The sequence below is a fragment of the Martes martes genome, assembly GCF_963455335.1.
Source record: "Martes martes genome assembly, chromosome: 9".
NCBI lineage: Eukaryota > Metazoa > Chordata > Mammalia > Carnivora > Mustelidae > Martes > Martes martes.
The window spans coordinates 60,540,360-60,612,448 of NC_137896.1; positions in this window are offsets into that span (position 1 = coordinate 60,540,360).

Sequence of the window (72,089 nt, forward strand, 5' to 3'; positions counted from 1 at the left end):
CTGCATTAATTGAGAGGATCCTATGGTTCTTGTCTTTTCTTTGATTAATGTGCTCTATCGTGTTGATTGATTTGCAAATGTTGAACCACACATTTGCATCCCAGGAATAAATTCCAGCTGGTCATGATAGATAATCCTTTTTTTAATTTAATTTAATTTAATTTTTATTTTATTTTATTTTATTTTAAAAAATATTTTATTTATTTATTTGAGAGAGAGAGAGAATGAGAGAGAGAGCATGAGAAGAGAGAGATCAGTGGGAGAAGCAGACTCCCCATGGAGCTGGGAGCCCGATGTGGGACTCAATCCTGGGACTCCAGGATCATGACCCGAGCCGAAGGCAGTTGCTCAACCAACTGAGCCACCCAGGCGCCCCCCCCTTTTTAAAAAATTTATTTATTTATTTGACAGACAGAGATCACAAGTAGGCAGAGAGGCAGGCAGAGAGAGTGAAGGAAGCAGGCTCCCCGCTGAGCAGAGAGCCCGATGCGGGGCTCGATTCCAGGACCCTGGGATCATGACCTGAGCCGAAGGCAGAGGCTTTAACCCACTGAGCCACCCAGGTGCCCCGATAGATAATCCTTTTAATGTACTGTTGGATCCTATTGGCTGGGATCTTGTTGAGTATTTTGGCACTCATGTTCATCAGGCATATTGCTCTGTAATTCTCCTTTTTGATGGGATCTTTGCCTAGTTTTGGGATCAAGGTAATGCTGGCCTCAGAGAAGGAGTTTGGAAATTGTTCTTCCATTTCTATTTTTTTAAACAAAGTCAGAAGAATAGGTATTGTTTGTTCTTTGAATGACAGCCTTGTTGGATAAGGGACCCTTGGCTGCATGCTCTTCTCATTTAGTATCCTGAATATGTCTTGCCAGCCCTTTCTGCTTGCCAGGTCTCTTGGGACAGGTCTGACATTATTCTGATATCCTTCCCTCCATCCATAAGAAATCACTTCCCCTGGGCTGCTTTCTGGATTGCTTTCTTGGTTCTAAGATTTGGAAGTTTTCCACTTTTAATTCTAACAGTGCATTTATAGACTATTTTATATTTTCTATGTACACCCTCACATTATCTGTGAATAGTCACAATTAGCCCATCAAATCTTATTCTTTTTGTTTCTCTTGCCTTATAACACTTGGTAGATTCTCCAATGCCATGTTGACTAGATTAGCATTGTTTGAAGATTTTAATAGACCTTTCTCATTATCTGATAGAAAAAGCAGATGAAACATTGGTAACAAATGTGACCTAATTGACCTATATGGAACATTACACATTAAGTACAGAATATATTATTTTCAAGTGGTCCTAAGGTATTTACCCAAGTAGGTGAAATGCTGGGCCATGAAGCAAGTCTACATATTTTAAAGCCTGAAATTAACTAGATTATATTCTTAGAGCACGGGAGAATTGAACCATAGTCATAATGAAAAGAAAACCAGGAAGTCCCTCAATGTTTAAAAATTAAATGTAACTTTGCTACATATCCTAAAGACCAGAGAGGGACTCATAAGGGAGATTCTCAACACTTCCTACATCAGAGCTTGCAGACAATGGCACTCTATCTGGGAAGAGCAGTTCAATTAGCTAGACAGGAGATGAACCTTAAGTCAGAGTTGTGCCTGCCCCAGCCCCAAATGGCAGCCTTGGCCTGTGGTCCCCCCACAGCTGCCCTTTTTGGTAGCCCTGAGCTAAGAGGGACAACATGGCCATATGGAAATGGGAAGATCCCCACTCCTAGTGATGGTGGTGCCCACCGCTCAAGCTGCCCTTTCTGGTGGCCCTGAGCTAAGGGGGACAATATGGCTGCATGGAAATGGGAAGCTCCACACCCCTAGTGATGATTGTGCTATTGTATTGTCCTCACCAGTCCAACAGCATGCTTTCTGAGTGAAATATGACACAATAATTCTTGACCTTCCTTAAGGTTTGAAAATCATCTTGTGAGTCATCTCTTAGAAACACGGATTCAACATGTGTTCTTTCTTCTGAAAAAGAAATAGACCCTAGTAGTAATCATGGCTTCCTGAACACCTGTTCCTGAGAGCCATCACACCAGCTCTTTTTGGAATTCTCCCTCTTAAACTTCCAAACTACTATGTAGATATTATTAGTCACATTTTCTAGATGGCTAGACAGGGACTCAGAGATGACTTGAGTCACAGAGGATTTTAGTGTCAGAAACCTAAGTGGGATCCCCCAAACTGACTCCAAATACCTTGTTATTCCATACACGGTACTATTTCCCTCTTACCTCTGGTCTTCTTGATTTGGAAACATCTCAAGTCTCAGGATTTTCTTTTTGTGGGGTCAACTGGAGTGAATTCACCTGGCTTTTTTACCTCTGCCCACCATGATCATTAAGAGATGAGGACCTCTGAGTAAGATATGCAAAGATCCCTAGGAATAGAGACATTATAATATTTTTCTGATATTAAAGTTACTGAAAGAGCTATCTTTTTAAAATGGATTCAGGTTCTGGTATGTTCAGGGTGTGCCAGACAGGTCTGAAATAGTATTTTAAAACACTCAGCTCAGCCTCTTCTACAAAGTGAGACAATGCTTATAAACTTTACTAAACTATTCCCTTACCCATGATTACTTACTTCCCAGCCATCGTAGTGTTTATATGGTATGACCATGACTTACATTAGCTGAAATCTGCAGGGAAAGAACTAAGACAGTGTATCCAAGCTTCAGGGGGACTTCATGCTTCAATTAGTGTTGTGACAATGAGCTACTCTGTTTTATTCTGTAGTCCACGGGAATGCTGCCAGACATTTCTAAGATGTGGGGAGGTTCTAAAATTCTGACTTTAAATATCTGTGTGCTTCACAGATTTGGGCAGGAGAAAGGGAGGAGCCCAGCTTCTGTGAACACCTCTGTTACCTGTGTTGACCATGGAACAGGTAACCTTCTGTAGGCATCATTTTGACTTCTTGGTAGTATTGTTAAGGTTGCTTTTGTCTCAAGTTCCTCTCTTTATTAGTAATTAGAATGATAATGGAAACTTTTGTCTTTTACCAACCATGGGCCTGGATCCTGGGCTCCTGGGGAAGCTATCCTTTAACATTTTACCAAGCTCAAAATGATTGTGCAAAACCTCAGATCATGGGCACTATTTCTGCCCCAAGCACATGTTATACATCTCCTTCAGGAAGAAAAAGAGAACCAAAAAAATTCTATTGCGAGCATAAAGATAAGAAAAACAAAAGGACCTCTCCTGCTCCCATAAGATTAGTCATACTGACTTGCACATACTGAAAACATAAGAAAAAGTCTGTAACTTTCTGGAATGTTCTTCCTCATGATGATCTGTCACTCTGTATGTAAAACAAAACAGACCGAATATAGAAACCTGTTCCAAAAGTTCCTTCCCTGGAGCACTCCCTTCCTTGTGAAGATTGTGTCTCCCAGGCAGCTGTCTTGACTTGGGTTTGAATAAACTCTCTTCTTTTCTCTCTAAAATGCTTAAAGTGGTTTGTTCCTTTACTGTCGACAATAACAATATGTTTTCTTGTTAAGCGAAGAATCAATGTTCCTGGTTCACCACTCCAACAGCACGGAAGGGCGGTTGTTCTTGTACATCCTGGAGCTTCCCTGCAGAACCAAGCATATGAATATATATATTCCAGCACAAATGGGCTCATCCTAGAAGGATGCTGGGAAGGTCTGAGAAGCACTATCTACTCCATGGGTGAGACCAGAAGGTGGAGCTCCTCCCGCTTAGAGCATTACTTTTTGGGTCTTAAAATTGCCTTGGAAATGTGGGAAACCGTTACATTTCTTTTTTTTTTTCTTTCTTAAGATTTTATTTATTATTTGACAGAGACAGAGAGAGAGAGGGAACACAAGCAGGGGGAGTGGGAAAGGGAGAAGCAGGCCTCCCACTGAGCCGGGAGCCAGATCGGGGGCTGGATCAGAATACCCTGGGATCAAGACCTAAGCTGAAGGCAGATGCTTAATGACTGAGCCACGCAGGCGCCCCAACATTTGCATTTCCCAAAGCCCAAGCCTGGGAAGGTCTGAGAGCAGCTGACCTTGCCAGGAGCCAGGAACCGCTGCGCAGGCAGGGCTGGTGCTGGAATGGAAGGGGCAGGTTTCTGAGGGTGGTCTACAGCCAGAGGTGTCTTCGAAAGGGGCCAGATGTCTGGGGGAGGAGGGGCCCTGCCCACGACCTGCCCGCGGCTGTCCCTCGGAGCCAGGTGTGCAAGCGAGGAGGCACCACCTCTGGGAGTCTGCAAAAGCAGGGAGATGCGGGTGTAAGGGGGCCTGTGGCCAGGTACAGGCAGGCACCGCATCCAATGGCCTCAGGGCACCACCCTCTCTGACAGATCAGCATGTGGGGGCGGAGCTATGTCCTCTGTGGGTGGACCCAGAGCTGCCTTAGTTTGCGGAGGCAGAGCAGGCGGGGGCGGGGTGTGGAGCTGGAAGAGTTCCTGGACCAGTGTCCTGCTTTGGTGAGTGCGGACTGTGCGACTGTGCGCTGGCATGGGGGTCCCGGGGGTAGGGTCCTTGAAGGGCGCATGAAGCGAGTTCATCATAGGGACTCAGATTAGTTTTCTTTTTCCCTTGAAAGTCTCTTCTGCCCGATGTCCATTGACTGGGCCTCTACCCCAGACCCCTGAATTCCAGGGCGCCCACTCACCCAAGCTTTTGTGGGATGGGTTGTGGACATTTCAGTGTTTCCCCTGTTCCCCAGGAAGAGTGCATGTAAAGACAGCACATGGTCCCCAACTTCAGTGGGGTGCCTCTGGTCCCCTGGCACAGGGACCTTGAGCAGCACCCCGAATTCAGCAGGGTGTTCCCTGTTCCCCACCCCCCACAGGTGTGGTGCTACCAAGCCCCAGAACAGTTCCCCAGCTTCAACATTTTGCGCCTGTCCACAGGTTTGGTGGTAATGGGCTGTCAGGGTTGTGCAAGAGGGTCCTCCTGGTTCCTGCCCCCCACCCCAGGCACAGGTGTGGCACTAACAAGCCCCAGAGCCATCCCCACCCCCCACACCATGTTCCCAGGATGGTGGCAATGGACTGTCAGGATCCCGCTGGAGGGTCTTGCAGGTTCCTGTTTCCCCCTCTGGCACAGGTGTTGTGGCAACAGCCCCAGAGCCATCCCCCAATTTCAGTAGTGTGCCTCATGTCACAGGGGATGGTGGTAATGGGCTGTCAGGATCCTGCGGGAGCGTCCTCCAGGTGGGGGCTGGAAGCTGGAGGAAACCGGACCCCACTCAAGTTGCATGAGGAACAGGTGAGTTGAGGTGTTCCTTTGGAAGGTCAATTTCACTTTTCCAAAAATGACAAAGTCATTGGTCTACTTTAGAATGCTGATAATTACTACTTAAGAAACAAGTATGTGTTTCCAAAAAAGAAAAAGAAAAAGAAAAGAAAGAAAAAACACACAAGTCTGTGTTTTCCCTTCTCCCAGGAACAGAAGCAGGTGTGCCGGCCTTAGGTCAGAGGTGCCTTCTTATTCCCACCTGACAACATTTCTCTGGTCGGACTCCACGAGTCCCAGCGTTTTGAACAACAGCATCTGAGTCAGTCATGCAGCTTGTACTGGACGTCAGTGTTCGGAGAAAGTAGCAGGTACATTGGGTGCAATGTCACTTACGTGTCAGGACTGGAGGTAAGACTTCTTTTTAACCCAAAACCTCCTGGGCTTTTCTTTTTTCTCTAGTTGAGCCACGAAGTAAAACTTAAGGAGCTGTCCACATTCTGGATTCGGTGCAAGAGTTACTTCGTTTCCCTGCAGGTAGAACATTGCAGGGAATACCATTTTCTCTGTTCATTTACTGCTTACAAAATGTAATCTGAACATCTGTTTCCTAGGAAATCACTTTATTAGAGAAGGAAGATGAGATTTACTCTTTGTGTGTTTTCAACATATAATTTGATCCTTCATCTAACAGCGTTCATTCACTTGGGCCTGGGGTACGGTCGAACGCCACCATCTAGAGTTAGGTGGCCTTCTGCAGCCAGGTAGAGACATGGATGGTCTCTTGTCAATTATCAAAGTTGATGTTTCATAGCTGATTAGTGTTTTCATCTAAAGAGTTCCAATTAAGGTAGAGGGAAAATTCAAAATTATTCAAAGTAGGCTTTCACCATTTAAAAGTAAAGCTTGACTTTCTAGTTTGACTAAATGTATCATCTAAATATTTTGATGTGCCGTACTTTCTCTGTAGTTTCTTTGGTGGTGGAGTAGAAGGAGAATCTTTGGGAATTCTCCTGGATAGAGGCACGCTGGTGACGTCAAGGGACTTGGCGGACTTCAGGAGCCCTGGGTTGAATTCTGGAACTGTTTGCGTGACCCTGGGTGAGTCAGGTTACCCCCACAGAGCTTGTTTCTCCTCAGGAAATTGCTGGAAGGTAATATCTAAGGAAAGGCTTTTTACACAGAAACTTTCAGGCTAATGAAAAGCAACTAACAATGAGGTGATTTGGGCTGTATTCCATAAATAATAGTTTAATAACCCCCATCATAGGCTATGGTATTTTATTGCAAAGGAGTCCTCAGAAGTCTACAAGGAAAGACTCAGATCTCAGAGCATGTTCATGTTCCATTGATACATTATTACTCACAGTTTGCCCATCTAGGAAGGTGAGTTGAGAGAAATACGACACATTCATGAAAGCCTTGGGCCCATGTAATTATGACAAGAGGGGGGAATCCTGGAGTGTTGCAGCAGAGAGGGCAGTTCCAGGTCTGGGTAGAGCTGCCAGGGATCCCAGAGGAGAGCGGAGTGCATTCTGCAGGAGGGTGTGGGCAGGGCTGGCTCTAGGGGTGGTTGTGTGTCTCCCGTGTGACATTTGTGACAAGTCAGGGCTGTGAACAGTTTCCTGGCTGAGGACAGGTGAGGCCTGGGTGGCGAGCTGGCAGGTGGCAGGGCACCTTCTTCGGGGCCACCGGCCTCAGCCAACACACACGAGCTCTTCGTCTGTCCCTGTCCATCCAGTTCAGACTTCTCCACACTGCCAGGCCAAGACGTTGGTTTAGGCTTCTTTCTCTGAGTGTGTGTGGAGTTTCACAACCTCGATGATGGAAACGATGGTCATCAGAACAACTGTTCCTCTTGTATTTCCTGCTCTCCTCTAAGTCACCGTAATGTGTCAAACCTACTAGTGGAAGGGGCTATATGTGCATTTTTATTTCCTGTTTTAATTAAACAATGGGAAACAAATCTCCTGAAATAGTAAAAGAACTCTTTGTGGGTGTTCATGTTTTTCTCTTCCATGAGCCACATTCCGATAGTAGAAAATATTTTTTAAAGTAAAGCGCAAGCATCAGAAAGGACGAATACCCAACTTTTGTAGCAACATGGACTGGACTGGAAGAGATTATGCTGAGTGAAATAAGTCAAGCAGAGAGAGTCAAGTATCATATGGTTTCACTTACTTGCAGAGCATAACAAATAATATGGAGGACAAGGGTAGATGGAGAGGAGAAGGGAGTTGAGGGAAATTGGAAGGGGAGGTGAACCATGAGAGACTATGGACTCTGAAAAACAACCTGAGGGTTTTGAAGGGGCGGGGGGGGGTGGGAGGTTGGGGGAACCAGGTGGTGGGTATTAGGGAGGGCACGGATTGCATGGAGCACTGGGTGTGGTGAAAAAACAATGATCACTGTTACGCTGAAAAGAAATAAAAAATTTAAAAAAAAAAGGTAAAGCACAAGCTGCAGGGCTATAACAGGGTGCAGTGGCCTTTGTGAGGAGGACAAACGGAGAAGGGGTGTAGGTTGTTGAGTAGCTCAGGGAGTGGCGGAGGTGGGGAGTGTGCTTGCCTGACCGCCCATCCTGGGCTCTGAAACCTGACCCAGTGAGTCCCTTGTGACTAGAACTGAGGAATTGATTAAGAAAACAGAATGAACAATGGAGGGGGCCTGCATCCTTTGCACTTGGACAATTCCATGGAGCAAAGGAGCTCATCACCAGTGAGGCGTGTCAGGGTCCCTGAGGGTGTGGGCTTTGCTTCCTGGGAAGAGGTTGTGTCTTCATCCTCATCGGAACCAGAGTTATGTTGTCTGGTTATGGAGACCAGACCTTTACGTGACCACATCATTATTATTCTTGTTATTTTTTTTTAACTCTTTTTTTTTAAAAAAAGATTTTATTTATTTATTTGTCAGAGAGAGAGAGAGCGAGCACTGGCAGACGGAGGCAGAGGGAGAAGCAGGCTTCCCGCCCAGCAAGGAGCCCGATGAGGGACTCGATCCCAGGACGCTGGGATCATGACCCGAGCCAAAGGCAGCTGCCCAACCAACTGAGCCACCCAGGCATCCCTATTCTCGTTATTTTAAGAAAGCAATATAGACACTGACTTCAAGATCCAAATATCAAAAGGAAAAACACAAGGTCAAGTATATATATAAGGACTCAACTTGTGGTGCCTCTCATTAGTATGGGCTATGTTGGGCTGTCCGTATAAGAAGGAACACGGAATTCTATTTGGATGGAAGTGTGCTCTGCCCACATAGTGTTTTATTCTATCCTTTTCCTTACTTCTCTGAAGGGAAAATAGAGTGGTGACTGGAGCTTCGTTTCTGATTTGAAGGAATGGGAGACAAGAGATTTGAAAGAGCAGTGTTCATGCTGACATGGTGCTCTGGGCCCGGTGAGTGAGGGTTTGAAGCTTCGACATGGAAGCGTTGGTGTTCAGGGAGGATGTGGTCTGAGTTTCCCGCACATAGAGTCGCTGGCTGGTCTGCTTAAACAGACCCATTCCTGCCTTTTGAAGGGCAGCTTGAAGGTGGCTTGAAACCCAAGGGCACTGGAGGAATGATCTCGAAGGGACACCTGGGTGGGCCAGTGTAGACAAACCCATGGAATTCCAGAGCTAACGATGAACATGTTTCTGAGCCTGGAGTTTGCTTCTCTGTGAGCACAGTGAGCTGGGGAGGAAAGCCGTCTCTGGGTCTTAGGAGTCACCGTGTCGGCAGGTGTGAGCCTGGCAGGGCAGTCGGATCAGAGAGCTGGGAGGCTGTGAGGCCGTGGCGATGGGCCTTCACTCTGGATGCACAGGCCAGCTTGCTCCAGGGACAGGGCTCTGCTCCCCAGCCAGCCCTCCTGCTGCAGATGTGATAGGAAACTTGCTTCCTGTTTGGTTCTCCAGCCCTCGTCTCAGCAGGGGGCTTGGTGGGAAGCAGCCCACAGGTAGCATTATGGCTTCTTGCCCAGTGTGCCCCTTGCTTCCTCAGACAAGGCACCGCAGGTGTCCTCTGCCTGGTCCCTGTGAATTCAGCAAGAAGAAGCTCTTCTTCCAGAGCCACATGCCTGACAAATCCTCCACTTTCCTGTGCTGTGTGGAAGAGGCTGGTTTTCATTTGGAACTGAAATCTCAGCTCCTGCCATTGGGTTCCAAGGCCACATGGCTCATCAGTCTCCTTGAAGCTCTAGTTCCACATGGGGCCTGGTGTGTGAGACTGAGACCGATCCTGGGCAGCGTGCTGCTGCTGCTGCTGCTGCTGCTGTTGCTGCTGTTGCTGCTGCTGCTGTTGCTGCTGCTGCTGCTGCTGTTGCTGCTGTTGCTGCTGCTGCTGCAGGTTCCTTCCTGAAAAGTGTGCAGCAAAGCCTGATTTGTGATGACATCCCAGGAGAGAGGGACAGGTGCATCGTTCTTCCCCTGCACAAGAGGATGCCAGACGTCAACCACAGGTGGCTAGTGGAGGGAGGAGAGATGTCTGTTTCCAGAGACCTTGGCCAGAGGGATATTTGGACCCTGGGATGCTTCTCTGCTCAGCTTTCTCAGATGAGCACATCAGGCAAGGGGAAGATATGTGTGTGTGCTCACCTGGAATCGAGGAAGGTGTCTGGTTTCAGGTTTCATGTGCAAGTGGATTCCTCTTATGGCTCATTTTCCTGATGGTCTTTCCTGATGGTCAGGGTGCCAGAGGGGGACCCATTGTCCTGGGCATCCTTGTTGTGCAAGAGCTCTGGTCACCTTTTCCCCCAGGGCTCTGGACTAGGAAATTGGAGGGAATCCGTGGTGAAAGCATCAGAGTAGGGCTCAATTTCCCCCTTGCCTAGATGGCCTGGTGACTGTGATAATTGGTCTGGAAATAGAAAGCAGGAGACAGGGCTGGAGTGCTGAAAGGTGGTGGTGGTGGTGCTTGCTATTCTTATGGGGGCAAGGTGGGTCTTCACAAGGAAGGTGATGCTTGAGTCAAGTTCAAAAGAAGGTGAGTGATATCACATCAAGAGCCTTCTAAATGGTAGGGAAAACATATGCAAAGGCCCTGGGACAGGAGCATACCAGGTGTGTCCAGGAGCAGCAGGCCTTGTGGCTACAGGAGACAGCTTAGGACATGACCTCAGGGAGGTGACAGTAGAGTGACAGAAAGCCATGGCAGGGCTGTGACACCATGGGACCCCGTTTTACTGGGCCTTCTTGGCAACAGTGTTGAGAACAGATGACACAGGGTTGAGGATGGACAAGGGAGGTCGATGATGAAGCTTTTCCAGGAAATCAGGCAAGAGATGGGTTCCAGTGTGGACCAGACAGGCAGCCTTAGAAGGAGGGGTTAGAGCTATTCTGGGTACCTATTGAAGATGGAACTCACAGGATTTGCTGATGGGTTCGATATTGGGAATGGGAGAAAGGAGGAACTGAGGTAACTCCGAGCTCTTGTGGGTTGTCCTGAGCAAGGTGAAGGAGGAGGTTTCTGGGGATAGGAGGTAGTCCATATTCCACCTGCTGAGGAAGGTACCTTTCACAGGGAACCTGCTGATGTTTGTGTCCAGGAGAACTTTGGACATCTACTCCCTCAGCAACTTTCAAATGCAAGTCTCTCCCACTTTTCTGAAAGTTAATGGTAAGACACTTGGCTTTTTGGAGAGACCCAAGTTATTACCCACCTCTAGTAGCAGGAAGAAACCTGAAAGAGGATTTTCTTCTTATGAAAAAAGTTTTTAAAAAATGTCAAGAAGTTGGCATTGGGTTCAACATCTGTTTTGTGGGGAACCACTACAGAGGCAGTGTGCACCCCAACCAGCTCCTTCCTGGGCACTGCTCTCTGCGTCCAGCCACCAGTGCTTTGAATTGTGTCTGTGAGCATCTGCTGTGCTTTGTCTCCATTTATTTTGGGCATCCATTAGGATGTGGTGTCCTGAGGCCTAAGAAGAGCCAAAGAGAAGGAAGTTTTGGTGTCTGAGCATGCTCACTCATTTTTTCTGTAGAAATGAATGGTCATTCCTTTTTCCATTTACACAGTTCTGCTGTGAAGGTTTCCTAGGAACACTTTACTTTCAAGTAGTGGGGGACACTGTACCCCATCATGCAGGGTTAGCGTTCTTCTCCATGCTGCACAGAACACTCCATGACTTGTGGATTTTATCACTCAAACATGGCACCTTTGACTACCTTCACCCATTGCCCCCACCAACCCTGAATCTGGCAGCCACCCATCTGTTCTCATGATCAATGTGTGTTCAGTATTTTTTTTTTTCCCCATGTAGAATGTCCATGAGAGTCTCTGGTGTTTGTCTCTCTGTGTCTGAGTCACTTCACATAAGGTTCCCAAGGTCGATGTTTCCATGTCAGGTTATTGAGAATAATGCTGCCGTGAATGTGAGAGTGCATCTCTCTTTTGGAGGGAGTGTTGTTTTGTTCGCCAAAGAAATACTCAGTAGAGCAATGACCAGGTCATGTGGTAGTCGTTAATTTTCCCCAAAACCTCCATAGCGTTTGTCACCATGGCTGCACCAAGTTCCATTCCCACCAACCGTGCACAGGGTCCCCTTGTGTGCACACCCTTGACCACACCTGGTGTCTGTCTTTGGGACGATTGCCGTTCCCACACTTGTGAGGTGATAGCTGATTGCGGTTTTGACTTATGTCTCCCTGATGACAATTAGTGATGTTGAACAACTTTCTCTGTGTCTGTTGGCCACCTATATGCCATCTGTGGAAAGTGTCTATTCACGTTTTCTCCCCAGTTTTTATTCAGTTTGTGTTTGGATTTGAAGGAGTGTTTTGTGGATTTGGGATGTTAGCCTCTTCTCATGCATAGGATGTGCAGATATTTTTTCTCATTGGGGAGGTTGTCTTGAGGGGTTTGATGGCTTCTTTTGTCATGCAGAAATTTCAGTTTGATGTCCTTCCACTTGTGTACTATTGCTTTTGTTGCCTTTGCTTTTTGTGTCTGATGTAAGAGACTCTTCACCAAAACCAATATCAAGAAACTGACAACCTGGACTATAGATTCAGTTCTTAGGTTCAAGTCACTCATCCACTCATAATGTGTATGAGTGGTGTAGGAAGTGATCCAGTCACATTCTTCTGCATTTAGTGTCCAGTTTTTCCAGTATGATTCACTGAAGAGACAATCCTTTCCCCATTGTAATATTTGCTGTTGGTGTGTCATAAGTTAAGACCATACATGTGTGTGTTAGTTTCTGAAGTTTTTCCTTTCTTTTCTTTCCCTTTTTTCTTTCTTTCTTTGTTTCTTTTCTCTCTCTCTCTCTCTCCCTTCTTTCTTTCTTTCATTCATGCATTCATTCATTCATTCATTCTGGTCTTACAGTTTATTTTTTAGGAAAATATTTTTCCTGTCAGAATATATGCATTGTGGACTTCATTGGCGATGTCTTCATACTCTTTGTTAGGACTTTTCTCTGACATCTGTGTTTTAGTAAATGAGTAGCTGGATCTATTAGCTTTCAGCAGGTTGGACATTTGGGCAGAACTATTTACACAGTATTCTGTTCTTCCATCAGACACCAGATTGTGTCTGATTGTCATCTTTTGTGAGGTTCTCATTTGTGATGATGGATATCTATATTTCCTTTTCTGTGGTAGGTTTATTACAGTGAATTTAATTTTTCTTAAAAGTGTGGATTCTAAATCACCCTTATTTTATAATATATATATGTATATAAAACAGTATGTTTAAAAACTGCATTTATTGGAAGCAAATGTTGGAACAAGACCTCAATATTATTAATTCCCATTCAGAGTTAATAATTCTATCAGAGCTAAGTTTAAATATACCTTTAATATACAAATGAATAAACATTGCCAGAAGTACAATGATTCTCAGTTTCTGAGTGCTCTGTTGTGTTCCATCATCCTGTGTGTCTGATTTTATGCAGTACCATACCATTTTAATGACAATAGCTTTGTAATCGAGCTTGAAATTGGAGTGTGGTGACTCCAGGTCGCCTAGTGGCTTGTTTGCTTGCTTGCTTTTTATCGATGAGATTATTTATTTATTTATTTTGAGTTTGTTTACATTTGTATTCTAAAAGGTTTTCTTTCACCTCTTTTTAATTATGATCATATAATGTGTTATTTGTTTCAAGGGCACATGTTTGTGATCCTTCCATTTTACACAGCGCTCACCACAGCACATAACCTCCCAATGCCCATCACCCAGCCACCCCATTCCCCCACTCCCATCTCATTCAAAAACCATCAGTTTGTTTCCTGAGATTGTCTCTTTGCTTTGACTCCCTCTCTAGTTTCATCTTGCTTCCTTTTTTCTTCTTCCTTTCCTTTTCTCTTCTCTTTCCCCATGATCCTCTGCTTTGTTTCTTAAATTCCAATTATCTCTGGGGCACCTGGGTGGCTCAGTAGGTTAAGCCACTGCCTTCGGCTCAGGTCGTGATCTCAGGGTCCTGGGATTGAGCCCCACATCGGGCTCTCTCCTCAGCGGGAAGCCTACTTCCCCCTCTCTCTCTGTCTGCCTCTCTGCCTACTTGTAATTTCTCTCTGTCAAATAAATAAATGAAACCTTTAAAAAAATAAATTCTGATTATCACTGAGATTATATGATAATTGTCCTTCTCTGATTGAGAAGGACAATTTGCTTAGCATAATACCCTCTAGTTCCATCCATGTCATTGCAAATGGCAAGATTTCATTTTTTGATGGTTATGTAATATTCAATTGTATATATGCCCATATATATCCATTCATCTGTTGATGGATGTCTGCGCTCTTTGCATTTTTGGGTCTTGTGGACATTGCTGCTAGAGACATTTGGGTTCAGGTACCCCTTCAGATCACTACATTTGTATCTTTGGATTAAATTCCCAGTAGTGCAGTTGCAGGGTTGTAGGGTAGTTCTATTTTCAACTTCTTGAGGAACCTCCACACTGTTTTCCAGCATTGTTTCACCAGCTTGCATTCTCACCAACAGTATAAGAGGGTTCCCCTTTCTCCACATCCTCACCAACACCTGTCATTTATGGACTTGTTCATTTTAGCCATTCTGACTGGTGTAACATGGTATCTCATTAGATATTTGATTTGTATTTTCTGAATGTCGAGGGATGTTGAGCACTTTTTTATGTGTCTGTTGGCCATTTGGATGTCTTCTTTGGAGAAATGTCTGTTCAAGTATTTGGCCTAATTCTTTTTTTTTTTTTAATTTCTTTTCAGTGTAACAGAATTCATTGTTTATGCACCACACCCAGTGCTCCATAATACCCACCACCAGGCTCCCCCAACCTCCTACCCCCCACCCCTTCAAAACCCTCAGGTTGTTTTTCAGAGTCCGTAGTCTCTCATGGTTCATCTCCCCCTCCAATTTCCCTCAACTCCCTTCTCTTCTCCATCTCCCCATATCCTCCATGTTATTTCTTATGCTCCACAAATAAGTGAAACCATATGATAATTGGCTCTCTCTGCTTGACTTATTTCACTCAGCATAATCTCTTCCAGTCCAGTCCATGTTGATACAAAAGTTGGGTATTCGTCCTTTCTGATGGAGGCATAATACTCCATAGTGTATATGGACCACATCTTCCTTATCCATTAGTCCATTGAAGGGTATCTTGGTTCTTTCCACAGTTTGGCGACTGTGGCCATTGCTGCTATGAACATTGGGGCACAGATGGCCCTTCTTTTCACTACATCTGTATCTTTGGGGGTAAATACCCACTAGTGCAATTGCAGGGTCATAGGGAAGCTCTATTTTTAACTTCTTGAGGAATCTCCACACTGTTCTCCAAAGTGGCTGCACCAACTTGCATTCCCACCAACAGTGTAAGAGCGTTCCCCTTTCTCCACATCCTCTCCAACACATGTTGTTTCCTGTCTTATTAATTTTGGCCATTCTAACTGGTGTAAGGTGGTGTCTCAATGTGGTTTTAATTTGAATCTCCCTGATGGTTAGTGATGATGAAAATTTTTGTTTGTTTGTTTTTTGTTTTTTTTTTTAAAGATTGTACTTATTTATTTGATAGAGAGAGATCACAAGTAGGCAGAGAGGCAGGCAGAGAGAGAAGTGGGGGAAGCAGGCTCCCTTCTGAGCAGAGAGCCCGATATGGGACTCTATCCCAGGACCCTGAGATCATGATCTGAGCCAAAGGCAGAGGCTTAACCCACTGAACCACCCAGGCACCCCAGATGATGAACATTTTTTCGTGTGTCAGATAGCCATTTGTATGTCTTCATTGGAGAAGTGTCTGTTCATGTCTTCTGCCCATTTTTTGACATGATTATCTGTTTTGTATGTGTTGAGCTTGAGAAGTTCTTTATAGATCCTGGATATCAGCCTTTTATTGATTGGATTATTTGTTCTTTGGATGTTGAGTTTGGTAAGTTCTTTCTAGATTTTGGGTATGAGCCCTTTATGTGATATGTCATTTGAAAATATCTTCTCTCATTCTTTTTGTTGTCTTTTGGTTTTGTTGATGGTTTCCATTGCTGTGTAAAAGCTTGCTATCTTCAGGATTTCCATATAAAGAATCATGTCATCTGTGAAGAGAGAGAGTTTGACTTCTTCATTGCCAATTTGGATACCTTTTATTTCTCTTTGTTGTCTGATTGCTGTCGCTAGGACTTCTAATACTATGTTGAACAAGAGTGGTGAGAGTGGGCATCCTTGTCGTGTTCCTGATCTCAACGGGAAGGCTACAAGCTTTTTCCCATTGAGGATGATATTTGCTGTGGGTCTTTCATAGATAGATTTGATGAAGTTCAGGAATGTTCCCTCTATCCCTATACTTTGAAGCGTTTTAATCAGGAACGGATGCTGGATTTTGTCAAAAGCTTTTTCTGCATCAATTGAGAGGACCATGTGGTTCTTCTCTCTTCTCTTATTGATTTGTTCTATCACATTGATTGATTTGCGAATGTTGAACCATCCTTGTAACCCAGGGATGAATCATACAGCAATTCAGTAATGTGGCAGGATACAAAGTCAATGTACAGAAATCAGTGGCTTTCTTATACACTAACAATGAAAATACAGAAAGGCAAATTAGAGAATCAGTTCCATTTACTATAGCACCAAGAACCATAAGATACCTCGGAATAAACCTAACCAAAGAGGTTAAGGATCTGTACTCGAGGAACTACAGAACACTCCTAAAAGAAATTGAAGAAGACACAAAAAGATGGAAGACCATTCCATGCTCTTGGATCGGAAGAATAAACATTGTTAAAATGTCTATACTGCCCAGAGCAATCTATACTTTTAATGCCATTCCGATCAAAATTCCACCGGTATTTTTCAAAGAGCTGGAGCAAACAATCCTAAAATTTGTATGGAATCAGAAGAGACCCCGAATCACTAAGGAAATGTTGAAAAACAAAAATAAAACTGGCGGCATCACGTTACCTGATTTCAAGCTTTACTACAAAGCTGTGATCACCAAGACAGCATGGTACTGGCATAAAAACAGACACATAGACCAGTGGAACAGAGTAGAGAGCCCAGATATGGATCCTCAACTCTATGCTCAAATAATCTTCGACAAAACAGGGAAAAAATATCCAGTGGAAAAAAGACAGTCTCTTCAATAAATGGTGCTGGGAAAATTGGACAGCTATATGTAGAAGAATGAAACTCAACCATTTTCTTACACCGTACACAAAGATAAACTTGAAATGGATAAAAGACCTCAACGTGGGACAGGAATCCATCAGAATCCTCGGGGAGAACATAGGCAGTAACCTCTTTGATATCAGCCACAGCAACTTCTTTCAAGAAATGTCTCCAAAGGCAAAGGAAACAAAAGCGAAAATGAACTTTTGGGACTTCATCAAGATCAAAAGCTTCTGCACAGCAAAAGAAACAGTCAACAAAACAAAAAGGCAACCCACGGAATGGGAGAAGATACTTGCAAATGACAGTACAGACAAAAGGTTGATATCCAGGATCTATAAAGAACTCCTCAAACTCAACACACACAAAACAGACAATCATATTAAAAAATGGGCAGAAGATATGAACAGACACTTCTCCATTGAAGACATACAAATGACTATCAGACACATGAAAAAATGTTCATCACTAGCCATCAGGGAGATTCAAATCAAAACCACATTGAGACACCACCTTACACCAGTTAGAATGGCCAAAATTAACAAGACAGGAAACAATGTGTGTTGGAGAGGATGTGGAGAAAGGGGAACGCTCTTACACTGTTGGTGGGAATGCAAGTTGGTGCAGCCACTTTGGAGAACAGTGTGGAGATTCCTCAAGAAGCTAAAAATAGAGCTTCCCTATGACCCTGCAATTGCACTAGTGGGTATTTACCCCCAAAGATACAGATGTAGTGAAAAGAAGGGCCATCTGTACCCCAATGTTTATAGCAGCAATGACCATGGTCGCCAAACTGTGGAAAGAACCAAGATGCCCTTCAACGGATGAATGGATAAGGAAGATGTGGTCCATATACACTATGGAGTATTATGCCTCCATCAGAAAGGACGAATACCCAACTTTTGTATCAACATGGACTGGACTGGAAGAGATTATGCTGAGTGAAATAAGTCAAACAGAGAGAATCAAGTATCATATGGTTTCACTTACTTGTGGAGCATAACAAATAACATAGAGGACAAGGGTAGATGGAGAGGAGAAGGGAGTTGAGGGAAATTGGAAGGGGAGGTGAACCATGAGAGACTATTGACTCTGAAAAACAACCTGAGGGTTTTGAAGGGGCGGGGTGGGAGGGTGGGGGAACCAGGTGGTGGGTATTAGGGAGGGCACAGATTGCATGGAGCACTGGGTGTGGTGAAAAAACAATGAATACTGTTACGCTGAAAATAAATAAAAAATTAAAAAAAAAAAAAAAAAGAATGTAAGCGCCGTGAGGGCAGGGTTTTGTCTGACTTGTTCATTGTCTGAGAATGCACGTTGTAGGTGCTCAATAAATATCCACAGACGGAATGCATGCATGTATGTATTTCAGGCTTTGTGATCTCCAGTTTATACATCTATCCTCATTCCATGCATTTTTCTTATCAGTTAAGCACTTCATATTCTGGAAATGTAAATGCTAATAAAATATGGTACTTGCCTCTTAAAAAAAAAAAAAAAGAAGCTAAAAATAGAGCTTCCCTATGACCCTGCAATTGCACTAGTGGGTATTTACCCCCAAAGATACAGATGTAGTGAAAAGAAGGGCCATCTGTACCCCAATGTTTATAGCAGCAATGACCATGGTCGCCAAACTGTGGAAAGAACAAAGATGCCCTTCAACGGATGAATGGATAAGGAAGATGTGGTCCATATACACTATGGAGTATTATGCCTCCATCAGAAAGGACGAATACCCAACTTTTGTAGCAACATGGACTGGACTGGAAGAGATTATGCTGAGTGAAATAAGTCAAACAGAGAGAATCAAGTATCATATGGTTTCACTTACTTGTGGAGCATAACAAATAACATAGAGGACAAGGGTAGATGGAGAGGAGAAGGGAGTTGAGGGAAATTGGAAGGGGAGGTGAACCATGAGAGACTATTGACTCTGAAAAACAACCTGAGGGTTTTGAAGGGGCAGGGGGTGGGAGGTTGGGGGAACCAGGTGGTGGGTATTAGAGAGGGCACAGTTTGCATGGAGCACTGGGTGTGGTGAAAAAACAATGAATACTGTTATGCTGAAAATAAATAAAAAATTAAAAAAATAGATATATATATATATATTTAAAAAAAAAAAAGCTTGCTATCTTGATGAAATCCCGACAGTTCTTCTTTGCTTTTGTTTCCCTTGCCTTTGGAGATGTGTCTAGCAAGAATTTGCTGTGGTTGAGGTCAAAGAGGTTTCTGCCTCTGTTCTCCTCAAGGATTTGGATGAATTCCTGTCTCACATTGAAGTCTTCCATCCACTTGGAGTCTATTTTTTGTGTATGGTATCAGGAAAAGGTCCAGTTTCGTTTTTCTGCATATGGCTGTCCTGTGTTCCCAGCACCGTTTATTGAAGATGCTCCCCCCGCCCCCATTGGCTATTCTTTTCTGCTTTGAGGAAGATTAGTTGACCCTAGAGTTGAGGTTCCATTCCTGGTTTCTCTATTCTGTTCCATTAATCGGTGTGTCTGTTTTTATGCCAGGACCATACTGTCTTAATATTACAGCTTTGTGATAGAGCTTTAAGTCTGCAGTTGGGTTGCCATCAGCATTGGTTTTCTTTTTCAACTTCACTTTGGCTATTCGGGGTCTTTTCTGCTTCCATACAAATTTGGGATTATTTATTCCAGTTCTGTGAAAAATGTGGATGGTATTTTAATAGGGATTGCATTGATTCTCTGGATTGTTCTGGGTAATGTAGACATTTTCACAATATTTTTTCTTCCAATCCATGAGCATGAAATGTTTTTCCATTTCTTTGTGTCTTCCTTCACTTCTTTCACGACTATGGTATAATTTTCTGAGTACCAGCCCTTTGCCTCTTTGCTTAGATGGATTCCTAAGTATCTTATTGTTTTGGGTACAATTATACATGGGATGGACTCCTTAATTTCTCTTTCTTCTGTCGCATTGTTGCTGGAGACAAATGCAAGTGATTTCTGTGTATTGATTTTATATCCTGCCACTTTATGGAATTCCTGGATGAGTTCTAGCAATTTTGGGGTAGAGTCTTTTGGGTTTTCCACAGAAAGTATCCTATTGTCTGCAAAGGGTGAGAATTTGACTTCTTTGCCAATTCTGATGCCTTTTATTTCTTTTTGTTGTATGATGGCTGAGGCTAGGAATTCTGTACTATGTTGAATAGTAAGGATGAGAACGAGCATCCCTGTTGTGTTCCTGACCCGAAGGGGAAAGCTCTCAGTTTTTCCCCATTGGGAATGATATTCTCTGTGGGTTTCCCATAGATGGCCTTTATGATGTGGAGGTACCTTCTATCCCTCCATGGTGAAGAGTTTTGATCAAGAAGGGAACCATTAAATTGTCAAATGCTTTCTCTGCATCTATTGAGAGGATCCTATGGTTCTTGTTCTTTCTTCTATTAAGGTAGTGGATGCCACTGACTGATTTGCAGTTGTCGAACCACCCTTGCAGCCCAGGAATAAATTAGATTTGGTTGTGGTGAATCATCCTTTTAATGGGCTGTTGGATCCTATTGGTTAGTATATTGGTGAGAAGTTCTGCATCCATATTCATCAGGGATAGTGGTCCGTAATTCTCCTTTTGGGTGGGGTCTTTGTCTGGTTTGGGGATCAAGGTAATGCTGGCCTAATCCAAAGGGTTTGTAAGTTTTCCTTCCAGTTTTATTTTTTGGAAAATTTTCAGAAGAAGAGGTATTAAATCTTCTTTAAATGTTTGGTAGAATTCCCCTGGGAAGCCATATGGTGCTGGGCTCTTGTTTCCTGGAGGATTTTTGATGACTGCTTCAACTTCGTTGCTGATTATGAGTCTCTTCAGGTTTCCTTTTCTTCCCAGTGCATTTTTGGTCATTTCTATGTTTCTGGGAATGCATCCATTTTTTCGAGACTGCCTGATTTGTTGACATAGAGTTGGCATTCTATGTTCTTATAATTGTTTATATTTCTTTGGTGTTGGGTGTGATCTCTCCTTCTTGATTCATGATTTTATTGATTTGTATCCTTTCTGTTTTCTTTTTGAGAAATCTGGCCAGGGGTGTATCAGTCTTATTAATTCTTTCAAAGAAGCAGTTTTGAAACTGCTTTGTTGAACAGTTTTGTTGATCTGTTCTACTATCTTTTGGGTTGTACTTCATTGATTTCTGCTCTGATCTTTATTATTTCCCTTCTCCTTCTGTTAGGCTTTCTGTGCTACTCTTTCTCCAGCTCCTTTAGGTGTAGGGTTAGGTTGTGTATTTGAGTCCTTTCTTGGTTCTTGAGAAAGACTTGTAGTGCTATATACTTCCCTCCTAGGACCACCTTTGCTGCATCCCAAAGATATTGAAAGGTTGTGTTTTCATTCTCCTGTGTTTCCGTGAATTTTTAGAATTCATCTTGAATTGACTGGTTGACCCATACATTCTTTAGTAGGATGCTCTCTAGCCTCGTGTATTTGAGTTCTTTCCACCTTTCCACTTGTAACTGAGTTCCATTTTCAAAACATTGTGGTCTGAAAATACCCAGGGAATGATGCCAATCTTTTGGGATGAGAATGAACATGGAGGCCTCCCTATCTCTGGCCCCAAATTTGAGAGCTCGTGGCTCCACTCCTCAGTGCGCCCTCACAGAAAAGTGGTCAGTCCTTCACATCTCCCTGGTATCTCTCTGCACTCCATGCTCATTGGACTTGTGACCAAGCATTTCTGTCTCTGGAACATGACCCTGTTTGGAGTCTCCAAACCCAGTAGGCTCCTGCAGCATGCTCAGACACCACTCCTCCTGTGGGAGAAAGGGGGCCCTCCCCAGTTTTGCCGCTTCTTGGGCCCCTTCTTGAAGAGCAGTGGCCAGACTGTGTTGTGGATCACAGTTTATGGCAACCTCCAGCTTCAAGCCCACTCTTGGGCTCACTCTTTGCAGACAGCTTCCCTGCTCCAGTACCTGGGAGCTCTGTTTCCCTAAAGTGCCTCTGGTCTTCCTGGGACCCTGAGAATCCTGAAACCCATCGAGGGTTTCACCCCCTGCCCAGCCGACAGAGCGATATCCCTCACCAGAATAGACTTCCCAAAGTCCCGATTTTGTGCTCCACTGCCCCTAGCAATTGGAAGTAGCCGGCTGACAGAGGCCTCCTCCCCCCAGGGTTTATCTTCCCGCCTATCAGCTTAGCCTCACTTTTCTCTACTTCCTACCTTGTGGAAAGTGGTTGCTTTTCTGTTTATAGAGTTGCTGCTATTCTTTTCTTGGATCTATGCTTAAATTTGCAGGTGTTCAGAATGGTTCAATAGCTATCTAGCTAAATTCCTTGTGCCAGATGAAATGAAGGTGTCCTACTCCTCTGTCATCTTGGACTCTCTCTCTCTTCTTTCTCCAGATTGCTTTGGGTATGGTGGACATGTTAAGATTATTAACTCTTTCAGTTAATGAGCATGGTGTATGCTTCCAATTATTTGTGTCATCTTCCAAATCTTTGGCCCATACATTCACCCACCAACATGCACATATTTTTCCTTCCTTTTCCACCATGTGTTCAGTATACCAGGTCTTCCTCATTCTTAGTTACCTTTATTCCTAGGTGTTTTTTTTTTTCTTTTCCTTGATGCAATTGTCTATGGCACTGCTTTCTTAATTTCTCTTTGTTAAAGTTGGTCATCAGTATATAGAAATACAAGTTGGGGCACTTGGGTGGCTCAGTCGGTTAAGTGTCTGCCTTCAGGTCAGGTCATGATCCTGGGGTTTGGGAATGAGTCTGGCATTGGGGTCCCTGCTCAACAGGGAGTCTGCTTTTCCCTGACTCTCTGTTTCTCCCCCTGCTATGCTCTCTCACTCAGTCTCCATCTCTCACTGTATCAAATAAATACATTCTTTAAAAAAAAGAAATGCAACATGTCTCTGTATATTGACTTTGTATCCTTCAACTTTACTGAATTTATCTATTCTAATTTATCCAAGTTTGTTTATTAATAAAACAATTTTTTTTTGCAAACTCCTTAGGGATTTCTACATATACTATCCTGTCATCTGCAAATAGTGACCTTCACCTATTTAGATTTTATTTATTTATTTATTTATTTGTCTTCATGTTGTCTAGAGCTTTCAATATGATGATGAATGAAAGTGACAAGAGTGGGCATCTTTATCTTGTTCTTGCTGGTAGTGGGAAAGTTTTCAGCATTTTACCCTGGAGTATAATGTCAGCTGTGGGCTTTTCATATAGGGCCTTTGTTTGTTTGAGGTATGTTCCCTCAGTATGCAGATGGTTTACAGTCTTTATCATAAATGCATTTCGAATCTTGCTGAGTGTTTTCTACATCTATTGTAACAATCCTAGGATTTTTATCTTTTATTTTGTTAAGGTGGTGTATGCTATTGGTGGATGTGCAGATGTGGAATCATCCTTGCATCCCTGGAATAAGTCCCACTGGAACATGTTGTGTGATTCTCCTGATGGATCGTTGAATTGATGTTGCCAATAGTTTGTTGAGGATTTTTGCATCTCTGTTCATGGGGGATATTGGCCTTTCCTTTTCTTGCAGCATCCTTGTCTTGTTTTGGTAGGAGGGTACTGCTGCCTTCATACAATGAGTTTGGACGTATGCCCTTCTGTCCTTTTCTAAAAACACTTTGGGAAGGGTTGGTATTAATTCTTCTACCATCTGGCTGAACTCTTCAGTGAATCTGTCTGGTCTTGGGCTTCTGTTTCCTGGGAGGATTTAATTATCGAATCAGTCTTTTTACTAGTGATCAGTCTGTTCAGATTTTTTTGTTGTTTGTTTATTTTTCCTTCACGGTTCATTCTAGGTTGTTGTTAAGAACTTATGCATTTCTTCTAGGTTGTCCAAGGTGTTGGCCTCTACTTGCTCATAGTACTCTCTAATGATCCTTTGTATTTTTGTGATATTCATTGAAATAGCTCATTTTTTTTTCTTTTTTTAAAGTTTTTCACATTTTTTATTTAAATTCAGATAGCCAAGGTATAGTTTTTGGTGTAATGGTCAATGACTCATTAGTTGCATGTAACACCCTGGGCTCATCACCACATGTCCCCTCCTTAATACCCATCACCCAACTACTCCACCCCCCAACCTACCTCTCCTCCAGTTTGTTTCCTTTGATTAAGGGTCTCTTGTGCTTTGTCTACCTCTCTATTTCTTTCCATTCAGCTTTCCCTCCCTTCCCCTGTGGTCCTCCACACTATTCTTTGTGTTCCACATATGAGTGACACCATATGACTATTGTTCTCTGCTTGACTGATTTCATTTAGCATGACCCCCTCTAGTTCCAACCACGTTGATGCAAATGGTGGGCATTCATCCCTTCTCATGGCTGAATACTATTCTTTATCCATTCCCATGCTGGAGGACATCTCAGCTCCTTCCACAGTTTGGCTCTTGTGGACATTGTTGCTATGAACATTGGAGAGCATGTGCCCCTTCTTTTCACTGCTGTATCTTTGTGAAAATACCCAGGAGTGCAATTGCTGGGTCGCAGGGTAGATCTATTTTTAACTTTTTTGAACTGTTTTCCAGAGTAATTGCACCAGCTTGCATTCCCACCAACAGTGTTAGAGGGTTCCCCTTTCTCCACACTCTTGCCAACACTTGTTGTTTCTTGTCTTGTTAATTTTAGCCATGCTAACTGCTGGAAGTTGGTATCTCACTGTGGTTTTGAATTCCTTGATGACAACTGATGTGGAGCATTTTTTTTCATGTACTCTTGGCCATTTGTGTGTCTTCTTTGGAGAACTGTCTCTTCCTGTCTTCTGCCTATTTCTTGAGTGGTTTCATTATTAAGTAATGATAATGTTGAGTGTTGAGTTTGAGCAGTTCTTTGTAGATCTTGGACAAGACCTTTATCTCTCATGCCATTTGGAAATCTCTTCTCCCATTCTGTAGATTGCCTTTTAGTTTTGTTCACTGTTTTCTTTGCTGTACAGAACCTTTTTACCTTGATGAACTCCCAATAGTTCATTTTTGCTTTTGTGTCCCTGGTCTTTAGAGACATGTCTTGCAAGAAGTTGCAGTGCCCAAGGTTGAAGAGATTGTTATCTGTGTTCTCCTCTAGGATTTTGATGTGAGACAGGAATCAATTATCTTCCTTTCCTCATTGTATTTGAGCCCTCTCTCTTTCTAGCTAAAAGTTTATCAGTTTTGTTTATATTTCAAAAAAAAAAGGCAGCTCGTATTTTCATTGATCTTTTGTCTTTTAATGTCCACTGGGTTTATTTTCTTTCTTTTTTTAAAAATTTTTATTTATTTTCAGCGTAACAGTATTCATTGTTTTTTCACCACACCCAGTGCTCCATGCAATCTGTGCCCTCCCTAATACCCACCACCTGGTTCCCCCAACCTCCCACCCCCCACCCCTTCAAAACCCTCAGGTTGTTTTTCGGAGTTCATAATCTCTCATGGTTCACCTCTCCTTCCAATTTCCCTCAACTCCCTTCTCCTCTCCATCTACCCTTGTTCTCTATGTTATTTGTTATGCTCCACAAGTAAGTGAAACCATATGATACTTGACTCTCTCTACTTGACTTATTTCACTCAGCATAATCTCTTCCAGTCCTGTCCATGTTGCTACAAAAGTTGGGTATTCGTCCTTTCTGATGGAGGCATAATACTCCATAGTGTATATGGATACTGAGTTTATTTTCACTTTCCATTTGTTTCCTTCTAGCTACTGATTTGGGGCTTTGCTTGTTTTTTTTTTTTCTTTTTCTTTTTCCACTTCTTTCACATGTATATTAGGTTGGTTATTGGAGAGCTGTCAGATGGATTGATGAGGACCTGAATTTCTATGAACTTCTCCCTTAGAGCTTCTTTGGCTGCATCCCATAACTTTTCATAGGTTCTCTTTTTCATTTGTTTCAAGGTGCTTTTGAATTTCCTTTTGAAATCTTGACTATTGCTTATTTACTAGCATGTTGTTGAATTTCCACATATTTGTGACTGTCCCATTTTCTTCTTGTGACTGATTCCTACTTTCATACTATTGTGGTTGGACAAGATTTCAACCAGAGTGTGAAGGGAGCATTCAATTTAAAGGTTAGTTTCCTGGGGTATTATCTGAGGGCAGACCACAACTTCCATGGGGACATAGGAAGGTTCTGTGAGACTGAGGGTGGAAGTGGTCAACCCTTGTTAGAATTATTGATTACCACCATGCCAGCTGTGTACCGCTATTCACACTGTAGCCCTGATGGACATGTACTTCCTTAGAAACATTTTCCAGGAGGTGCAGGGTGTCCTTCTCTAAAGATGCCATGTGGGTTCATGGCATGGCCCTGAGTCATAATCCAGGATGTATGATAAATTGGGGGACCAGAACCCAACATTCTGTTGAAAGTGACAGGAACAGGGAGGGCATGGTGAGTTTCATGACCATAGCCAAAGTCCCGAGTGACCCATTGGATGTTGGTGGGGGGTGTGGAAGTGGGACCTGTGGTCTGTGTCATAAGAACCTGTGGAATTCAAGGAACCCTCCTGAATCCTATCTGTTGAGTTGTGTGGAGACAGGTAGACAGCAGTCTCTGGCTGGGCACGAGTGTCACACTAGACTGCCACCAGAGGGGCAGTGTGTGGTGGGAGCCAGTGATCGGTTTCCATGAAAACTGATGGGGATCTGGTGACTGTGATTCCTAGCAGCAACATGGGGAGAGGAGGCCGGTGGTGGTGCACACTTCCTAGAGTTGTGGTCAGCACTAAAACTGGAGTCCACTGAAGTGAACCATGCTGGCACAGAAGGTACCCAGTCACTGTAGCTGTGGGCATTGTGCCCATGCCCTTTCATGCCAGGGGCTCCCATGCTGCCGCCTCCTATTTTTCATCATCTTCATGGTCATGAGCCTCTGCTCTTGCCCTATGGCCCCCCGGGGTATTGCCCTCTCTCCATCTGGCCCTCTTCCTCTGCCTTGTGCAAGCTGATGCCAGGGTAGCCTGCTCAAGAGGCAGCTCTGTCAGTCTCCTGATGGAGCACTTCCATCAATCCCCTGTGAGGTGAGGATGATGCGCTGCCCTGGAAGAGGGCTACAGGTTCCCAGTCAGGAGAGCCACGTCTTCCTTTTCAGCCTGGCCTTCCCTCCCCTCAGTCCTCCTCAGGGAAGCTGTCATCCTTCCTCAGGTGAGAGCTCTGACCTTAAAAACCAATATTGTTTTCTGTTTCTCCATGCCTTAGTTCATCCATGGCATTTCTTTAAAACCTCTCAGTGGGTTTTCAGCAGTCCTGCAGGGTTGTCTGCTCAAAGAGGGGATGACTTCGGAGGGCCAGCTTTCCCTGCCACCACCCTCTGCATGTCCCTGAGCCCTGGAGCCAGCTGCCCCACTGAGTGCTGAGGGACCCGAGCCAGCCCATCCTGAGCCCAGGCTGTGTCAGCAGTGTAGACTGATGTGTGCCAGGAGCGGTGGGCAGGTGGCATGGGCCAGGTGCAGGCAGTTTCTCTTTCTTATTCCTTCCCCCCTCTCCCTGCCAGAGGTAGCTCAGAGCAGCCTTCACACCCCACATCATGAGATCCCTTGACCTGAGCCTCCAGCATTCAGCTGGGGAGCTTGGTGGCTTCCTGTTGCTTCTGTCTCCCATACCTGCACCCATAGCAGTTCCTGGATCAGGGGAGGGATTGTACTCTTGTCTGAACTTGACCCTCTTCCTATCCCACACTGAGCCCCCCCACCTTTGTGTCTTCCATGGATGTGCTTGAAAGCAAGCTCATGCACAGGAAATCTAGTAGCCAAATGGATCCAAGTAATGACCAGTGAATTAGTGATCCAGGATAGAGAACAAACCAGCTCTGAAACCTGTCCCACACCATGTGGCTATCTCATACTAAAACAGACACAGTAATAGCTTTCTGGATTATGACATGGCATCTTTCTCTACTTACACTCTCTTGAATGTATAGGTGCTGATCCTGGATGAAAAGGGACCATGGCTCCTATGGGCTAGGATTAACAGGTAAAATATAAGAATTTAGTGAAATTTGAATTCAAGGCATAGAATGAATAAATACTGATGAGGAAATACTCCCAGGTAGGGCTTATGAACATTGTGCATCAAAGCTTTTTTAAATAGGTTACAGAAAGAAAAATGTTTCTTGTTGTTTATTTTAATTCTGGTTGAGTTAGCATACAGTGTTATGTTAGTTTCAGGTGTACAATAGCGTGAGTCAGTAATTCTATATATTACTCACTGCTCATCGAGAAAAGTGTACTCTTAGTCCCCTTCATCTATGTCGCTCATCTCTCCATTCACCTCACCTTTGGTAACCATCAGTTTGTTCCCTATTGTTCAGAATCTGTATTTTGGTTAGTCTCTTTTTTCTCCTTTGTTTATGTATGTTTGTTTCTTCGATTCTACACAAGAGTGACATCATATGGTATTGTCTTTCTCTGACTGACTGATTTCACTTAGGGCAATCCTCTGTAGATCCATCCGTGTCGCTGCAAATGGCAAGATTTCATTCTTTTTTGTGGCTGAGTAATATTCCACTGTGTGTGTGTGTGTGTGTGTGTGTGTGTGTACACATCTCTCATCTCATTTAGCACTTTATCAAGGGACACTTGGGTTGCTCCCATATTGTGATCTTGTAAATAATGCTGCAAGAAACGTAAGGGTGCATGTATCCTTTTGAGTTGTTTTCATATGCTTTGGGTAAATACCCAGTAGTGTGGTTGCTGGATCCTAGGGTAGCTCTATTTGTAACATCTCGAGGACCCTCCATACCATTCTCCAGAATGGCTGCAGCAGGTTGCTTTTCCACCAACAGTGCACGAGGGTTCCTGTTTGTCCACATCCTCCCAGCACCTGTTGTTCCTTGTGCTGTTGATGGGAGCCATTCTGGCAGTATGTGCTAATATCTCATTATACTTTTGATTTGCATTTTCCTGAGCTTGGGTGATGGTGAACACCTTTTCATGGGGCCATTGGCCATCTGCATTTCTTCTTTGGAGAAATGTCTGTTCATGTCTTCAGACTATTTTTTAACTGAATTGTTTGGCTTTTGGTGTTGAGTTGTATCCACTCCACATATTTTGGACACTGTCCCTTTACTGCACAGAATATTTGCAAATATCTTCTCCCTTTTAGTTGTCTTATTATTATTACTTCTTCCTAGTTCTTTTGCTGTGCAGAAACTTTATTTTGATATAGTCCCAGTTGTTTATTTGTGCTTTTATTTCCTTTGCCTCAGGAGACAGTCTAGAAAAATGTTGTTTTGGTCTATGTCAGGAAGTTACTGTCTGTGCCTTCTTGTAGGACTTTTATGGTTTCAGGTCTTCCATTGAGGTCTTGAAACTGTGTTGAGTTTGTGTGTCTGTATGGTGTAAGGAAGCAGAGTAATTGCATTCTTCTGCGAGATGTTCAGTTTTCCCAACACCGTTTGTTGTGGAGACTGTCCTTTTCCTTTTCGATATTCTTGCCTGCTTTTGGGAAGACTAATTTGCCACACAATTGCGGGTTTATATCTGAGCTTGTCTCCTGTTCCCTGGGTTGCTATGTGTATTTTTGTGCCAGTACCGTACTGTTAGGATGACTACAGCTTTGTAGTATAACTTGAAAACTGGAACTGTGACTCCTCCAACTTTGTTTTTCTTTCTCAACATTGCGTTGGCTGTTCAGTATCTTTGGTGGTTCCATACAGATTTTTAGGAGTATTGGCTTGAGTTCTTTTTGTTTAACTGAATGTCAATGAACCAATCTAGTGCATGATTAGTTTCAGATTTAGTATTCAAGAATAGATCAGGTGTGTATAACCCCCAGTGCTCATTGCATCATATGCCCTCCTTAATGCCCATCACCCAGTTACCCCTTTCCCCCTTCCCTCCAGCAACCCTCAGTTTGTTTCTATAATGAAGAGTCTGTCGTGATTTTTCTCCCTCTCTGAAGACTTCTCATTCAGTTTTCCCTCCCTTACCCTCTGATCCTCTGTGGTGTTTCTCCTGTTTCACATATAGCGAACCCATGTGCCAGTTGTCTTTCTCTGACAGACTTATTTGGCTCAGCATAATACCCTCCAGTTCCAACCAGGTGGATGTGATGGTAGTCTTTATCCTCTCTGATGGCCGAATAATATTCCGTTGTAGATATGAACCACATCTTCTTTATCCATTCATCTATCCATGGACATCTGGGCTCTTTCCATAGTTTGGCTACTGTGGATAATGCTGCAATGAACATTGGGAGGCAGGTGCCACAATTTTTCACTCAATCTGTATCTTTGGGGTAAATAACTAGTAGTGTGATTGCTGGGTCTCTATTTTTAGGGTAGCTCTATTTTTAAGTTTTTGAACAAACTCAATAATGGTTATACAAGTGTGCATTCCTGCCAGCAATGTGAGTGTTCCCCTTTCTCCACATCCTTGCCAACACTTGTTGTTCCCCTTCCTTGATGATTTTAGCCATGCCAGGTGTTGTAAGGTGGTATCTTATTGTGGTTTTGTTTTGTATTTCCCTGATGGCTATTGATGTGGAGCACTTTTTCATGTGTCTCTTGGTCTCCTTTATGTCCTTATGGGAGAAAGGTGTGTTCTTGTTTTCACCAGCTGGCCATGTCCCCCTGACAGCCACACCCAGCTCAGCGCATCCTCTGCTCTGCTCAAGGGCAGCAAATAGATGGACCAGGTGCAGGCAGGACTCCCTCCTGTCAGGCATGCTTTGCTTCCAACCAGCAGAGAAGTGGGCCAGCTCACACGCCCATGACATGTTCCTCTGGTTCCTTGCTATCTGCCTCCCCTTTCTGTCCCCCTGGTCCTGATCCATTAGCTCCTATGAGAACTTGGCTTTGCAGATTTCTGTGGACATTCCAATGTGTACATCTGTGTTGCCTTTGTTCCCTGTCCTGGGGTCAGAGATGAAGGTGGGAGAAGTCATCCTACTCTGAAAGCAGCCAAAAGAAAGATCAAGGGTGCTCTGCCCCTGGCACCTCAGGTTTGAAAGCCATGGCCACCTACATAGTTCATGTTTTACACAATCAGCTTTAGGGACTCACAGATGCATGTGACATGAAAGCATACTGAAAGTTATCTCGTTACCAACTTTTGCTTTGCAGAAGACAGTTTAGGGACACCAGTCCTCGCCCGCCCTGTCATTTCCGGTCTAGCCAATGACCAGTCACACTGACACGTGTAGCCACACAAGGGCACAGCTGAGACATCCTCCTGGAGCGTCCCTAGTCCCCCTGCCCCCCGCTCTGGCCAACCCTGCACACCCCCAGTCCTTCTGAGCATCCCCCGTCGTGACAGTTGTGATCACCCTCCTGGAGCATTCCCTGTCCCTCTACCCCCAGGGTTGGCCAACCTTGCACACGCTCAGTCCTCCTGAGTGTTCTTGTCATGGCACTTGTCACACAAGACTGGCATTCATCATCTCTCTGTCCTTTTTGCTTGGATTAGATCTCTCTTAGATGCCTGGCTTAGACGCCAGGTGGATGAACAGTTTCAGGATCTTTTGTCCTGGAGCAGCAGGTGTCCTTCAAAACCCTGATGGGCAGGGGGAGTCTCTATCCTTTTATGTACCCCCAGCCTCGATGGAACCTAGTGTCTAGGACAAGGGACTTGGGAGTCCTCCCAGATGAAGTTTGTTCTATGAAGGTGGCTTCCTTCCAAGATCATTATGGAACCACACTGCGTGGCCGACCATTCCTGTGGGACAGAAACCATGCTATTGTATTATATCCTCCTTGCACACTGTGGCTAACAAAGAGGAAACACATGCTCACCCTCACAAGTTCACACTTAACCCCCCATTTCTGAGCATCACTACCCTGGAAAGGACAGGGAATTCCCCTTGGGCTGCAGACCTGTAGACGTGCCATAAAAGGTGTCCATAGAGGAGGATGGAGATGGTGTTATGGCTGAAAAGACGGAAGTCCTTGCCTCTAGGGGAGAAGAAATTAGATTTTCCCAGAAGGCACTACATTCTACTCAAAGAAGTAACATGGTCCTAGGATCTTTGAAACCAGGGATCAACACAGACTTTTTTTTTTTAATATTTTATTTATTTGACAGACAGAGATCACAAGTAGGCAGAGAGGCAGGCAGAGAGAGAGGGGAAGCAGGCTCCCTGTGGAGCAGAGAGCCCGATGCGGGGCTCGATCCCAGGGCCCTGGGATCATGACCTGAGCCGAAGGCAGAGGCTTTAACCCACTGAGCCACCCAGGCACCCCCAACACAGACTTTTTTGTAAAGTCTTCTGTAAGGATTTTCTGTTAGGTGTTGCAGTGTTGCAGTGCATGTAGTGTCTCTGACAATGACTCCACTCTTGCATTGTGGCTTGATGGCAGACACAGACCATCCATAACTAATGTCCCAGCCACACTTGATTGAGAGAATATGGGGGGAGGTCCGATTTGGCCTGTGGGTGATAGTTTCCCACATGTTTCCCCTGCAACATGATGGATGATGGGGGAGAGGGCTCTTTTCCAGTGGCAAGGTGGGAAGACCCTGGGATTTATACTGCCTGACCCCAGCCCCTCCACTTGAATGGAAAAAAAGATGATAGTGAGATGGGCCAACAATTAAGGCCTCAGTAATTCCCCCCAATTTCTCTGTAGGCATTGAGCTTCCCACAGCATGTTTGTCTGTGGTTGAATTCCATATAGGTTTTGTTTGGCTGAGTCATTCCCCATTGCCTGGTGGGTATATCTTGCAGCTTCTATACCACACAGATGAGCATCTTCTTCAGGCCAAGATCATGAGTACCTTTAGGGTTGTCCTGAGTTAGCAGGGGATCTAGCATGTGTGGGATTCAGGACATGTCTGATCCAGGCCTCAGTAATGTTATGGAGCATGTCACTTCCTGGGCATCTGTGGCACTGGCATGGGCCTGGCCTAGGCAACTTCTGCAGGCATGATGGAAAAGCCCCTGACCTGGGTGGTCCACCCCATGCATGGTTCTGCAGGCTGAGACCTGAGGTTCTTCCCACCTCATTGACTGAGACCAGGTCATATGCCCATGGATGAGCCAATCCCTGGAGCCAGCGAGTGGAGATGTGGAGATTGGACAGGTTGTTAGGACCTCTGTTGTAATGACTTTTCTAATGGCTGTGGTGGCAAATCTTCTGGAATGCATCTGTTAATAAAACAAATATTAATTTCTGATAGTGAGTGCGTCCAAAGTGCTGTCTTAGCACCTAGCACGTCAGTCCCAGCACCTCGGTATTATGTACTACTCTGCAAAGACAATGGGTGAGAATGAACAAGGTGGATGGAAACTGGTCTGGAGGGCACAAGAGAAGGGTGTGTGTGTTTACGTGCATAGGGGGGGTGGGGATAATAGCTCTGGCCAAGCTGTATCTCCAACTTATCTTAATTTGGAAAGATGTGGGGAATCTGTGGTGTCTGAGTGTCCATCATTTTGCAGATGGAGAATATGTCTTTTGCATGGAGTACAGCAAGACTTGTTCCAAGTGTTTTCTAGTTGGTACGGAAGTCAGGGAGACTGCACCCTCCATCTGCTGGGAGAAGCATGAGAGGCTGAGCGCTCTCAACAAAGTGTCTGGCTTTCGCAAGGTTCATGTGAGCCTGCATATAGGAATGACGAGGACAGTGCACGATTTTGTTCTGAGGATGGAGTGTTGGAGGAATGCAGTGCCCCGTGTAATCCCGGGCAGGAGACAGACCTGGAGTCCACTGTAGAGTTACTTCTTGGGAGTGGTGGTGATCTATAGCATCCGCTTCATGAGATGTCTGTCCTTTATTGAATTCTGGGTGTGGTTTCTGTGACCGTGTCCTGATGTCTGGGATTTTCGAGGAGTGGGATTTTTTGGTTTCACTGTAAGAGTTGGTCCACCTGGAGTGGGCAAGTCCCATTCTTCTGTTGAGAGGTGTGTCTCTAGCGGTTGGAGTGTGTATTACAAGCCTAGAGGTCAATGGTGAGGTGGTTATGGTGGTCAACAGGCTATTGTTATTGATGATTTTTATGGGTGAATTCCATAGGATGAGATGTTAGATCTTATGGTTAGGGATCCTCACTCAGTGCCCATAAAGGGTGCTTTTTCTGAGTTTCTCATTTGATACCTTTTTATTGCTTCTAAGAGCCCTCCTTGCACTTGGTATTCCAATGAGCAGTGCATTACAACATTTGCCTGCATTTTACCTGTGTGTTGATGAGGATTCGAGAAAGGGAAATGTTGTCAATCCTTCTACAAATTGTACACTGGAACAGCCAAATAATAATAAAATTTTATTTTTGACACAAAGTAGGAAGTATCCTGTTGTGATTCTTAGTTTAAAGCAGGGGAGGGGACCCTCTTTCAGTACTCTTAATGAGTACCATAGGCTTTCCTAGGGAACATTATCAGATTCTATTGGAAACTTGGTCTTTGTTATTGTGGAAGAATCAGGAGTTGACCACTTATTTGTCTCCTGTTTCATTTTCCATGAACATTTCCCTGAAATTTGGTTTCACACCTCTACCATTGTTAAGTTGTCCTAACTTTGGTACCAGCTCACCCTTCTCTGCCAAGGGTATGTTTCAACCAAGACAAAAGCTGCTTCTGGGTGACTGGGAGACTCTAGGTCCAGAATGCTGTCAGTGGAGAGTTACTGGTATCCTAAATTACAAATCACCTCTTGATACCCAGACAAAATGCATTTCAGATTTAGAAAGTTCAGATAGAAATTTTGTGTCCATGATGACAACTGAAGAAAATGTGTCATCCCTAAGCCTAACCTTAACCCTTAACTTTAATGCTGAAACCTAACCTGGCCTTAAAGCCCCAACTGGAACTCTGAGTCCCAAACCTGAAATTAAACCCAAAGCCTGGACTTGGAGCCTGAGCCCTTGATCCAAGACTTGAACCATGAACATAAACCCTAAACCAGAACTCTGAGTCATGAACCCTGAACCCAAATCCCAGCGTGACCCCAAACCCTAAATTTGACCTTGAACTTTATCTCAGAAACCCTGAGTTTTAGACCTTAAATCATGAAACTAAAGCCCCAATGTCTAATTCTGTTTCCTTGCCCCTCACTCTAAGTCCTTACCCTGACCCTAAGCCTAAACCCTGATATAAAAATCTGACTGAAAGCTGAGACTAAACCCAAATTTAAACCCTTCAGTATACTTTATGCATTCACCATTGATGGATATTTGCAGTTTCTACCTTTTTATTCTTGTGAACATTGTTTTGGTTAGGGGCTAGGATTAGGGTCTTGGATTGGGGTCAGGGCCAGGCTTGAAAGCTAGCTGAGGTCAGAGTGTGGGTCTGTGTCAGGGCCAGGGTCATGTTCAGTGCCACATGGACACTGAGTGGCAGGTGCTCTCTTCCAGCCTCCCCTTCTGGCATCCCCAGTCCACTTTACTGAGGTTTCCCTTCATGCTTCTACACAGTTCTAACCAGCTTGTGGTGGAGTGTTGTAGGGAATTGGAATTCCAAATCCCACTGTCACCCAAGACACAAGGGGCCCCTGATTTAATCCTCCCACAAGTCTCTTGCTAACATGTGGCCTCCTGCAAGGGTGAGTGGCCTCTTCATGGTGGGTGAACTGGATCTGGTGGGACTTAGCCTCCATCCCAAAGTCTGATGTCCTCTCTGCTTCTGTGACGTGGTGCTAACATGGATGTTTGGAAGAGTCATTTCCTCTGTGGTGATTTCTGTGTGCAGTCAGCTTGTTACAGCAGCACAAATGTGCTTTATCTCTACACTCAGATTCCCTAGCTGTCATTTCTTAACCCCGTTTGCCACTTCAGATGGGATGCTTCAGTGTGTTTGACCTCAGTGTCCTGCAAACCACCACATGACCTGAAATGAGGAGGTCATTAGAGGTTCCACCTTATAAAAAAAGACCACAGACCCACTTCAACTGTGTCTACCTTTCCCACTGTCTGAAATGTCTTTTACCATTCTCCAAGTTTCTTCTGCTTAGGGTGAGGGTTAGGCATTAGAGGTTAGGAGACAAGGTTACAGTTTAGGATTTGGGATTTGGGTTAGGTTAGGGACAGGGGAGGGTCAGGCTCAGAGTTCATGTTCAGGGGGTCAATGAAAGTGGGGGATTGCTGGGATGGGCCCAGCTTTGCCTTCAGATTTCTCCTGCCCTGAAACCTTTCTGGTGTTCCAAATGGCAGTGCTCTTCTGTGTTGCCAGCTTAGTCCTCAGATATTGCTCAGCTGTCCACACTCCCTGGGATGTTAGAGGCAGACCTTTGGGGATGGACCTCTCAGAACACAACCAAGTAAGTGTTAGGGGCTGGGGCATAGCAGGACCAATGTGAAGGTGCATCAGCAAGCTTCCTGGGGGGCTGAGATGATGGCGTGGGTCAGGATGACTGTCAAGATCTCCCATGTGGGTGTGGCCCCAGGTGGACATGCAGATTTCTCCTACTCTGAATCCTTATTTCCAATTGGCATGGGTTCCTTCTGGGTGACAGGTGGAGTCCTCTGGTATTGTTCAGGTGTCCCCAGCATGTAGGGCATGCATGCCAGGACACTGGGGACAGAACCCTGAAGTCCCAGACTATGGTTAAGGTTAGGGCCTAGGGGCATGTCAGGCATGAACTGCCTAGGGTGTTTCAATCTCTCCTGGGGGATGAGTTGATAGAGAATGTAAGGATGTCAGGCTCTAGCTTTGTGTCCAGGGGGCCACTGAACATGGGGGTGGCCTCAGATGGGCATGCAGATTTCTCCAGCACTGAATCTTTTCCAGAGCTCCAAAGGGCAAAATTTCCTTCAAGGAGGCAGGCTGAGTCCTCTGCTATTGCCCAAGTGTCCTGAACTCCTGCCCTTCGAAGCATGGCCACTAGGGATGGACCCCTCAGAATCCAACCAGGAATTAGGGTTAGGACCTAAAGGCATGGAAGGACCAATCTAAAGGTGCTTTTGGGAGTGTTCCCAGGGCTGAGTTGAGAGCATAGGTCAGGGTGAGTGCTGTCTCTGGGTTTGTAACCTGAAGTCCACTAAATATGGGCATGGCCTGAGTGGGGCATGCACATTTCTCATGCTCTGAAACCTTTCTGAAGATCCAAATGGCACAGTGTCCTTCTGGCTGACAGACAGGCTGTGTCATCTGGTATTGCTCTGGTGTCCCCAATCCCTGGGTGTTTGAAGCAAGGCCCTTGGGGAAGGTCTTCTCAGAACCCATCCAAGGGTTAGCGTTAGGGACTAGGGGCATGGCAGGATTGATCTGAAGACCCCATGGAGAGCTTTCCAGGGATGTGGGGCACTGAGTTGAGGGTGTGGATGAGGCTGAGTGTCTGGCTCTGGCTTTGTGCTCCCAGCTCAGTGGGGAGTCTGCTTCTCCCTCTCTTGCCTCTCCCTCTTCTTGTGCTTTAAAATCTTTAAAAATATAAAATGCATAACCTCCTTCTCTTTTCTACATGTGGTTAATTGTGATTTATCTATTTCAAGTATAATCCATAGGTTAACTTCTCAGTTTTATTGACTCTCATGTAGATATCCATAATACACTGTGCATATTTTTATCATTACAATTTCCATAAAATAATTATCAGTGTGTGATTATGTGTTATTCTTTATCACTAGACCTATAAGGATGAATGATAAACATTCATTTATTGAATGATAAATATGTATACTTAGATATAGATGCCTTTATAACAGAAAATAATGTTCACACTACAAAGAGTATATTTTTGAAAGGAAAAATCCAATGGAGTCTTCTAGACTTTTATTCATAGTACTGGCTTTTTCATTGCCTAACAATAAACTTTTCAAAAAGAGTTTCAAAGGAACAGAAAGTTTACAAAAATAATTATTTCTATGTACTTCACACCTGGTTTCCCCTGCTAAGTACACTTGATACACATAATGAACACATGCTGAACATGATCATCAGTAACTGAATCCATTTCTTGTGTTGATTTCCTTAGTTTTGACCTACTGTGCTAGTTGGCAGGATTCCTGGTCAAGTATTTTACAGAGTTTCCCTCTACAGGGACTTTTCTGATGTTTTTTTAATCATGCTTAGACTGGCATGAAGGGTTTTGGGGAGGAAGAGCATAGAGATAAAAAGCAGTTCTCATCATATTGTATGGAAGGATGTATGTTATCAACACAATAGGTCATTATGGATGTTAAGTTTGGTCACAGTTGAAGGAGTGTTTTTCAGGTTTTGACACAGTAACATTTTTCTCCACCCTGTACTATTTCAAAAAAAGATCACTATGTACAGACCAGTTTTAGGGGCTTGGGAATTATGCTACAGTTTCTTGACGTAGCAGAATCTACATGCATTAATTGGAGTTCTTTTGCTCAGGATACTTGTCTATTTTTATCAATTTATAATCTATTAATTTCAGTATAGGCTAAGGGATATTCATTTTCTAACTTGAACTGGAATCAAATATTTTGTATTAAAGAACTTTCACTTCTGACCACTGGAAGTTCTATCAGCTGGCTCTTATGCCACTTTGGCATATTTCAGTTGGTTTTGTTTTTAAGCACTTTCTTAGTTTCTGACACTAAATCATCTTGAATATTCCCTGCATTAGCTCTAGAGTAGTCATTTTTCTACTTGTATACTCTCTGCATTAGCTCTAGAGTACTCATTTTTCTAAGGAGCCTAGGTTGCTTTTGTTATAAATAGTATTAAAAATCTAAATTAGAACACAGTGCATGCTTGTTGTTAAGGGGTGCTGTTGCTTCTAGAGGCTGGTAGTTTACAGAGTCAAGAAATGTGTGTTATAGTAAAAAGTGTATGAAACTTATGGATCATTCTTTCCCCCAAATTTATTAATATATAATTTGCTTATAAAATTGTGCTAAGTAAATTTGTACAATGTGATGATTTGATACATTTATATATTGCAAAATGATTACCACAATAGGGTTCATTAGCACTTTTATTATCTCATGTAATTACCATTTCTTTTTTGTGGTGACAGTATTTAAGCTCTTCTCTCTTAGCAACTTTCAAACACATAATATTGTTCCCTATAGACTCCACGTTATACATTCAATCCAAGAAATTTACTCATAAATGGAAATTTATATCTTTGACAAACTTGTCCTCATTTTCCCCAACTTCCAGCCCCTGGCAGCCACAATTCCAATCTCTGTTCCTTGGAGTTTGGATATTTAAAATTCCCCATTTAAGATAGATCATACAGTATGGGTCTTTCTCTGTCTGACTTACTCCACTTAGCATATGTCTGCATATTCTATCCATGTTGTCACAAATGGCAGAATTTCTATTGCTGAATAATATTGCATTATATAGATAGATTCACAGATAAGACAGAGATATAGTATGTGTATGTATACATCTATATATTTTCTTTATTTATCAATGGATGTCCATCAGTGGACACTCAGGTCTTTTCCATGTCTTGACTCTTGTGAATTTTGTTTCATGAATGTGGGATATAGATAATCTCTTTAAGACACTGATTTTATTTCCTTATCATATATACCCATAAGTGGGGTTGCTAAATTATATAGCAGTTCTATTTTTAATGTTTTTAAGAGCCTCCATACTAGTTTTCATAGTGGTTGTAACAATTTCTATTCTAAGAGCACAGATTTCCCTTTTCTCCACATTCTTATCAGCACTTCTTTATTTATTTGACAGAGAGAGATCACAAGTAGGCAGAGAGGCAGGCAGAGTGAGGGGGGGAAGCAGGCTCGCCGCTGAGCAGAGAGCCCGATGTGGGGCTCGATCCCAAGACCCTGGGATCATGACCTGAGCTGAAGGCAGAGGTTTTAATCCACTGAGCCACCCAGGCGCCCCTTATCAGCACTTCTTATCTAATGTCTTTGTGATAAGAGCCATTATAACAGGAGTGATGTGTTTTTTTTTGTTTTGTTTTGTTTTGTTTTTTTGCTAATGTATTTGTACTATTTGTTTTAGGGGTACCAGTTTGTGATTCATTGGTCTTACACAATTCACAGAGCTCAAAGTCCATCATCTAGCCACCCTATTCCTTTCAGTCCCCTCCCCTCCAGCAACCCTCAGTTTGTTTCCTGAGATTAAGTCTCTTATGGTTTCTCTCCCTCTCTGGTTTCAGCTTGTTTCCTTTTTCCCCTCCCTCCCCCTATGATCCTCTGTCTTGTTTCTCAAATTCCTCCTATCGGTGAGATCATATGATAACTGTCTTTCTCTGATTGACTTATTTTGCTTAGCATAATATCCTCTATCTCCATCCATGTCATTGCAAATGACAAGATTTGGGGGAAGGGGGTTGATAGCTACATAATATTCCATTGTATATATACACATCATCATCTTTATCCATTTATCTGTTGATGGACATCTAGGCTCTTTCCATAGTTTGGCTATTGTGGACATTGCTGCTATAAACATTCGGGTACATGTGCCCCTTTGGAGCACCACATTTGTATCTTTGGGGTAAATGCCCAGTAGTGCAATACCTGGGTTGTAGAGTAGCTCTATTTTCAACTAAAACAAAACAAAACAAAACAAAAATTTATTTATTTATTTGACAGAGATCACAAGTAGGCAGAGAGAGAGGGGAAGCAGGCTTAGTGCTGAGGAGAGAGCCTGATGTGGGGTTTGATCCCAGGACCGTGAGATCATGACCTGAGCTGAAGGCAGAGGCTTAACCCACTGAGCCACCCAGGCGCCCCTATTTTCAACTTTTTGAGGAACCTCCATACTGTTTTCCAGAGTGGCTGCACCATCTGGCTTTCCCACCAACAGTGTAGGAGGGTTCCCCTTTCTCCACATCCTAGGCAACACTTGTCGTTTTCTGACTTGTTAATTTTAGCCATTCTGACTGGTGTGAGGTGGTATCTTATTGACGTTTGGATTTGTATTTCCCTGTTTCTGAGAGATGCTGAGCATTTTTTCATATGTCTGTTGGCCATTTGGATGTCTTCTTTGCCGACATGTCTGTTCATGTCTTCTGCCCATTTCTCAACTGTATTATTTGTTCTTTGGGTGTTATGTCTGAGCAGTTCTTTGTAGATCTTGGATACTAGCCCTTTACCTGATATGTCATTTGCAAATATCTTCTCCCATTCTGTCAGTTGTCTTTTGGTTTCATTGACTGTTTCCTTTGCTGTGCGAAAGCTTTTGATCTTGATAAAGTTCCAGTAGTTCATTTTTGCCCTTGTTTCCCTTGCCTTTGGCGACATGTCTAAGAAGTTGCTGTGGCTGAGGTCAGAGACATTGCTGCCTGTGTTCTCCTCAAGGATTTTGATGAATTCCTTTCTCACATTGAGATCTTTCATCCATTTTGAGACTGTTTTTGTGTGTGGTGTAAGGAAATGGTCCAGTTTCATTCTGCATGTGGCTGTCCCATTTTCCCAACACCATTTGTTGAAGAGACTGTCTTTTTTCTGTTGGATATTCTTTCCTGCTTTGTCAAAGGTGAGTTGACCATAGAGTTGAGGGTCTATTTCTGGGCTCTCTATTCTGTTCCACTGATCTATGTGTCTGTTTTTATTCTAGTATCATAGAGTCTTGATGATTATAGCTTTGTAATAGATCTTGAAGACTGGAATTGTGATGCCACCAACTCTGGCTTTCTTTTTCAACATTCCTCTGGCTATTTGAGGTCTTTTCTGGTTCCATACAAATTTTAGGATTATTTGCTCCATTTCTTGGGAAAAAGTTGATGGTATTTTGATAGGGATTGCATTAAATGTGTAGACTGCTCTAGATAGTATGGACATTTTCACAATATATGTGATCTCAACGGGATCCTGATCTCAACGGGAAGGCTGTCAGCTTTTTCCCATTGAGGATGATATTTGCTGTGGGTCTTTCATGGATAGATTTTATGAAGTTCAGGAACGTTCCCTCTATCCCTATACTTTGAAGCGTTTTAATCAGGAACGGATGCTGGATTTTGTCAAATGCTTTTTCTGCATCAATTGAGAGGACCATGTGGTTCTTCTCTCTTCTCTTATTGATTTGTTCTGTCACACTGATTGATTGGTGAATGTTGAACCATCCTTGTAACCCAGGGATGAATCCCACCTGGTCATGGTGGATAATCTTTTTAATGTGCTGTTGGATCCTGTTTGCTAGGATCTTATTGAGAATCTTAGCATCCCTATTCATCAGGGATATCAGTCTGAAATTCTCCTTTTTGGTGGGGTCTTTGCCTGGTTTGGGGATCAGGGTAATGCTGGCTTCATAAAAAGAGTCTGGAAGTTTTCCTTCTGCTCCGATTTTTTGAAACAGCTTCAGGAGAATAGGTGTTATTTCTTCTTTGAAAGTTTGGTAGAATTCCCCGGGGAACCCGCCAGGTCCTGGGCTCTTGTTTTTGGGGAGGTTTTTGATCACTGCTTCAATCTCGTTACTAGATATCGGTCTACTCAGGTTGTCAATCTCTTCCTGGTTCAATTTTGGAAGTTTATAGTTTTCCAGGAATGCATCCATTTCATCTAGGTTGCTTAACTTATTGGCATATTACTGTTGATAATAACCTCTGATGATTGTTTCTACTTCCTTGGTGTTAGTTGTGATCTCTCCTTTTTCATTCATAATTTTATTAATTTGAGCTTTCTCTCTTTTCTTTTGGATTAGTGTGGCCAATGGTTTATCAATCTTATTGATTCTTTCAAAAAAACAGCTTCTAGTTTCTTTGATACATTCCACTGTATCTTTAGTTTCTACCTCATTGATCTCTGCTCTAATCTTGATTATTTCCCTTTTTATGTGTGGAGTTCATTTAATTTCTTGTTGATTCTCCAGTTCTTTAAGGTGTAGAGACAGCTGGTGTATTCTGGATTTTTCAATTTTTTTGAGGGAGGCTTGGGTGGCTATGTATTTCCCCCTTAGGACCACCTTTGCTATATGCCATAGGTTTTTGACCGAATTGTCTTCATTCTCATTGGTTTCCATGAATTGTTTAAGTTCTTCTTTGATCTCCTGGTTGATCCAAGCATTCTTAAGCAAGGTGGTCTTTAGGTTCCAGGTGTTTGAGTTCCTTCCAAACTTTTCCTTGTGATTGAGCTCCAGTTTCAAAGCATTGTGATCTGAGAATGTGCAGGGAATAATCTCCGTCTTTTGGTATCGGTTGAGTTCTGATTTGTGACCCAGTATGTGGTCTATTCTGGAGAAGGTTCCATGTTCACTTGGGAAGAATGAGTATTCTGTTGTTTTAGGGTGGAATGTTCTGTATATATCTATGAGGTCCATCTGGTCCAATGTGTCATTCAATGCTCTTGTTTCTTTATTGATTTTCTGCTTCGATGATCTATTACTGAGAGAGGTGTGTTAAGATCTTCTACTATTAATGTATTCATATCAATATGACTCTTTATCTTGATTAATAGTTTTCTTATGTAATTGGCTGCTCCCATATTGGGGGCATAGATCATCTTGGTGGATAGTCCCCTTCAGAATTATGTAGTGTCCTGTATCTCTGACTACAGTCTTTAGTTTGCAATCTAATTTATCTGATATGAGAATCACTACCCAGGCCTTCTTTTGAGGTCCATTGGCATGAAAGATGCTTCTCCATCCCTTCACTTTCAGTCTGGGTGTATCCTTAGGTTCAAAATGGGTCTCTTGTAGACAACATATGGATGGGTCCTGTTGTTTTATCCAATCTGCAACCCTGTGTCGTTTGATGGGCACATTTAGGCCATTCACATTGAGAGTGATTATTAATAGATATGTTTTTATTGACATCGTGTTACCTTTGAAGTCTTTCTTTCTGTAGATTGTCTCTATATTTCTGTTCAATGCTATTCTTAGGATTTTTTCCTCTTTTATAGAACCCCCCCTTAATACTTCCTGTAGTGTCAGCTTGTTGGTCATATACTCTTTTAAGCCTTGCCAGTCTTGGAAACTCTTTATCTCTCCATCTATTTTGAATGTCAGTCTTGCTGGATAAAGTATTCTTGGCTGCGTGTTCTTCTCATTTAGTAACCTGAATATATCTTGCCAGCCCTTTCTGGCTTGCCAGGTTTCTGTGGACAGGTCTGACATTATTCTGATGGGCTTTCCTCTGTATGTATGGAGCCTCTTTGTCCTAGCGGCTTTCAAGAGATTGTATCTACAATTATGATTTCTCAATTTTACTATCAGGTGCCTTGATGTTTTTTTAGAATCTATAATCTTGGGGGGAGACCGTTCTGCCTCTAGTACATGAACGCTGGTTCCATTCGTGAAATTGGGAAAATTTTCATGGAGAACTTGTTCCACTATATCTTCTAGACTTCTTTCTTTCTTTCTTTCTCCTCCCCTTCAGGGATTCCAATAATTCTGATGTTGGAACGTTTCATGGCATCATTTATTTCCCTGATTCTGTTTTCATGGCTTCTAAGCTGTTTGTTCCAGGCTTTCTCCTGATCCTTTCTCTCTGTTTGTCCTCCAGATCACTAATTCTATCTTCTGTCTCAGTTACCCTAGCTTTTAGAAAATTTAGATTAGATTGGAACTCATTGAGAGCATTGTGAACCTCATCCCTGGTGGCCTTCAGCTCTGCCCTAACATTATGAACATCATCCCTGGTCGCTTTCAATTCTGCCCTAATTAATTCCGTTTGGTCATCCATGGCTTTCTCCAACCTAGGTATTGCTTGGATAATTGTTAGCCTGAATTCCCTTTCTGACATATTGTCTATGTCGATAGCCATTAGCTCTGTTGCAGAAGGCCCAGTCTCTGAATTTTTCTTCTGTTGGGCATTCCTCCTCCTAGTCATTTTGGTGAGAGATGGCTGAACGGATGTAGCTGGATGTATCTACCATGGTGCAGTCAAGGTGCACCCTGGAACGCTTCTGAGCAATCAGGATTCCCCACCCAAATGAGAGGAAAAAAGAAAAGAAAAAAAAAAGAGAGAGAGAGAGAGAGAGACAGGAAAAAAAAGGGAAGATAAAAGAGAAGGCTCAGCCCAAATGGGCCCCAAGGTAAGATTTATGAAGTATACAAACAAAAATAGACAAAAAAAAGACTGATAAAAGTATATGACAAGAGAAAACTATATATATAGTTATATAGTTATATATACACATATATATGTATGTATATATATGTATGTATATATGTATATACATATATACGTATATATGTATGCATATATATACATGTATGTATGCATATACATATATACATACATATATACACATATATATACATGTATGTATGCATATACATATATACATACATATATATACATATATATAGTTATATATATGTATATATATATATGCAAAAAAAAAAGAAGAACCTTGTCAAAAAGAACCCCAAATATAAGATTTATATACTATCAGGACAAACACAAATATCCAAAAACACTGGCGGAAGAGAAAGATGGGAGAGTGGTTATAAATTCTCAGTGTGGGCGAGGAAGGTTATTTTGATTCTTCCTGGATGGATCTTGATATCTTTGTTAAAGAATTCAACTTTCCTAAGATAAAGGGGGATTAAAAATTGGTTTACCTATAGGGGTAGCATTGGTTGGGGAAAGGAGATTACCTTGAAGTTTAACTCTATATGAATATTAAAAAATAAAAATAAAAACAAGAATAAACTAAACTAAACTAAACTAAACTTTAAAAAAAATTAAAAAATAGAAAAGCAAAAGGAAAACACAGGTATATGTATCAAAAAGATCAGGTTAAAAGGTTATTATGGAATTTGATGTACTGGACATCTCACTGTGATGGTAAGTAGGTTAAAAAATTATCTATATAAAAAACATGAACAAGAATAGTGGGAACGAATTAAAAATAAAAGTTGTATCTATGAAGTAGTGGTGGTTGTTCTCTTGTCTTTTTTTTTTTTTTCTTTTTTTTCTCCTGGTTCATTTCTGGGGGAGGGGCCTGCCCTGTGGGTTTTCAGACAATGTTCCCTGAGTTAAGTCCTCCTGCCCCCCTCAAGGGGGTGGGCTCTGAGGAAACCGGTTTTTCAGGCTTTTGTTCTCTGGAGGTTTTTATGTTTGTTTCTTTTCTCTCGCCTTGATAGCTTTTGATGGTTTTTGGAGATTTAAAGAAAAGAAAACCCCGACCTCCCTCTCAGAGAGAAGCTTCAGTCTGTTCCCCTCTGGGTCTCCAGAGCACAGAAGTTCCCCCTCGGCTGCTGGCAGAGCACGTTCCCAGTCGTGGTCCCTGGGGACACAGGAACTCCTGCTTGTACCCAAAACCATGACAGCAGTGGCTCTCTGGGTAGCTCCAGACCACCAGAGAGGTTCCAAGCAGCGAACGCACACTGAGATTTTCCCACTGGCCCGGGCTGGGAGTGCCTGGTCTTTCTGTGTCCGAGAGCACTGGGCTGGCACCTGCGCGTGCCTCTCTCAGGGGAGGGTGTGGGGCACGCGCGTCTCTGGCTCTGATACTATGGCATGGCATTCTGCCGGCTGGCGAGGGTCCCAGTCCCCTCACGGAAGCTGGACCCCACGCGTTCTCAGGCGCGCTGGTGGCTCAGGGACCCAGACTGAGTTTCTCCACCACACTCTCTCTGGCTCAGTGCCAGGGGAGGCTGTCCTGGGTCCAGGGACTTAAACCCCTGTCCCTAGCTGCCCCGATTCCCACTATTTCCCCCCAAGATCCTTTGCTCTTTTTGTGTGCTTTCAACCAGGCTCCAAGTTAATGCTGGTCCCCAGACACAGGGCAATCTCATACTGGGGTATTACTTTCCAATCTGTCGCCTCTGGTGGCTCCCTCCCCCTTTTGTTTATCTTCCGATATCAGTCCAATGTTCCCACTCTGCTTTACCTGCCCACTGGCGTCTTCTGCCCCCGTAGAGGTCCAGATGTGTATAATTCTGATCTCAGGCTGATTTCACAGGTGATCAGAGTTGTTTGGTAGGTAATCAGCTCACTTTAGGGTACAGGTTGAAATGGCGCTTCCTCCTACTTCCCCGCCATCTTGTCCACCTACTATTTTGAATTCTTTATCAGGTAAATCATTGATCTTTATTTCTTTGTGGTTGATTCCTGGAAAATTACCGCATTCTGGTTTATCCTATTTTTGTTGTTTTTTTTGCATGTTCCTTGAAGTCTTACATTGCTGACTTCACACCTGAGGAAGCAGTCACCCCCTCAAGTCTTCACTAAGTAGCTGAGAGAAATACCTTGCCAGTCCTGCTAGAGATTCTGAGGCTTTCGCAGGCTTTTCTCATAGATACACCTGCTGAATACTTTTTGCTACCTTGTGTGACAGAATTCCTAAAGGTCATGTGTCTTCCCTCAATCCTCTAATAATGCTATTTCTCAATACCATAAAGCCAGACCTGTTGTGGACGGCCTTCGTTTTGCTTGCCTAGAATGGTGGGCATGCTCAAGATCGTGGTACTCTTCCAGGCCCACAGATTTGGCCTAGCTTCGTGAACCAGCCCTCTGTGAAACTCTTGCTGCTGCTGGGAGTGCCAATAAGCCCTTTGGGATCTATATTCTAGGTGTCCCCTGTGACTTACTGGGACCCGATGGTGTCTGTGACATGTTTAATAGAATCTACTTCCATCTAGTACTTCCACCATGTCCTAGCTGTCATTTTAACCCCTCAACTGCTTCCAAGTCAGTACTTCCAAGTTCAGTACTCAGTATTCTGGATAGGGCAAAAGAGAAATGAGACTCTTAGGCCATGTTTTGCCCTGATGGAGAAGCTGTGTACTATTCACACACTCTGACTTTCCCCCTTGGAAGAAATCGTGGACTGAAAAAGTTTCTCTTAACACTGAGTTGTGCTGGTTTAGGAAATGGGTGATGTGGGTAAAATGAAACATTATTGGTTTCCATGCCTCCATATTGTTTTTTTTTTTTTTTTTTGCTTCTACCAATGTGCTGAAACTTCCCCAATGGATGCCTGAATTTCCAGAAAATCTTCCTTGTCCATAAGTGGTTGTCTCCATCAGTGTTCTGTAGGGAAAAGATAGTGTAAAACACTTACTCCACATTATGAGGATGTCACTCCTGTAATTATTTATCCATTGGTGTCTTTTCTAAGCTAAGCACAAGTTCACCCTCACACCTCCCACTCTAATTCACAAATTTCATTCTAGCCCTTTTCCCCTTTGCTTATCCCCCATTCCAACAGTGAGAACCTGAGTGCCACCATCTTTCATCCATTTACATAATAGTTCAATTCTAGTCTATAAGTATACTGGTTTTGTAATTGTTAATCAGTACTCGATAAGAAACAGCTTTACCAACTAATGCAGGGTTTTTATACAGCTTTTCTTATCTATAGTCTTAGACTCTTTATTCATTTTCAAAGTTCTTTAGATGACTACCTTGTACTTTTCCCTTTTAGTGAGGTTTTGTCCTGCATTTTGATACAATTAGATTCTTTTCTTCTAGTTTGCTTTACATCTTTGGAACCCCTAACCTCCTCATGGATTTAAAAACTTTTTTTTTTTTTTTTGCATTAAGTTTCACTCTTTGTGCTATGAAGTTGTAATGGTTTTGACAAGTTCATGGTTTAATGTATTCATCAGTACTCTATCACACAGAATTGGTTATTCCCCCCCAAATCCTGTTTCACCTATTAAACTTTCCTCTCCCTTAGAATCCAAGGTCATTACTTTTTTGTTTTCTGTCCTATAGTTCTTACTTTTTCTGAACATCGTGTGAATTTAATAATTCAATATGTAACCTGTTCAGGCTGACAGCTTTCAGTTAGCAATATGTAGTTAACATTCACTCAATAGCTCATGACCTGTTATCCCTGAATACTAAATAGTAGGTATATTTCACTATTTATCCTCACATATATTGAAGGGCATCTCAAGTTCTTCCAGTTTGGGGCAATTATAAATAGTGCTGTTGTAAACTTTCCCATGGATGTGTGGACATTAGTTTTCAAAAGAGGTGAACAAATACTAACAATGTCATTGCTAGCTCAAAGATAAACCTCTGTTTAGCTTTTTAAGAAACTGTTGATGAGTCTTCCAGAGTGGGTTCACCATTTCCATTCCTGCCAGTGATGGAAATTCCCATTTCTCCAAGTCCTTGACAAAATTGTTATTCTTAGGATATAGGGTTTTTTTTGTTTTTGTTTTTTTTTTTTGTTTGTTTGTTTTTTTGTTTTTTTGTTTTTTTGTTTTTCTGACTCTAAAAGGTATGGAGTATTTTGTTGTGTTATTTTCCTTCCCCTATGGACAAGTGGTTGTTGATGATCTTTGAAATTCCTTAATCTGTGATTTGTCTATAAGTAATGTGAAAGTTTTCTATTATGATTTGAATATTCTGCTGCATTCTCTTTTTTCATTTTTCCAGTTATGCCCACATTGAAACTTTTGGTACTGTTCATCAGTTCTTAGATGTTCTGATGTCTTTTTTCATGTTCTCATTTCAGTTTGAAAAGTTTCCATTGATTCTCTTGAAGTTCACTGACTCTTTCCTTGGAGTGTTAAATTTGGTGAGCAGATCAAAGGCATTCTTCATTTCGGTTACTTACTTCTTGATTTCTTGCATGTGCTTTTGATTCTCTTGCATTGTTGTTCTCTCTCTGGTGGCAGAGTACTGTAAAACACTTGTCTGATAATTCCTACATTTGTGTCACATCTGAATTTGTTTCTAAGGATGGTTTTGTTTCTTTAGGTTGTATAATTTTGTTCAAATTTGGACACTGTATGTGCCATAGGTGTTATCTATGTTGTCATGTGAGAAGTTATACTAATTGACTAGAATTTCAGCTTTCTTTAGTGATAGGTTTCAAATACCTCTACTGTTTGTATTTTTACCTCTCTTGGATTTAGGGCCTCTCTTTGCCCTGTTCCTCAGAAAGACTATATATCTTGGGACCTCTTTCAACTACAATTCACTGTTAATACACTTGAGGTTTATTGGGATGATGGATGGATGTGAGAGAAGGAAAGCAAGCCACATTCTTTGAAATAAATCTCAGTTTTATAGTTCTCCCCTCTCTCTGGGGTTTGCCTTTCTTGTTTTTTGTTTCTTTTCTAGGCATGCAACTTTTATCTTTGTCTCCTCATCTGTTTTACTTTCAGCATTCCCAACCTTTCCTTTTTTTTTTTTTTTTTTTAAGTTCTGTCTTCAGACAGAATTACTTCTGTCTATTGTGAATTAGCTTTTCCTTCTCTTTTTCAAATAGGAAGCTGGAAAAGTTACAGTGTCGTGTAATTCCTTTCCACCATGGAAAATAAGGTCTGGCTAAGGGCTTCCCTGAGACTTGGGCTTCATGATGAGGGTTTTGGAGGGTATCATAGTGGTGTCTCTTCGTTTATTCCTCGGTGTCAAGAAGTAGTTTTTCTCAGATTTTTTCTAGAGGGAATTGTGACTCAGAAGTTTCTTACTCCAGTCCACACTTCGCTGGCAGCAATTTCTGATTTTCCAATAAAGTAAGTCTTACTGTCGTTCATGGCTTCCAGCTGCTGCTGCTCCTGCCTTTCCACAACTAAGGATAACTGTTTGCCCTCTGCTCTGAGTTTTCTAAGAAAGTTGTTCATTTTCAGCTTGTCCAGCCTTTCTTATTGTGGACAAAGAGTGCCAAATTATGACACTTTTACAGCTTGGACCTGAAACCAAAAGACTAGCCAGTTTTTAAATTAATTTTAAAATTATATCAAGGATCAATTTATTAATGACAAACAGCATTATATTGCACAAGATAAAAATCATTGAATAGATTATTGTTATTTAAGTGTTAGGCTTGTAGGAGCATGTATTTCCAAATATTCTATCTATGCTCGAAAACAGAATAGTCAAAATGATTTGGAACATTTGGATTTCAACTTCTCAGTTTACAGATCATCTCAATTGTACCTCTGAGCCCTCACAGCAAATTTTTATAGCCTACTATTTATTTTCAATTGTATGAAGTATTTTCTTCAGAAGAGTATGCAATATATAACTGTAGTATAGGAGTATAATAAATTTTTTAAAATCCTATTCTGTCCTTGTTTCTGATTTATTCTTACCCTATCGGAACCATGGACCTCGCTGTCTTCTGTTGAGGCACCAGTGATATTCTTCACTCACCTACCATCCCCAGCTTCACTGATCCATACAATAGCCTATGAGGTGCTATATGATACTCGCTTAATTCTTAATTCACTTTAGGCATATCGAGTTCCTTGGGATTCTTGGCACTCAAACTAAAATCTTGTTTCAGACCTCTATACAATTCCTAAGCAAGTATTTGTATTCTGTCAATCATATAATGTCTTGGGCACTTCCCACTTAACAGTGGCTTTAAATTTTCTTATATATTTTATATATTTTCTTATATATTTATATATATTTATATTTATTTATATATTTCTTATATATTTTCTTATATATTAATGTTATTATCAACCCATCTGTGCCTCAGTTTCTACTATATACTTTTCTTAAATCTTTTAGTAGACATGTGATTCTTTCCTCCTTCATCACTAGTTCCCAAACCCCTAAATTTCTACTCTACCTTTAGAATCAGATAAAGAATGCATATAACATATGAACATTTTATCTAAGTAGGTTTTTTGGAGGGGTGCCTGGGTGGCTCAGTCATTAAGCGTCTGCCTTCAGGTCAGGTCATGATCCCAAGGGTCCTGGGACCGAGTTCCACATCATGCTCCCTGCTCCTCAGGAAGCCTGCCTCTCCCTCTCCCACTCCCCCTCCTTGTGCTCCCTCTCTCGCTGTGTCTCTGTCAAATCAATAAATAAAATCTTAAGAAAAAGAAAGGTTTTTTTTTTTTTAATTGCAACTATAGTGAAAAAAAGGTGATGAACATTCTGTTAATGTGTAAGGATTACAAAAAGAAAGAACTTTTCCTTCTCATAATGGAGTAACGGGGAATAGACTTTTGTTTCTACTTAAAACAATGGCTTTCAAGAAATTGGAAATCCTACAAAAAGGGAAAATAATCGTTGGCAAATGAGAAACAAACCAAGTGAGCCCTGCAATCACCCAGTTTAATGTAATCAGAGTTTCCAGGCCTTAAAGCCAAAAGGGTAACCTAGGCAGAGGGGTAGACTCCCAGAGTGGAGCAGATATTGATGAAAGTCTACATAGTTCTAGAGAGTTTGGAATGAAATTACTCAACATTTTGGTACTTCTATTGTTAATTTTTTGAGGAACCTTCATACTGTTTCCACAATGGCTGAACCAGTTGACATTCCCACCAACAGTGTATGAATGTTGGTTTTTCTTCACATCTTCACCAACACTTAGTTTCCTGTATTTTTTATTTTAGCTACACTGACAGGTGTGAGGTGACATCTCAGTGTAGGTTTGATTTATATTTCCCTGATGTGGAGCATCTTTTCATGTGTCTGTTGGCCATCTGTACATTCTCTTTGGAGATATGTCTGTTCATGCCTATGTCCATTTTTTAACTGGATGGTTTAGTTTGAGGGGTGTTGAGTTGTGTCAGTTCTTTACAGATTTTAGATACTGACCCTTTAACAGATATGTCATTTAAAATACCTTCTCCCATTCCCTAGGTTGCCTTTTAGTTTTATTGATTATTTCCTTTGTGGTATAGCTTTTCATTTTGGTATAGTTCCAATATTTTATTTTGGTTTGTATTTCCCTTGTCCCAGCAGACATATCTAGAAACAAGTTGCTACAAATGAAATCAGAGACATTAAAGCCTGTGCTCTCTTCTCAGGTTTTTATGGTTTCAGGTCTCACATTTAGGTTCATAATCCATTTTGAGTTTATTTCTGTGTATGGTCTAAATGGTCCCAGCTCATTCTCTTGCTATCTAGTTTTCCCCAACACCATTTATTGAAGAGACTGGGTTTTTCCCCACTGTATGTTCTTGCCTTCTTTGTCAAACGTTAATTGAGCACAAATTTGTGTGGTGATTTCTGGGCTTTCTATTCTGTTCCCTTGATCTTTTTGTCTTTTTTGGTGCCAGAACCATACACTTTTGATTACTATAGCTTTGTAAATTAACTTTAAGTCCAGATTTTTAATACCTCTAGCTTTGTTCTTCTGTTTCAAGATTGCTTTGGCTTCTCAGGTTTCCTTTTCAGTTCGATACAAATTTTAGGATTGCTTGTTCTAGTTCAGTGAAAAATGCTGCTGGTATTGATAGGGACCGCATTAAATCTATAGATTATTTTGGGTAGCAGGCACATTTTAACAATATTTATTTTCCAATCCATGAGCATGGAATATCTTTCTTTACCCAAAGAATACAAAAACACTACTTATTAAATTTATGTACCCCTATGTTTATTGCAGCATTATTACAAGAGCCAAATTATGGAAGCAGCCCAAGTGTCCACGGATAGGTTAAGGTGTGTGTGTGTGTACACACACACATGTGAGTATTAACCAGCCATTAAAAAAAAAGAATGAAATCTTGCCATGTGCGACAACATGGATGGATCTAGAGAGTATAATGCTAAGTGAAATACATTATTCACGGAAAGGTAAATACCATATAATTGCACTCATCTGTGGAATCAAGGAACAAAACAATAAACAAAGAAACACAAGACAAACCAAGAAAGTAGATTCTTAACTGTAAGAATACACAGATGGTGCCTGAAGGGAAAGTGGGTGGGGGATAAGTAAAACAGGTGAAGTGGATGACAAGTAGGCTCATTATGAAGAGCATTGAATAATGTACTGAATAATAATTGCTGAATTGCTACATTGTACGCCTGAAAGTAATACAACACCATTCGTTCACTACACTGGGATTAAAATTAAAAAAAAATTAAAATGAAAGAAAAGATAGAGTTTGCAGAACAAAGAGAGAAGAGAACTCATTGATGTCTGCAGAGTTGCCATAGAATAATGGTGGTGTATGAACAGGCGCACACACATAGGTGAAGAAACTACCCAACAGCTGGAAAAGGACCAACTAAAGGGCTTAGAACAACAGTATCCAGTGCTCTCACATGGCTGCACTCTTGCCTGTCTGCAAGCCAGAGTGGAAAATCTAATCATTCACAAGCCAATGGCAGAGAACTTGAAAAGGTCTTCCCTTAGTGATTGGTATAATTAGCCTTAGAATAAACATCATTCTGTTGCTGCCTAAGAGAAATCTTAAAACACAGATTCAAATGATCAACTGAACTGTCTTCAAGTAACTTAAATATGTCCTAGCATAGGGTGCCTGGGTGGCTCAGTGGGTTAAAGCCTCTGCCTTCAGCTCAGGTCATGATCCCAGGGTCCAAGGATCAAGTCCTGCATCAGGCTCTCTGCTCAGCAGGGAGCCTGCTTCCTGCTTCCCTCTCTCTCTCTGCCTGCCTCTCTGCCTACTGTTGATTTCTCTCTGTGTGTCAAATAAATAAATAAAATCTTAAAAAAAATATGCCCTAGCATAAAGCTCAAAAAAATTATCTAATTTTTTGTCCCTTGAGCTTTCTAAACTCAGAAAAATTAAAAGTCACAGTATCTTTTTGCCATTCAAAAATTACCAAGCATGCAAAGCAGCAGAAAAACATACCTAGAATGAGGAAAAGAAATGAAACAAACCTGACACAGTACTGACACAGACACTAAAGATAGCACATAAGTAATTAAAGCTATAGTTTGTATATTTAACAAGCTAAATGGCAGGTTCAGCATTTTAAGGAGAAAGATAGGAAAAGAATCAATTTGACCTTCTTGCGGCAAAAATTATGTTTAGCATAAAATAAATGCATTGGATGTAATTGCTGTAAGACATTGCAGAAAAAAATTCATAAACATAGATACTTCACAGTAACTGTTTAAAACAGCATAATAAGAATGGGGAAAAAAACAGTGATTTGTGATACAGCTCCAAGCAGTCATTATACTTATAATCATCATCCCTGAAAGAGAGGGGTCAAAAATATTTGAGGAAATAATTACCCAACAATTTCCCACTTTGATAAAAAACTAAACCCAGGTATTTAGGATGTTCAAGGACCATTAAGCCCTAATAACATGAGGAAAATTATACCAAGGAATATCTTAATTATGTGGCTCAAAATAAATATTGGCTTATTGGTTATAAATATTTAAAGACAGCCTGAGGAAAAGTATATATACAGAGAAACAATAGTAAGGATGAAGGTGACTTTTTTGTTACATCAAAGCAAGAGAGAAGACAGTTGATCAACATCTTAGAAGTACTGAATAAAAAGTCATCAAGTACAAATTTGATGTACTTGAGTACAAAAAACTCATAAAACTGAAGGTAAAAGAATTTTTTTTTCAACTATAATCAGAGAATGGATGTACCAGATTTATACTATAAAAGCAGGTAAAGGTAGTCTTTTAGAATTCTGGTCCCACCCAGCAAAGAAGGAAGACCCTGAACTCATCTCCCTAGACAAACCAAATTTACACTATTTATATATCAAACAGTTCCTCCTGAGGGAAAGTGGAGGGCAGAACAGAACAACCATTGTGCAACAAAAGATAGACCACACAGAAAACAGTGAGAGAGAGAGACTTGGCAGCGACGGGAACCCCCACCCCTGACAATGCAGACTGCAACAGGGAAGAATAATACTAAGGGACTAGGAGCAGATTTGTCTGTCCTGGGGCAAAGGAAAAAAAGCTGCCATTTTATTTTTATTTTTTAGACAGAGTAGGGTGCGTGCGCGAGAGAGAAAACCTGAAGCAGATACCCCACTGAAGGTGGAGCCCTCTAGAGGCAGGGCCCATCTCATGACCGTGAGATCATGACCTGAGCTGAAATCCAAAGTAGGATGCTTAACCAACTGAGCCACTCAGGTGCCCCCAAAGCTGCCATTTTAAAGAGCAACTAATATATGAAAGATCCAGTTACTTTCCAAATGCTGAAAAGTACTCTGGGTTGAACGGGCTGATGAAAACTACTGTTTACCTTCTCCCTCCATCCTGATAGAGTAGCTAGGGACAGGCTTCCTTCCATAGGCCATAGGCAGCCTGCAGCTTCAGTGAGCCTCCCAGGACCTAGCCCACGTGAGCCATGAATATCCTCATTATAAAAAGCTGTAATTTTAAAAGAACAACTAGAAAATAAAGGACCTAGTCATAGGACCCCCAAATGGCAAGGGAGCTTCTAGAACTTTTTCTGAGTCTGAGGGTCTGGAAAGTGCCACTGCTTACATTCCTTATCTACCTTGAAAGTGCAGACAGGAGCAAAGTCTGGCTTGCAGCTTCAGAGAGTCCTGGGTTCCTAAACCATACCCACCCTAGCCGACTCATCAAGGCAGCCCCACTGTGGGGCTCACCAGGACACTCTGAGGAACACTTACTACAGCTCTAGCCCTAGGGCCAACCACCACCAACTGAGCACCACAGAAAACTCCAGGCCCATATCACTTTGGCTCCAAACAGCTTGGTAGGGACTCTTGATGTAGACAGAGAACTCTGTGACTTTCTGGCTCATACCTTCTGCTATAGCCAAAAGTCTCAGAGTACCCCTGCATACAGTGGCCTGGGAACTGCTAGCCTGTGCCTACCTTGACTCCAGCCTTCCCACCAGGAGAACCCCTTTGCTGAACACCCCACCTGACCCTAGCATGCTTCACTTGAGCTTCAGCTGTTCTACCAGGGCACCCTCTCTGTGGAGAGCCCTAGGCCTACCCCAGCCTATGCCCGCTTTAGCTACAGCTGTCCTGCCATACCAACCTCTGTTTAGAGTGCCCCAGGATGCTGGCTTGCACCCCACTTTGGCTCCAGGTACCCTGCTAAGGTGTCTCCTGCATAGAATACCCCAGGTCCCCCTTGCCCACATCCTGGCACAGCTCCATTCACCTTACTAGGGTACTCTCTGCACAGAGAGCCCCAGGACAAAACAGACTTCCACTGTATCTTCAACTGTCCTGCCATAGGGCCCTCTGTACAGACATTCCTGGGACCACTACAGCCCATGAACCCTTGAGCTCTGCCACCCTATCAAGGCACCAGCACGAGTGTCCTGAGATCCCCAGCCCGCACAACTCTGCTCCAACTAGCCAGCCAAAGTCACCAGGCACACGGAGTCTACACAGGGAATGACCACACACAAGATCATGACTTCAAATTTTAGGAGAAGTAGTTATGCTCCCTAATTCATAGACACAAGTGCAGAAAGTGAAGCAAAATGAGGAGATAGAAGAATATATGCCAATGAAAGAACCAGAAAGAAATCTCAGAAAAAGAACTATATGCAATCTGCCTGATAAAAAGTTGAAAGGTTTTCCAGGATAGGTCACATCTTAGACCCCAAAATAGTCTCAAGCCCCACCTCAAGCTCTGCATCTCTCTCTCCCTTTGTCCCTCCTCCACTTGCATTCTCTCTCTCTAAAATAAAACCTTCAATAGCTGGAAATAAAGCATTTGATGAAGTACAACACCCATTTATAAAAACTATCAGCTCAACAGGTTTACAGGGAATATACCTCAACACAATAAAGACCACAGATGAAAACCCACAGTGAACATCATACTCAATGGTGAAAAACAAAGTTTTTCCTCTAAAATCAGGAACAAGACACAGATGTTCACTTTCACCACTTACATTTAATATACTACTGTAATTCCTAGCTGTAGTAATCAGACAGAGAAAGAAACAATGGGCATCCAAATTGGTAAGGAAGAAATCAAATTGTCACTGTTTGCAGGTAACATTATATTATACGTAAAACTCTAAAGATTGTATCAAAAATTATTAGAAGTAGTAAACGAATTCAGTAAAGTTACAGGAGATAAATACACAGAAATTGAGTTTGAGTTTCTTTTTTTAAATTATTTTTATTTTTTATTAACATATACTGTATTATTAGCCCCAGGGGTACAGGTCTGAATCGTCAGGCTTACACACTTCACAGCACTCACCATAGCTCATACCCTCCCCAATGTCCATAACCCAGTCACCCTCTCCCTCCCCCCCACCCCCCCAGCAACCCTCAGTTTGTTTTGTGGGATTAAGAGTCTCATGGTTTATCTCCTTCCTGATCCCATCTTGTTTCATTTTGTCCTTCCCTACCCCCAAACCTCCCACATTGCCTCTCAAATTCCTCCTATCAGGGAGATCATATGATAATTGTCTTTCTCTGATTGACTTACTTTGCTAAGCATAATACCCTCTAGTTCCATCCACATTGTTGCAAATGGCAAGATTTGATTTCTTTTGATGGCTTCATAGTATTCCATTGTGTATATATATATATACCACACCTTCTTTATCCATTCATCTGTTGATGGACATCTAGGTTCTTTCCATAGTTTGGCTATTATGGACATTGCTGCTATAAACATCTGGGTGCACATGCCCCTTCGAATCACTACATTTGTATCTTTAGGGTAAATACCCAGTAGTGTGATTGCTGGGTCATAGGGTAGCTCTATTTTCAACTTTTTGAGGAACATCCATGCTGTTTTCCAGAGTGGCTGCACCAGCTTGCAGTCCCACCAACAGTGTATTTTAGTGGCATTGAATGGTGACAGATAGTAGCTGCACTTAGGTGAACACAGCATAAGTTACAGAATTGTCAAAACATGTTGTATACCTGAAACTAAAGTGAAATGGTGTGTTAGCTATACTTCAATAAAAAGTAGTCTTTAATACAGAAGAAAAATGATAACTGATATAAATATGAATGCACAGAAAGGAATGAAGAGTACTAGAGAGGGTAAGTACAAGGGTAAGTACATTACAAATAGTATAAAAATAGTATAAAAATAGTACAAAATATACTTAGGTAACTCCCTTCCCAAATTTTGTTTTTGTTAAATAATTGCCACATATTATAAATATCAGATTATATCACTGTTGTTTTTTAAAAGTCAGTGGTTTAACAAATTACTATTTGTAAATTGATTTTATTTTACTTAAGTTAGATTATGTTATATTAGGGTCAACCTTCAGCTCAGGTCATGATCTCAGGGTCCTGGGATTGAATCCCTTGGCAGGCTCCCCACTCAGTGAAGAGTCTGTTTCTCTCTCTCCCTCTGTGCTCTCTCTCACTCTCAAGTAAATCAATGAAATATTATTTTTCAAAAGGTTATGCCATTAAATATTTTTACTCTAAGCCTTAAAGTAATCCTAAAATTTCAACAACAAAAAATTGCTGTCAATATGACAACAAAACTGGGGAACCTGGGTGGCTCAGCGGGTTAAAGCCTCTGCCTTCAGCTCAGGTCATGATCCCAGGGTTCTGGGATCAAGCCCCGCATCAGGCTCTCTGCTCTGCAGGGAGCCTGCTTCCTCCTCTCTCTCTCTGCCTGCCTCTCTGCCTACTTGTGATCTCTGTCTGTCAAGTAAATAAATAAGATCTTTAAAAAAAAAAATACTATCCCTGTGAGGACCACAGTATATTAAAAATATGACAACAAACTGATGAAGTAGATCACTTAAACATATGTACTATATCTGAACAAAGGGAAAAAGAGAGAAAGGTAGCAAGGAACAGATGGCACCAGTAGAAAATACATAGAAAATTGTATGTTACACTTAATCTTAGTAGTAATGACATTACATGGAAATGGTCTAAACACCAGCACTAAAGGGAATAAATGCCTGGATTGGATAAAATGTGAGAATCCTATAATGCTAACAAGAGACCTACTGCAAACAAAAAGAAACAAAATGGGAAAATTAAAAGGGTAGTAAAACATACTATGTTAACAATAGTCAAACCAAATCTGGTAACAGAAAAAGTAGGCTTCAGAGCAAAACATATTAACGGGGCTAAATAAGGTGATTTGGTAAGTATACATTGGCTAATTAAAAAAAAAACATAAAAACCTTAAATATTTTTACACTTGATGTAAAACATTTAACTAGTAACACAAAACCTAGTTCTTTGAGAAGATTAATAAAACTGATAAAACTCCAGACCAATTGTTCAGGATAAAAAGAGAAGTCACAAATTAACCAATATCACAATAAGAGAGATGATGTTGTACTGCAAAATATATATGCTACGCTACAGAATCTGTATTTCAAGGAAAATCATACTGTTATGAACAACTTCATGCCAATTTGTCAAGAAGTTCACTGACACAGACATAATTCACGAGAGACAGAGTGTTGAAATATATTCGGGAAGAAATGAATAAACTGAAAGGGACAAAATCTTTGAAAAATACAAACTATCAAAGTTCTCTCAAAAAGAAATAAATAACTTGAAAAGCCTTACTCCTACTTAAAAAAGTAAATCTGTAGTTTTAAAACTGTCAACAAATTAAACCCTGGAACCAAAAAGCTTCACTGAGGAATTATACTGAACATTAAAATAAGAAATAATGCCATATCAATGGAAACTTCTTCAGAAAAATAAAAAAGAATGAATGTTTCCAAATTCATAAGATTAGCATTTTAGTAATACCAATACTAAAGAATGACAGTATAAGAATATAAAATATCAGGACAATATCCTTCAAAAATATAGATGCAAAATTTCTAAATGGAAATTAGCACAGATAATTCAACAATATGCTAAAAAGATAATACATCATGAAGACCCAAGTTTGCAAAGTTGGTTTAACTTTCTAATATCGAGGAATGTAATTCACAATATTAATAAGCTAAAAAAAACACAAAACCTGTTACCTCAATTGACAAATAACAAGTGTGTGACAGAATCCAAAATACATTTTTCTCATAAAACTAGAATCAGAAGGGAACTTCCTCAACATGATTAAGAGCATCTATGAAAACCAACAGCTACTAACATTTCTTTTAAGCTAATAACATTCTTTTTTTTTAAAGATTTTATTTATTTATTTGACAGACATTGATCACAAGTAGGCAGAGAGGCAGGCAGAGAGAGAGGGAGGAAGCAGGCCCCCCACTGAGCAGAGAGCCCGCTGCGGGGCTCCATCCCAGGACCCTGGGATCATGACCTGAGCCAAAGGCAGAGACTTAACCCACTGAGCCACCTAGGCACCCCGTAAGCTAACAACATTCTTAATGGCAAAGAAAATGTATGTTCTCCCTAAAAAAGTCAGGAAAAAGAAGAAGGTGTCTGCTGTCATTACTTTTATTCAACATTACATAGAAGGTCTAGGCATTGATGCAAAAGGATAAGAATTAAAAGGCATCCACATGGAAAAGGAAGAAATAAAAATGTCTTTATTCACAGATAATAAGATCTATGTAGAAAATCTGATGAATCTCTAAAATCACTGCTAGAAGTTAATACCTTAAGCAACAATGCATATTACAAATTATGACTCACTGTATTTCTTCCTAAAAGCACTGGAAATGAAATTTTAAGATACCCTTTAAAACTGTATAAAATTATGAAATATACTGGGGTATACCCAATAAAAACTGTGAAAGTCCTATACACTGAGCACTTCAAAATTGCTAAGGAAATTAAGATAAATGTGGAAAGTTAAATTGTTTATGATTTAGAAGACTCAGTCTTGTTAAGGTACCCATTGTCCAAAAATTTATCAAAAGGTTCAGTAAAATTCCAATGAAAATCTTAGCCAGTTTGTAGAAATTAACATACAGGTGTTGGAAGATTTTTATATCCCTACTGCACTGCCCCAAAAATCTTATACCCCACATCATATAGAAATATAAACTTATGGTAGATAATAGGCTTGATATAAAATTGAAATTATAAAACTTCTAGAAGAAAGCCTTTTCTAATTATGCCAAAAGCATAATTCATAAATGAAAAAAAATCTATACATTGGATATCATCAAAAAACTTCTCTTCAGGGGGAGGAGTCAAGATGGCAGAGAAGTAGCAGGCTGAGACGACATCAGGTAGCAGGATATCAGCTAGATAGCTTATCTAACCATTGTGAACACCTACAAATCCAACAGGAAATCAAAGAGAAGAAGAGCAACAATTCTAGAAACAGAAAATCAATCACTTTCTGAAAGGTAGGACCTGCAGAGAAGTGAATCCAAAGCGACGGGAAGACAGACCGCAGGGGGAGGGGCCGGCTCCCGGCAAGCGGCAGAGCAACGGAGCACAAAATCGGGACTTTTAAAAGTCTGCTCTGCTGGGAGACATCACTACAGAGGCTAAACCGGGGGGAAACCCAGGCAGGGTCAGCTTAACCCCAGGTCCCGCGGGGTCACAGAAGGACCGGGGGTGTCTGAGTGCTGCAGAGCTCGCAGATATTAGAGTGGGGAAGCCGGCTACAGCGGCAAAGCCGAGGAGTGAGCTCTCAGCCCGGTGTTACGTTGTGCCGGTTGCAGGCTGGGTGGGCTTGGAGCCCGGCCGGAGGCCACGGAGATGGAAGCGACCGGGCGCTTTTCTCCAGGTTCCAGCAATTGACTGCTTTCCTCAAGGTACAACCGCAGGCCAGGGAGGCGGGGCGGTTGGGCGCTTTTCTCTGAGGGTGCAATAAGGAGCAGAACCCCAAGCTCTCGGCTCCTCTGAGCCAAGAGATTGGGAGGCCGCCATCTTCATTCCCGTCCTCCGGAACTCTACGGAAAGCGCTCAGGGAACAAAAGCTCCTGAAAGCAAACCCGAGCGGATTACTTAGCCCGGCTCCTGGTAAGGGTGGTGCAATTCCGCCTGCGGCAAAGACACTTGAGAATCACTACAACAGGCCCCTCCCCCAGAAGATCAACAAGAAACCCAGCCAAAACCAACTTCGCTCACCAAGAACAGCGGAATTCCACAGCAGGAGAAAGCAAATCTTATCTGGACAAAATGACAAGGCGGAAAAACTCACCTCAAAAAAAAGAACAAGAGGCCATACCGAAGGCTGGAGACCTAATCAATATGGACATTAGTAACATGACAGATCTAGAGTTCAGAATGACAATTCTCAAGGTTATAGCCGGGCTCGAAAAAGGCATAGAAGATATTAGAGAAACCCTCTCCAGAGAGATAAAAGCCCTTTCTGGAGAAATAAAAGAACTAAAATCTAACCAAGTTGAAATAAAAAAAGCTATTAATGAGGTGCAATCAAAAATGGAAGCTCTCACTGCTAGGATAAATGAGGCAGAAGAAAGAATTAGTGACATAGAAGACCAAATGACAAAGAATAAAGAAGCTGAGCAAAAGAGAGACAAACAAATACTGGACCATGAGGAGAGAATTCGAGAGATAAGCGACACCATAAGATGACACAACATTAGAATAATTCGGATTCCAGAAGAAGAAGAAAGAGAGAGGGGAGCAGAAGGTATATTGGAGACAATTATTGGAGAGAATTTCCCTAATATGGCAAAGGGAACAAACATCAAAATCCAGGAGATGCTAAGAATACCCCTCAAAATCAATAAAAATAGGTCCACACCTTGTCACCTGATAGTAAAATTTACAAGTCTTAGTGACAAAGAGAAAATCCTGAAAGCAGCCCGGGAAAAGAAGTCTGTAACATACAAGGGTAAAAACATTAGATTGGCAGCAGACCTATCCACAGAGACCTGGCAGGCCAGAAAGAACTGGCATGATATATTCAGAGCACTAAACGAGAGAAACATGCAGCCAAGAATACTATATCCGGCTAGGCTATCATTGAAACTAGAAGAAGAGATAAAGAGCTTCCAGGACAAACACAAGCTGAAAGAATTTGCAAACACCAAACCAGCTCTACAGGAAATATTGAAAGGGGTCCTCTAAGCACAGAGAGACCCTAAAAGTAGTAGATCAGAAAGAAACAGAGACAATATACAGTAACAGTCACCTTACAGGCAATACAATGGCAATAAATTCATCTCTCTCAATAGTTACCCTGAATGTTAATGGGCTAAATGCCCCAATCAAAAGACACAGGGTATCAGAATGGATAAAAAAACAAAACCCATCAATATGCTGCCTACAAGAAACTCATTTTAGACCTGAAGACACCTCCAGATTTAAAGTGAGGGGGTGGAAAACAATGTACCATGCTAATGGACATCAGAAGAAAGCTGAGGTGGCAATCCTTATATCAGATCAATTAGATTTTAAGCCAAAGACTATAATAAGAGATGAGGAAGGACACTATATCATACTCAAAGGGTCTGTCCAACAAGAAGACCTAACAATCTTAAATATCTATGCCCCTAACATGGGAACAGCCAACTATATAAACCAATTAATAACAAAATCAAAGAAATACATGGACAGTAATACAATAATAGCAGGGGACTTTAACACTCCCCTCCCTGAAATGGACAGATCATCTAAGCAAAAGATCAACAAGGAAATAAAGGCCTTAAATGACACAATGGACCAGATGGACATCACCAATATATTCAGAACATTCCATCCCAAAGCAATAGAATATACATTCTTCTCTAGTGCACCTGGAACATTCTCCAGAATAGACCACATCCTGGGTCATAAATCAGGTCTCAATTGGTACCAAAAGATTGAGATCATTCCCTGCATATTTTCAGACCACAATGCTCTGAAGCTAGAACTCAATCACAAGAGGAAATTTGGAAAGAACGCAAATATATGGAGACTAAACAGCATCCTTCTAAAAAAATGAATGGGTCAACCAGGAAATTAAAGAAGAATTGAAAAAAATCATGGAAACAAGTGATAATGAAAACACAACAGTTCAAAATCTGTGGGACACAACAAACGCAGTCCTGAGAGGAAAATATATAGTGGTGCAAGCCTTTCTCAAGAAACAAGAAAGGTCTCAAATACACAACCTAACCCTACACCTAAAGGAGCTGGAGAAAGAACAACAAAGAAAGCCTAAACTCAGCAGGAGAAGAGAAATCATAAAGATCAGAGCGGAAAATCAATGAAATAGAAACTAAAAAAACAATAGAACAAATCAACACAACTAGGAGCTGGTTCTTTGAAAGAATTAATAAGATTGACAAACCCCTGGCCAGACTTATCCAAAAGAAAAGAGAAAGGATGCAAATAAATAAAATCATGAATGAAAGAGGAGAGATCACAACCAACACCAAGAAATACAAACAATTATAAGAACATACTACGAGCAACTCTATGCCAACAAATTTGACAATCTGGAAGAAATGGATACATTTCTAGAGACATATAAACTACCACAACTGAACCAGGAAGAAATAGATAACCTGAACAGACCCATAACCAGTAAGGAGATTGAAACAAAATCATCAAAAATCTCCAAACAAACAAAAGCCCAGGGCCAGATGGCTTCCCAGGGGAATTCTACCAAACATTTAAATAAGAACTAATTCCTATTCTCCTGAAACTGTTCCAAAAAATAGAAATGGAAGGAAAACTTCCAAACTCATTCTATGAGGCCAGCATCACCTTGATCCCAAAACCAGACAAGGATCCCACCAAAAAAGAGAATTACAGACCCATATCCTTGATGAACACAGATGCGAAAATTCTCACCAAAATACTGGCCAATAGGATCCAACAGTACATTAAAAGGATTATTCACCACGACCAAGTGGGATTTATTCCAGGGCTGCAAAGTTGGTTCAACATCCGCAAATCCATCAATGTGATACAATACATTAATAAAAGAAAGAGTAAGAACCATATGATACTCTCAATAGACGCTGAAAAAGCATTTGACAAAGTGCAGCATCCCTTCCTGATTAAAACTCTTCAAAGTGTAGGGATAGAAGGCACATACCTCAATATTATCAAAGCCATCTATGATAAACCCACCGCAAATATCATTCTCAATAGAGAAAAACTGAAAGCTTTTCCGCTAAGGTCAGGAACACGGCAGGGATGTCCGGTATCACCACTGCTGTTCAACATAGTACTAGAAGTCCTAGCCTCAGCAATCAGACAACAAAAAGAAATGAAAGGCATCCAAATTGGCAAAGAAGTCAAACTATCACTCTTTGCAGATGATATGATACGATATGTGGAAAACCCAAAAGGCTCCACTCCAAAACTGCTAGAACTTATACAGGAATTCAGTAATGTGTCAGGATATAAAGTCAATGCACAGAAATCAGTCGCATTTCTTTACACTAACAACAAGACAGAAGAAAGAGAAATTGAGGAGTCAGTACCATTTACAATCGCACCCAAAACCATAAGATACCTAGGAATAAACCTAACCAAAGAGGCAAAGAATCTATACTCAGAAAACTATAAAGTACTCATGAAAGAAATTGAGGAAGACACAAAGAAATGGAAAAATATTCCATGCTCATGGATTGGAAGAACAAATATTGTGAAAATGTCTATTCTACCTAAAGCAATCTACACATTTAATGCAATCCCTATCAAAATCCCATCCATTTTTTTTAAAGAAATAGAACAAATAATCCTAAAATTTATATGGAACCAGAAAAGACCTCGAATAGCCAAAGGAATATTGAAAAAGAAAGCCAAAGTCGGTGGCATCACAATTCCAGACTTCAAGCTCTATTACAAAGCTGTCATCATCAAGACAGTATGGTACTGGCACAAAAACAGACACATAGATCAATGGAACAGAATAGGGAGCCCAGAAATTGACCCTCAACTCTATGGTCAACTAATCTTCGACAAAGCAGGAAAGAATATCCAGTGGAAAAAAGACAACCTCTTCAACAAATGGTGCTGGGAAAATTGGACAGCCACATGCAGAAAAATGAAATTGGACTATTTCCTTATACCACACACGAAAATAGACTCAAAATGGATGAAGGACCTCAATGTGAGAAAGGAATCCATCAAAATCCTTGAGGAGAATGCAGGCAGCAACCTCTTCGACCTCAACCGCAGCAAATTCTTCCTAGGAACATCACCAAAGGCAACAGAAGCAAGGGCAAAAATGAAATATTGGGATTTCATCAAGATCAAAAGCTTTTGCACAGCAAAGGAAACAGTTAACAAAACCAAAAGACAACTGACAGAATGGGAGAAGATATTTGCAAACGACATATCAGATAAAGGGCTAGTATCCAAAATCTATCAAGAGCTTAGCAAACTCAATACCCAAAGAACAAATAATCCAGTCAAGAAATGGGCAGAGGACATGAACAGACATTTCTGCAAAGAAGACATCCAGATGGCCAACAGACACATGAAAAAATGCTCCACATCACTTGGCATCAGGGAAATACAAATCAAAACCACAATGAGATACCATCTCACACCAGTCAGAATGGCTAAAATTAACAAGTCAAGAAATGACAGATGCTGGCGAGGATGCGGAGAGAGGGGAACCCTCCTACACTGCTGGTGGGAATGCAAGCTGGTACAACCACTCTGGAAAACAGTGTGGAGGTTCCTCAAAAAACTGAAAATAGAGCTACCCTATGACTCAGCAATTGCACTACTGGGTATATATCCTAAAGATACAAACGTGGTGCTCCGAAGGGGCACATGCACCCGAATGTTTATAGCAGCAATGTCCACAATAGCCAAACTGTGGAAAGAGCCTAGATGTCCATCAACAGATGAATGGATAAAGAAGAAGTGCTATATATACACAATGGAATACTATGCAGCCATCAAAAGACATGAAATCTTGCCATTTGCGATGACGTGGTTGGAACTAGAGGGTATCATGCTTAGTGAAATAAGTCAATCGGAGAAAGACAACTATCATATGATCTCTTTGATATGAGGAAGTGGAGATGCAATGCGGGGGGGTTGGAGGGAGGTAGGAAAAGAGAAAATGAAAAGATGGGATTGGGAGGGAGACAAACCATAAAAGACTCAATCTCAAAAAACAGACTGAGGGTTGCTGGGGGGAGAGGGGACGGGAGAGGGTGGTGGGGAAATGGACATTGGGGAGGGTATGTGCTATGATGAGTGCTGTGAAATGTGTAAACCTGGCGATTCACAGACCTGTACCCCTGGGGATAAAAATACATTATATGTTTATTAAAATAAAAAAATAAATTAAAAAAAATCTTCTCTTCAAAGACAGTTGTATGCTTGCACACACACACAAATACACACACATTCTCATATGTTCTTAGGTTTGCTTATGCATAAGTGAAATGAATGACAGCAATAATACAAGGAATGATAGGGAGGGATTGTGATTACTTGTAATTATAAGAATCTTTTATTACCTGTCATATGTTACAGTATTACTTAAAAGTGGATCTGGATTAGGCACAGATCTATATTGCAAACTCTAAGCAACCACTAAAAAATTTTAAACAATGCAAATGCTTTTGACAATATGCTAAAAAAAGGAGAGAACATGGAATCGTAAATTGCTCAATTAAGACCAGGAAGGACAGGACAAGAGAAGAAATTTACAGGCCAATAACCCTGATGAACACGGATGCAAAGACGAACACGGATCCTCAACAAAATACTTTAAAGAAGACATACAATATGAAAAAGTAGGATTTATTCCTGGATGCAAAAATGTTTCAACATCTGCAAATCAATGTGAAATACCACATTAACAAAGTGAAAGGTTAAAATCTTATGTTCATGTCAGCAAATGCACTAAACCCATTCCAAAAGTTCAACATCCATTTATGATAAAAACTCTCAACAAAGTGAATTTAAACAGAATATACCTCAACATAATAAAGGCAGTATATCACAAACCCATAGCAAATATTATACTGGATGGTCAAAAGTTGAAAGCATTTCCTCTAAACTTCCTCACTTTCATTCAACATAGTACTGGCAACCCCAGCTGGAATAACTAGCAAATCAGAAAGGAAGAAATATAAAGTTTATCTATTTGGAGAGAACATATATAAAAAATCCTAAAGGCACCAACAAAAAACTTTTAGAGCTAATATATGAATTCAATAAAGTTGCAGGATAAAGAATTAATATACCAAAATCTGTTGGATTTCTAGACACTCGAACTATTAGAGAAATTATGAAGATAATCCCATTCACAGTTGCAGCGAAAAGAAAATATCTAGAAATAAATTTAGGGGCACCTGGGTGGCTCAGCGGGTTAAAGCCTCTGCTTTTGGCTCAGGTCATGATCCCAGGGTCCTGGGATCAAGCCCCGCATGGGGCTCTCTGCTCAGCAGGGAGCCTGCTTCCCTTTCTCTCTCTGTACCTGCCTCTCTGCCTACTTGTGATCTCTGACTGTCAAATAAATAAATAAAATCTTAAAAAAAAATAGAAATAAATTTAACCAAGGAGGTGGACGAACTGAACACTGAAAACTGGAAGATAGTAGTGAAAGAAATTGAAGAAGACACAAAACACAAAACCGTAAATCTCCTAGAAGGCAACAAAGAAAAAAGCCTGGATGGCCTTGGGTACTATGAGGATTTTTTGGGGTACACCACCAAAGGCTCAAGCCATGAAAGAATAATGGATAAACTGGACTTCATTAAATTTTTAAAAATGCCTATTTCTATGAAAGAGAGTATGAAAACAATGACAAGACATGCCCAAGAATGAGAAAAATTCTTGCAAAAGACACATCTGATACAGGATTGTTATCCAGTTATAACATTTAACATACAAGAAGCCTTAAAACCCAACAGTAAGAAAACCTCATCAGAAAATGAGCCAAAGACCTTAACACATGCTTGACCAAAGAAAATACATGATGGCAAATAAGCACATCAAAAGATGCTCCACATCTTATGTCATCAGGGAAATGCAAATTAAAACAACAGTGAGATACCACCTCATACCTGTTAGAGTGGCCAAAATCTAGAGTGCTGACAACACCAAGTGCAAGGGTGTTGTGAAGCAATAGGAACTTCCATTTGTTGCTGTTGAAAATGCACAATGATGCAGCCACCTTAGAAGAAATGTGGGTAGTTTATTACAATACAAAATACCAGAATGTCATCCAGCAATCATGCTCTTTCTTACTTATCAAAAAAACATCAAACATTTATGTCTACACAATAACCTGGAGAGGGAGGGTTTTAGCAGCTTTATTCATTAGTGCCCAAACTTGGAAGCATCCCAGATGTCTTTCAGTAAATCAATTTATTAATAAACTGTGGCATATCCTGACAGTGGAGTTATTATTCAGTACTAAAAAAAGGTGAGCTAGTGAGAGATGACAAGACATCAAGGAAACTTAAATACAAATGACTAAGTGAAAGGCCAGTCCAAAAATGCTATATACTATAGGGCTATCAGTATATGACATTTTGTAAAAGGCAAAACTTTGAAGACAGAAAAAAACAAATCTGTGGTGGCCTGGTGTTCGGGAGGAGGAAGGATGACTAGGTCAAGCATGAAGAAGTTTTAAGGCAGTAAAACTACTCTGTCGGATGTTACAATGGTGAATACTTGTTATTATACATCTGCCCAAATACATAGAAGTTAAACCTACACATACCCGCATCCGTGTACATTCATCTGTTCTATCAAAGCACTTTGGCATAGCATTCTGATAATAGGAGAGGCTTTGTAAAAGTGAGGACAAGTTTACAGAAAATCTCTGTACTTTCAGCTCCACTCGGCTATCAATGTAAAATTGCTCTAACAATAGTCTATTGGAAAAAAAAAATAATAAATGACAACAGCTGAAAGGGTGGATTTGTCACTTATATTGAGAAAACAAAGCAGATAATGGTGTGGAAATCAAGCATTCTACCCAGTATTGGGATACTTAGGAGTGAAAAAGCTGTTGTCACTGAAATAAAGCTGATAAAAGAGACAAATATAATGATTGCCAAGTTACAACTGAAAGTCTTTAAGATTAAGAACCAAATATATTTACATGATAAATATTATAGAATATTTGCCTTATATTTTCATAAATTATAAATATAATGGAACAGGGTGCCTGGGTGGCTCAGCTGGTTAAGTGACTGACTGCCTTTGGCTCATGTGATGATCCTGGAGTTCCAGGATAACCCCACATCGGACTCCCTGCTCAGCAGGGAGTATGCTTCTCCCTCTGACCCTCCCCCTCCTCATGCTTTCTCTCTTTCTCTTGCTCTAAAATAAGTAAAATTCTTAAAAAAACAAACAGACAAAACTTTATGACCATATAACAGCAGATATTGTTATAATCTAGAATTATCTTAATGTGTGTTACAATTCAAATACATATTGACGGGACGCCTGGGTGCTCAGTTGGTTAAGCAGCTGCCTTCGGCTCAGGTCATGATCCCAGCATCCTGGGATCGAGTCCCACATCGGGCTCCTTGCTCAGCAGGGAGCCTGCTTCTCCCTCTCCCTCTGCCTGCCACTCTGTCTACTTGTGCTCACTCTCGCTCCTCTCTCTCTCTCTGACAAATAAAAAATAAATAAATAAATACATACATACATACATACATATTGAATTGAGAATAGTAGAATAACTTAATCAAATATGGACTTAGTTAGTTTTATAATTTGTTTTAAAAAAATAAAAGTATCCAGAAAACACACACACACATAGTCCAAGAAAACAACAGAGATCCCTAAGTGGTATATAGATTTTTTTCCCCCAAATACTGTCCATGCATTCACGAGAACTTTAAATGTGATCATTTGTTACACAATTCAGACTACTCATTGAGTTGGTTTTGTGTATTGAGTCATTGATTTTACTGCTTTTCACCAACATCTTCAGTTCCCTTCAAGTTCTGGCTATGTACCTATATCTGTATCTGTCTTCTAACATGTGTACCAATTCAGTGACCTTTGAGTAGAAGATTATAGGTGTGGGGAGAATTAGTATTTCTGTTTTCAGTCTAAATTGCATTCCTGGGGCGCCTGGGTGGCTCAGTGGGTTAAGCCTCTGCCTTCGGCTCAGGTCATGATCCCCGAGTCTTGGGATCGACTCCCACATCGGGCTCTCTGCTCAGTGGGGGGCCTGTTCCCTCTCTGTCTCTCTCTCTCTGCCTGCCTCTCTGCCTACTTGTGATCTCTCTCTGTCAAATAAATAAATAAAATCTTTAAAAAAAATAAATAATTGCATTCCTCCCCCAGTAGTATTTATTATACAACTGATAATCATTTCTAAAAACAGATAATCTCACAGTTTTGAAGCTATTCTATTGGAAAACTGAATGTCTCATAAAAAGCCCACAAAGGTTTATAAGGTGCAATCACAAAAATATAACTTAATAATTGTCAATCGGGCTTAAAAATGTATTTAAGAACTACCATGATACATGGTTACTTTTAATGGAAATGTTCAGAAACCATTAAAATATGTTTCTGGATTTAGTTAAACAAACTCACTTATTGACTATTATTATATTTATGTGCATTATAAATATAGTTACATTTCTTATTCATTGGAAATCTGGAAGAACAACATCTTGTGTATATAGCAATATCTTTAAAGAATGGATGTATATTCAATTCATTCATATAACATCTCTCATAGACACCTACAAAGTGAATTACATTTTGGTTTAATTACCACTGTTACCAACTGGGAAAACTATCAGTTCAAATTATAGTAATTAAATACATGAAAAAACTGAGTATTTGCGATTACTGAAGTAGTTGACTTTGAACAACACATATTGGTGCCAATTTTCAGAACTTGTAACCAAATTACAGGTATTATACAGGTATATATATCTGATGAAATTATATTATACAGTATACAGGTATATATATATCTGATGAAATTATATTTCATCAGATGGTTTGGAATAAAAAATAAATCTTTAAAATTGAGTCAGAATTTCTCTCAAATGTAAATCAAAATGGCAAAAAATTTTTTCAAAAATTAGCCTATATAACCTTAAATAAATGCATAGATGGAGTAGTAACTTAAATATGAGTACTAGGCACTAAATAACTCATTCATGCAGTTCCATAAGAATTTTAAATGTTTATTTTTTAAAGGACTTCTTTATTTTAGAGAGAAAGCAGGAGTTGGGGGGAGGGGCAAAAGGAGAAGGAGAAAGAGAAT